General features: G+C 42.8%; 1 protein-coding gene across 2 annotated transcripts; it reads left to right on the top strand.

The window, feature by feature from the left end:
* Positions 1–48,726: 48,726 nt before the first annotated feature.
* LOC125320227 (inositol 1,4,5-trisphosphate receptor-interacting protein-like 1) lies at positions 48,727–50,266 on the top strand. 2 transcript variants are annotated; one of them, XM_048292337.1, is made up of 2 exons: positions 48,727–49,216; positions 49,442–50,266. In XM_048292337.1, exons 1-2 carry the CDS (start codon positions 48,866–48,868, stop codon positions 50,024–50,026), a joined length of 936 nt encoding a protein of 311 aa, XP_048148294.1. In that variant the 5' UTR covers positions 48,727–48,865; the 3' UTR covers positions 50,027–50,266. The 2 variants fall into 2 exon arrangements, with proteins under 2 accessions (XP_048148294.1, XP_048148293.1); XM_048292336.1 differs by having other exon boundaries at positions 49,439–50,266.
* Positions 50,267–72,089: the final 21,823 nt, after the last annotated feature.

Below are 72,089 nucleotides of genomic sequence, written 5' to 3'. Positions count from 1 at the left end.
GGTATGCCCAGCCTCTGCCCTGGGGGGAGGTCTGCTGAGATAAGGATATTACATAACCTCCCAGCAGAATCCCCCTGGAAAGGCAACCACTTTTCCGTTACGGCGAGAAGAAGACAGACCCAGAATCCTCTCGGAGACCCTATGCAGATCCTTTGTAACCCATTGGCCTTTACCCACTGACACCCAACCCCTGTATCCCTATCTAGCCCTCTGCCCCTGTGAGAGCAGAGAGAGCTTGTCCCCAGGCTCCCCTTTGCTGGGTGCAGACTAATAAAGCTGCCCCATGCAGAATTGCTATACGAGTCTCTTCGTCTCTCTCCTCCTGGTCTGGCCTGGAGATTGCCCTGCAGAGCGAGAGCTGAAATCACGAGCTGAAAACCACTAAAGAGCTGATAGCTTCTCTGCAAAGGCAATCCAGCTACGGCTGAGGGAAGACACCAGGCCCCAGGAAGACAGTTCCTCACGGGACCATGTCTCCAGACTGGTCACAGCTTCCTGGGTCGGAGCTACAGACCCCACACCAGCTGCCTCATCAATCCTTTCAAAAGTGCTGTGGTGTCTGTATAGGGAATTCCGTCAGAGGGAAGTGCTGGGTATAATTGCTGAAGCCTTTGAAAAGAAAATTAATCTGGGGAAAAAAGCTGCCTCTGGCCTTTCAGTCTGTTTCTAGGACACCCCTACTCATGAGCAGTTCTGATCCCAGTTATCCACCATTTAACCACACAACAGAAGAGCAAGGAGAAAGGAAAAGCAGCCACAGAGCCACAGAAGCATCTGCTCATTGGCCATCATCAAAGCTGTGTCTCCAGAGCCTTTATGGGACACTGCCAAGTGAAATACCTGCTTTTCTGCCAGTGCTCCTCTGGAGGACAGTCCCATTCTGGCAGAGAGGCTTTGATCCTTTCTGCAGTTCAATCATTAAATCATGAAATGGTTTGGGTTGGACGGGACCTTAAAGATCATCCAATTCCATCCTGTACTGTGGGCAGGGACACCTTCCACTAGTCCAGGTTGCTTCAAGTACCATCCAACCTGGCCTTGGACACTCCCAGGTATGGGGCAACCACAATTTCTCTGGACATTTTCATTCATATATTTGTATGGGTTTGACCTAAATAAAGAATAAAAGCTTGTACATGCATACACTCATACATACATGTTATCTATATAATATATATATCTATATTAAACTCATAGAAATCCACTGCCCTGGGCAGCCTGCTCCAAAGTCTGACAAGTATTTTCAAGAGGAAATTTTCCCTAATACTCAGTCTAAACCTCCTTGGGCAGTTTGAGGCCATTTCCTCTTTTCCTACTGCTCATTACATGGGAGAAGAGACTGACACATAGAGTCAGACCTGTCAGGGAGTTGTGAGAGTGAGAAGGTCCCCCCCGAGCCTTCCTTTCTCCAGGCTGAGCCCCCCAGCTCCCTCAGCCCGTCCTGGTGCTCCAGACCCTTCCCCAGCTCTGTTCCCTTCTCTGGACACTCTCCAGCCCCTCAATGTCCTTGTTTTGGGGGGCCCCAAAAAGGCTCTCAATCAATAAAAAGACAGTGATGCCTTGCAGACTAATAAATGCCTTTATTAGCAGGGACACATAAGAAATAAGCCAGGCATCTCTCAAAATACTGTAAATAATGCTGTTGATGTGCAGAGGCAGAACGGCTGGCTGTGTGTCCAGGCTGCAGTTCAGTTGCTGGCCCTCGACCCACAAGAGAACAGCTTTACAAACGTTCCAAACAGGCTGATAATTAGCAATAGCTGCCGGTGTGTGACTGGTGCTGGGCAACTGCCCTGCAGGCAAGCGCTCCCCCAGCTCACAGCATTGCACAGGCCAACTGCTGGATGGAGTGAGAACATCTTTTTTTTACACAAATGGAGTTTTTAAGGGCTCATTGAAGTAAATCATTGCGGTACAGGCTGCATTTGGTAACCTGAGTATCAGCCCCAGAGGGGAAAATCAGTCAGGCTACTGGGTTTGCCCCAACGGCCTTTGGAACACTGGAAATACAACTCACACCATCCTAATGGGTCTGTGTTCGAGGAAAAGGATGCCAGAACTTAACAAATCCTCAGTTTCCCACCATCGTCTTTAAGTACACATTTCTAATTTGCAAAACAGGATGTTTTGCATTCATTAGCTCCTGCTCAGGAATTAGCTCTTATTGCCAGCTTTTAAATGGGGAAAATAGATGATGTTACTTTCTGTAGAGCCTTTAAACATCACTGTCAGTTATACCAGAGATCAAAAATTCAATTTGAGTTCATGTCCTAAGAGACAACCTTCTAATAAACCTGTTCAAAAGGAAACAAGAGGGAAGAGTGGCTTGTCTTTATTTTGAGGCGAGAAGTCTGTATTTGCAATAATGGCCTGTAAAAATCAATTGCATTTATACAAATCAATTATTTCTTGATGATTATGTTTTTGAAGACTGTAGGACCAATGTAGTGGCAAGGTGCTGCAATACTACACAAACCCTTGAAAGCTATTTCTTCTGCTCCTTTGAAAGACAAGCACACAAACAACCGACCAAAAACAAAACCAGAAACAACTAAACCCAAGTAATTGAAACTTCAGGCAGGCATATCCTATCTAAAAGAGAATTCAGACTCAGTCTGGAAAACTGATGCAAAACGGAGAGGTTCTGTAAAGTTTTGAGTAGTAACCACATGAGAAACAGACACTTAATTGTTCCATGAAAGTTGTTTGGACATGGTTATCTGGTTCCTTATCTGTGTCACAATCTGTGTATGTTCTCAGCAAGTCCAGTTCTTCAGACGTGTTTAGGCAGCTTGTTCTCACAATTTTCATGAGAGCCACAGTCTTGCTCTCTCTTCATGAGAGCCACTGCTGCTTGACAGGAATGAAAAGGTCTCACTGACCTGCAGAAATGTCAGGCACAAACTCCAAAGCGTCTCCATCTTTCTTGTGCCATTAAAAAACTGAAGTTCATTGCACCTTCTGGGATTTCAGAACAGGCAACTTGTAACAGTGATACAATGCTCACTGCAAAGTAGACTTTGCCTTTGTTTCAGAAGAATGCAAACAAACTGGAAGGTGGAAAAAGGCTTTATTTCAGGGGTCACCAAACTGTTCAAGTGGCCTACAGGTATTTTCATTTCTTCTAAACTTGGTACTGGCTACACTTCATTGTACAGACAACCAGACTTTCCTTGCAATGATCTGGATTTCATGAAGTTCTGAATTCAATCTGCTGCACGTGCCTTGTTGGAGTTTTGATGAACTCTCACCTGCAGACTCCATTGCTCTTTCCATTATGAACATTACAAGAATTGGTTGTACCAGTCTGCTGATTGCTAGCTTTCCTTTTTATTCCTGGATTCCCAGAGTATGAAAGAAAAGGGACGTTTGTAACCAAAAGAAAATGCTGCAAATTATTATGCTTCGGCACTAGTAACTAGCAAGTACTTAATATCTTGACAGCAAGTCGTTAATAATAAGAATGAAACATCCTGAAGTGGTAGAATATGTTACTCTGTTTGATGAAACATCCTGAACTGGTAGAATATGTTACTCTGTTTGGTGAACTTACTGTGGCCAGCCAAAGCACAATTTGAAATCACTGATTTACTCTGGACAATAAAACAAAAAGAAGATAAAATTGTCTTAATGAAGATTTAATGCCTCTTTCTTTTTCAGCATAGTAATTGGAGGCTGGTGTTAGTACCAACATGGACTGAACTTCTCAGTAGGGGCTCTTTGGTACTTTTCATTCCTTGAAGGCTGCAGTTGGTGTGTAAATTTTCACAGCCCTTGGGGCGGTAATGGGGTAGCAAAATCACAGATGTATCTCATTTGGTATTAACCAGATTGAGGGGAATAATGACACCCAAACCAACACAAAACATAAAACTATAAAATCCAAAACAACACAAACCACAAAACAACAACAAAATCAAACCAAACCAAACCACTAAAGTTTCTGTGACAGTGCACAGAGCACACACAGTCTTGAAGGGGATGGTGCTGTTCTTCTGAGGCTTTGACATGCACAAATTGTGTGACACTGTTCAGCACAGATGATTCTGCTCTCACTTAAGTACACGAGTGCCTGAGTGTTACTCTGAGGTTCCTGTAATATCATTCTGCCATTATAAATAAGACCCTGCTATTTGAATTTTATGAGTCCTGGGTGGGCTCTCAGTTGCCATGGCATTAGCTCTGCTGACTGGGTTCAGTGCAAGCACAGCACCACAGCTGCCAAGAGTCTGATCCAAAAACATGTTGTAGAAAAAGGTTAATGTCAGGTTGGTTGCAAAATATCACCTCAAGCCTTAAACCCTGGCACCGTTTCTTGCCATTTGTCACTGGTCACACAACACAACTGACATGAGGATTTCAGCTGAGAGGAGCTAAAGATTGGTACTGGACATCTTGCTGGGAATGCTGATTTATGAAAATATGTAAAAATCACTGATTTATCATACTTGCCTTTTGATTTTTCAACACTGAGTTTAAGTAGTAATCATTTATACAGCGCATCAAGCACCTCCCTGCCAAGGGTGGCAGGCCAACTATCTGAAATACAATCCTGAAACTGAGACTTTACCACATTTTCAGCCTGGTTCTTCTTCAGGACATGCAAATTTGTGGGCTGTGAACCGGGAAATACAGGTTAAAATACTAAAATGCATTAATATCTACTTCTACAAATACCTAAATATCATAAGATAGAGGAGGACCACCAGGGAAAAAAAAAAAAAAAATAAAAGTTCAGCTGCCAAGATGTCAGGCTGAAACTTTAGATACCCTACTGGAAGAGGTTTGGGGGTTGTTCACAATGAAGAAGAAACTTGTAAGTAAATGCAGGTGGTTCATCACTGGAAATAACTGCAAATGTTTTCATAACATTTCAAGTGCTCTCAGTGTTGGTGGGGTATTAAAGTATTTACAACACACTGAAATTACATTTCAAGCACAAAAGCTAAAGCTTGCTCAAGCTTTTCTCCCGATGTAGTGAACAGCAATTCTGTCCAGTTGGAAAAAGTTATTAGAGGAAAAATGACTGATTTTTCGTGATCTTCAAGGCAAGCATGTCCTTTGTAGTCTTAAAGGCAGAAGAAAAGGTTTAGCAATAAGATTTTAAATAAAATAATAATAAAAATAATTTTAAAACCAAATAATTTTTAAAATAAAAATGAAACAAAATTAAAAGACAAAATTTCAGCATCTAATTCCTTTAGGTTTAAACTTGAACAGCTGTAGATACAGGCACAGTCTCATTAGAGGTGTGAAAAAACAAAAACATACATAAGATATGAAAACTCTCCAAGTCTATCCGACAGTTTGTGTGCCGTAATATTTATTTATATAATTATATTTCTAACACATATTATAATTATTTAACTGATAATTTTGCTACTATGCAGGCACATCAGAAGAAAATTTAACTATATGGAAATAAAGATTTAAGATAAAAAGTCTTGCTTGACAATGTAATTGCCTACTAAAGAGGTACAGGTACACAACTTTCCAAAACATGGCATATGGGGCAGGGGTATGTCACCCTTATATTTTGTTTTGCTTTTCCTCAGGAAAACACCATCTTGCTCACTGAGCTAGGTTATCAGATTTCTGAGTAATAAATTATTTATCCTTCCTCTTTCTAAAAAAGAAAAAAATTAAAATAATTTAAAAACTCATCCAAACCCCCAGAATCACAATATTTGTGTGAAGTGAGGACAAACCTAAACTAGCAAAATCTTCAAAATACCTTTGTGATATTCAGCACAACCTCCCTCCTTCTGATCACTGTCAGTAGAATAGAAAAAGTTTCCTAGAGGTATTTCTTATGATAATGATGAGAGAAAACTCTTCTAAACAAAAGTATCTGCCCCATTTTCAATAAGCCAGAGGTTCTACAGAGCTGTTTATCAAAGCACACCTATTTTAATTTCTTCCAGGTGAAACAAAATCTTTCAAATATCTCTTCAACAGAAACTTCCCAGTGGCATGAGAAGAGGCTGTGACACTTCACGATGTTATTCCTTTAGTTTTATGTACAAATGAAGTGAACAGCAGAACACCCCACACGCCAATTGCCTTATCTGAAAAACATATATTTAACAGAGGATTTTAGCCTCATTTGACAAGACTGACTACATCACAGTTATGTACACTTGTGACTTTGGGTAGCTTTTCCCTGTGCATTATAGGTAAGTTCATAAATCTATCAATAATGCCATTCTTGAGTCTGATGAGGAAACTTTAATTAAGCTGAGAAAGAAATGGAATTATGACAGATACCCCTAAGTACAAATAGTTGGTACTACCTAAAGTGTTCTGTGTTTTTACCTTGCTTCGTCATAACAGGCCCTAACACTACTGCTTTTATTTCATTCTTGTCTTGATCCTATAATCCCCAGAAAAACATGGGTCCTTTATTTCTGTCTTTTACAAGTAATTACACAAAAAGATATGAAGTTGAAAGACGGGACATGTACATCAAACAGCACAGGAATGGGCAAGCAGCAAAACTCCGTATCTTGTTGATGCTGAAAGTTACTGTGCCCTCAGTTGGAAACAGGACAATTTTACACAAAGTGAAAACTGTGGAGAGCTACTGAGTGCATGCAGATGAATCTTCACTCTGGAAGCCAGGACTTGCAAGTAGAGCCATGGAGCAGAACTGGAAGAAGTATTACATTCACTTCTACATTCACTTGGGCACTTTCACTCACCCTCAGGGATGCTGAACTTGGGCTGGTCCAAAGTAGTCAATTTCATGTTCTTGCACTCCAAATTTGCTATTTTAATTTACAGTAAAAATTGGTTTTTTACGCTATTCAGTAGCAGTAGATATATTATTGAGGGGTTTGTTTTGTTTTTTTTTTTCTCAGAGAAAAGTGTTTAAGGAAAAAAAAAAGAAAATTTTGTTCTATGGATACAATTCAGTTTTTGTTTTAAGGGCAGCAGTGAATCTCTGACAGTCTCAGGGCAGCCTGATTTACTCTTACTGATTAGAAGACTAAATACTCATAAGAATAGATGTTTGTAGCTGCAGTTCACTAACATGCTTGTTAAGCAAGGGTGTAAAATGCTATTTATAAAATTAAATGTACTTTAATTTTGATTGAATTCCTGTGACATTTAGATCCTGGAAAGGTTTGTTTTACCCAAAGCCTGTTTCACCCAAAACCTCAAAAATATGGCATCACAGAAAGGCTGATGTTAGTGGATATTATAATAGAGCAGAAAAGATAAATGACAAAAAAAAAGAGATCTTGATCATTCAAATTTTTGTACTACACTGGGGAATAACCAAATGTAGAAAAATCTACTCACATAGCATTTTTGTTTCTGATCTCAGTTCCACCACCAGACCTCAAAAAGGGCAGAATATTAAGTCTATTCCCCCTGAGGAAGAGAATAACTGAGAAACCCACCTGGCTGCAGACAGCTGATGGCTCCCAGACCTTACATCCTGTTCAGCTGTTTGATCTTCTGAATTCTGATGATTCTTCAGTTTGGCAGGCTGCTGCCTTCATCAAGAGCTGTGATGCACCTGGAAGCAAGACTGAGGGGCTCCTCCCTCACAGATGACCCTTATTTTAGACAACAGAGAGATTTCCGTGACATCCAGGGGAACACTACAGAAGCAACAAGAATCCGGAGCAGAGGTGTGTAACAATCATGACCATGACTCTCAGGATTCTGCAGTGCAGGAGGACATCGAGGTCTGGGGTTTGAGAATTTCTTTACTACAACTTACTGCAAAATTACTACAAAAAAGTAGTAAAGCTTGCTAAAAACAAACGCATGTGCGTACACACATAAACACACACTGCTGGTCACCACAAAATTACCACCAGGAAAAGATGTACATACATTTTGCAAGAGTAAAGTGGCTAATTCATGTAGTACAATCAACAAAGTTCATTTTGAGGAGACTGTGGGTTACTTAGTGAGTTACTTTTATACTTTTGTGCAGACACTGCAGCTCCTGGAATAGTTGTTGCTGACTCCTGACTTCCTGGAAGGCCAGTTTGTTATCCAGTTTTTTGCTCTGCACACATCCAGGGTTCTTTGTCCTGCCAATTGTGCCCCATCATGAAGTTTCCAATGCCCTTAACTGTCAGGGTTCCCAGACAGATCCTTCATTGTCACCACATTTACCGGCAGCACCTTTGTGATGGCTCCCTCAAAAATGTAAAAATTGAGGAACTGGCACGGGATAAAGATAAATAACTTTTTCATTGTTCTTGCACTCACAATAGACAACCAGAAACATTTGATTATTGGGGGCATTTCAGCCAGATTGCCTTTATCACTAGACAGACTGTTCCAGTCCCATTCCTAGCTCTTTTTTTCAGACATGGGGCACTACTTTCAGCTTCCAGATCACCCTTGAAAAGAATGGAATTGTGCCAGCATGAGACAGCAGAATCTTCTAATGATACAAATAACCAGGAATGATCGATTTAGCGGCCTTAGTAATTCCCATTCCTTCAAAGACTGATGAACCTGAAAGATACACAACCTACACAGCTTCGTGCATGGAGTAAATGGCTATTTGGAAAAGAAATTTCTGAGCATCCAACACATCAGTGTGGAGTTTGATGAGCTTGATTACTATTAGTCTACAGAGAGCCTTAAAAGCATTGAAACAAGACTTAAGTTTTCAAGTCTGAATATGATAATGTCCTGTTTTTCCCCACTGGCAAGGCATACTGGTAAGAAGAATTTGTGTCTGTTGGCTGAGTGTTTTTATCAGAGCATTAAAAATCTTGTGAGGATGGAGACAAGCCAGAAAGTGTTCATTTGTAAATCTTACATAATGTATGTTCCCATCTGCCACCATTTGTTATGGCAAGACCACACTGGCTTGCACTGGTATCACAGTTAGAGTCTGATTTATTCTGTGTAACAATGTAAAATCTATTCTTATAATACAGTTCAGCCATTTTCACTCTGGTTCTTTATGCTACAGTCCTTATATCCAACCTTGTAAACAAGTCATCACCCTATTTCCCATTGTTCTCAACCCCCTTTAATTGCATTCTTACATAAAATAGCAATTAACACTGCCTGGAGTCGCATCATTTACTGTGTAAAAGTGTTTTGCCACATCTCTGAATTTAGTGAGGTCATAACTTCATTTACTCATCAATCACAACATGAGCTATCCCAGAGTCACTTTATTTTATTGAAACCACTGAATATGAATCTACAAATGCTTAAAAAGCAACCAGAAGAAGTCATAAACTGAATGAACAGAAGGACAAGAGTTAAAAGGCATGACTTTGCCAGCTCAAATTTATACGCTGTCTCTTACAATTAGCTCACCAGACCTTCTCCAGCTTCTTTAATTATCTCTAACCCAAGAAAACTGAGGGGTCAAACCACTTTGGTCCAGTCCTGACTCAACCACAGCTCTCACACATGAGAAAAACATGTTTTTCTTGTTTCTTTCACACACACATATGTGTGACAGAAATTCCAGGGAAAGCTCACGAAGGGGATTTGGCAGAACAAAGCCTTCTTTCAGTTCCTCTGGCACAGAGCAGAGCCCTACTCCAAGCACTGTGCAGGGGAAGGACCATCTGCATTAATTCCAATGAGCAAGTGATCAGCAGTGGACAGCTGCCAACAGGAGCCACAGGAAATTCACTTAGAAAGAGATCTTGCTAACAGCTCCCTCCTTCCCTGGCAGCAACTCAAACCTTACAGGCCTCAAACACTTCTACCCGCAGGTATCCACCAATTTTTAGGCATTTCTGAATTGTGAGAAATATTCCGAGTCTTTATTAATACAAAAGAAATACTCTGGAAAAAACCCCTTGAAGTTAAAAAAGTCTGTCCTATCTGACACAACCTAATTTGAACTGAAATACTGCTCCAGATAGCTCATTTTATAAAGTGAGCTTGAAACAAACATTTTCAGTGATTTCTGTGGCTCTGACCATGTATTGCATGCAGAGAAGATTCTATTAGAGTACACTCACTGAAAAAGACAAGGTGTTTGTATTCTGATGTGAAATAACCAGCACACTTTTTTAAAGGAGAATACAGGCAACAGTATTTTTGTATATTTTAATTTTCTTCCCAGACTGAAAACTAAGAAGTCAGGGCAAAGGAGGGAGAAAATTCATCTCAGGCAGTTTTTTCCCTTTATACATTCATAACCTGAATGTTAATAAAAGCAGAGTTAGTTAAGTAAAAGGATTTACAGTTCAGATGACAGATTTCATAGAATGAAAAACTGCTTAAATAGTCACACCTCTAAGTGAAGGGATCTTAATCTACAATTGTAAGAATACTTACTGTCAAAGTAAATTGTCTTCAATGTCAACAACAACAACAACAAAAAGTTTCTTAATTCTAGTATCCCTCTTTTGCCCTCTAAATCCTGGCAATGCACAATGAAAATACCTATTGATGAAGAGCTTTTAAAATGGAAATGAAATCCTACGAAAATAAACAGCAGAAGTAATTGCTTCTCTATAGTAAAAGACATTCCCCATCTTTGCAAGGCTTGGCCACTGATGTCCAAGGCTGAGTCTTAAGATTCAGGTGAGGAATTCCCAAGACTTTAATCAGTTGCATCCTTTTAGCTGCGCCTGCTGTGTCTGAATCTCTGTTACAGGAATTGAAGCCCCTCCTGTCACAGAGCCAGTTCTGATCCTGGTGATGGAATAGCATTCCCTCTGATCCTCCACTGAGTCAGTCACCCCTGCTACGCCCTGACTTGTGACAGACTGGGGGACAAGTGGCATGAACCAACCTGGTGCGTCATGGCAGCAAAAGCACAGCCCCCCAGTGAGACTTCAAAAGCTCCAGTTTGAGGCAGGACAGCTCAAAATCAGAGCAGCTGTGAAAAAGTCGTGTCAAATCATCTGCCAGATGTAGTGAGATCCAGCCTCTTTTCCCAGGGTGAAGATTTATGGCTGGGAACTGTAGAAAAACTCTTTGTCAGAGAAAACCCTCTCCAGGCAGCGTCCTCCACCACTTGATGAATGTCTCCTGCCAGTCCTGAGTGTCCTCAGCTCTTACCACTGTGAACCGATTACTGCAGTGTCAATAAATAAATATGACAGCAAAAAAATGCAACTAAGTTGTTATATTTCCAAAATTGCACAAACCCAGATTATCTTCCACTGCACTCATCTCTCACTGCCACCCTGATTCTTGCATTTCCTGCCTAAGGCATTCCATCTATGTTTCTTCCATTGCATTGCTTTCACACCTTTCCTTCAGACTACTTTCTTATCATCTGATCTCTGGCTTTCTTTGAGTATAAATACTTGAATTCAAGACCACTTTAAATGAGCAATAACAATTACAATGAAATCTTTACATCTCAGTGGTGATTTTTGGGATTCTCAAATCAATTTCCCATAAAGGCCTCCCATAACCAATAAGTAAATTTCACATTCTTAGCCTGGATGTTGTATTTTTTCTCATCTGGATGTAGTGTTTGCTTTAATAAGTAAAGCATAAACCACAAAAAAAACCCCAACAAAATGCAAACTTTTGGAAGCATTTCCTGCATTTCTGTGTTTACTAAGGTGAACAGCTCTGGAAAGAGTAAAATGCCAAGGCTGGAAGTGCTGCAATGCCCTTGGCTAGGAGAGAAAAAATCACCTGGCTGGGCAGCCAGAAAGGAGAATGTGCCTCAAGATGCCTGCTAGTTTCATGGTGCAATCCAGAAAAATCTTTAGATATTTAATGGACCTTAAACTTATATTCATGAACTTGAGAAACAAGCTTGAGCATTCTCAGGGATGGGAACACAAAAATCATGCCGTGGAAACCTGCATTCTTCTGGACCCATATCTCATTTTACTGTCGAAGTTGTGTCCTTATAGCTCGTATGGATTATTTTGTCCATCTGAAAGCGTTTATTGTGTAATGTTCCTGAGCTGTAAGAAAGACAAAGGGCCTTCCTTGCTTTAAAAACAGTGCATTCTTTATTTAGCTACAGCCAAATGACTCACTTGAGTAACTGTAAGTTAGGACAACCCAATTGCAACCTCATCCTCCTGCATTTCTTATCTCTTTGTCTCTTGGTTTTTATTTTGTGATAACAATCATAAACAAATTTATAAAATAAAGCTATGATTTTCCAGTGCCATGATAATTGCTAATAATTTGAGCTAGGTTATACAGCCTTTCATCTCACTTCTTTTTGAGAGATACTTTTTTTTGGTGGGTAGAAATCCAATTTTTCTTAAGGGTAACAATTCTAAACATGAGAAAGGCTTTTGGTCACTCAGCCCTTCTCAACAGCCCCTGTTTTCTCTTTTCCATCTAAAAGAAAAAAAAAGGGCAATATATGGACTACAATCAATATATTTGCATATTTTAATTCCTGAAACAAATGCTTTTAACCAATAAAACAGAAGGCCCAATAATTCACTCTCTACCTTTCTTGCATGCCAGGGTTTTCTTCCTGACCACTACAACTGCGCCTGGAGTACCATAAACCATTTGGCAACGTGATTTTATGTGCTGAATTCTCAATAGAATAGGAAAACAGAAACTGGCAGCATTAGCTACATCTCATTTACACTTGTAAGGTGTGATTTTGGTCATAAAAATGATTTTCTAGTGCCTGAGAAGAGATCCCCAGAGATTACTTCAGTGTCCCAATACATGCCCTAAGTATTAGGACCTGACTAAGCAATTATTCTGTGGTGTAGTTCACCCATGTTACCATTACTAAACCAACACTGCTGTTGCCATTTCTATTAAAGTGTCCTTTTATTCCAGTAGAAATGTGATGAAAGAGACATTTTCAGAGTGGAAGGTGGTATTCTTTTGAACAACCTTTTGAACAGGGGGCCTGATGATTTCTGGAAGGAGCATCACTGGAGTAGGAGGGAGAATTCCCCTCCAGGTCTGTCACCTCCCCTTGCCTTGCAGCTGCCTGATCCCTCCACAGAGATGATGTGGGGATTGTTGAAGCAATTTTAATAAGGAAAACACAGAATTAAAGCTTTGGAGGAGTGTGTTTGCCATTGAATTGGCCCAGGGAATTCAATCTTCATTCAAAAGAAAGTGAAAGGTGCTACAGAAAACAATTGTAATTTCTTGTTGAAACGTCAAGGCCCAAAGTTTTCTTTTACTGGGAACACAAACCATCTTTCAGGGTAAATAAATGACAGATGTTTGCAAGTCTGAGAAACTTTCCCCAACACGTGCTGAATGAAGGCAGAAAACAAATTCCCATGTTTCATTAAAAAAAAAATTTAAAAAAATCTATGGCTTCATTTGAGGAGGAGTAAAGAAATTCTATGAAGGTATCATGTCTAACATTTCTCAGAGAATTAAAAAAAGAAGCGAAGGAAAATTATTTAATTCTCAAAGCTGCTCTTCATTTCCTATGGCTGACTGAAACAATTAGTTCTTCAAATACATTTATTCCATTGTCTTTAAGGAGATGGTTCAAAATACAACCTCATCAAATTATGTTGGCTGTTAATCAACTAAATATTTAAAACAGATGGTCAGTGCAGTGAGACGAAATTTAGCTGCTTTAGGATGCTCCTCTGTGGATGTCATTCAAGATAGTTTGGTATAATAGCATGGAGACTTCAGGAAAGAAGCAATTCAAGCCAGCAGGGAATATTTTTAAATGTGGGTATGCCTGTGAATAGCTCTGTGCTTCTCTGACTCTCCTTTGGCTGAGTGTATCACCAGCCTGTGACAAAAACTCGGTCTGTGCCTTGCAAATTCAGCTCTCTAGTGTATAAATGTTTTCCAGCAGCAGCTGATCAAAAGTTGTAGCTCATGTGTATCCTGTGAGGTTCGTTTTCACTCCTAGAGGAAAATACTGCTTGTGCCATGTGTCAGAGCTTTTCAAATGCATGTGTTGAAGGCTCTGCTTTAGAGATGGAAAAAATGAAGAGTAAGAGCAGAAAGTTGTAGCTTCTTTAGCGACTTTGCACTGCAGACTGTTACTGAATGTCTGGGATTCAGCACCACCCCTGGTCTTCGCCTTCTTTTTCTGTCTTCATATTTCTTCAAGATAAAAATTTTGTGAAATTAGTTTTTGGTGTAAAATTCACACAGAACATGGTAGAAGTGAAACCAGTGGCAGCTGGATACTCCAAGGTTTATTCTTTATCTATAGCTAGGAGTAAGGAACAAGTTTATTTGCCTTACCTCCCAGGTGTTTTCTATCTGTAGGACACGCTCTGCTGTTCTAATTCGTATTTCCCCTCCGTTCTTGCTCTTCAATCTCATTTGTATGTGCAAAAAGCAGACAAGAAAACATGAACACTGAGGTGAAAACAGATCTGACCAGTGATCTTGGCATTCCCTGGGCACTCATGTACAGGAAATGTTGTGAGACTTGTCCGGTGTGAGATTTGCTCATTATGAGGCACAAAAACAACAACAAAGATGGGGTGGATGAACAGAAGCTCCCCCCTCTCCTGGAGCATCCTCTCCCCTTGCCAGTGGCACACACAGGTGTACTGCCAAAGAAAGAACACCAAGTTAGATGTGTTCATACAAGGATTGTGTATTTTCTCCTCAGGAAACCAGCAACTCCCTCTCAGTGGTGTCAACTCCTACAGGAGCGTGTCCCAGGGGGAAAGATAAAAATCCATCCTGCTTTGGAAGGGGTTTGTTGCCCAGAAAATGTACCAAGTGCTGCCTTCTTTTTAACAAGAGGAACCTTGGTAAAAATTTCTCTTCGTTCTTAAGGGGTGCCCAGTGCTGAAGGCACTCCGAAGAAATAAGCCTTTTAATGTATGCAGAAAGAGAGGAAGGATTCCTTCATATAGGAAAAGATAACTAATAAGTGAGATTCAGCTTTATGCTTCTTTTATAAAGCATTTCAGAGGCTGTAAAAGGGGTATTGAAGTGGAATAAAACAATTTCATCCCCTATAAAGTGGAATTAATGATCTAAGCTTGATACAATGATTTTGTGTCTGCTGAAGGGTTTTTTAGGACCTATTTCCTACTGAGAAAGTGCAGCCTACTCAAAGTAGGTGTTTACACCTGCTTCTTTTTTATCTTTTGCTTACTTGTTTCTTTTGATTTGAAGTTTCACACCGGGAAAAAAAAATTTAAAAAAAACAACAACAAAAAAACAACCCCAAAAACACCAACCACAAAAAACCTCAACTCACCAAACAAAACCCTGAATAAAAAATTATGAAAACAAAAGCCCCAAACTCCAAAGCTCTACACAGAAGATGCAACAGCAGGAGAATCTCTGAGCAGAGAATAGAAGAGATTTTCACAATGAGAGTGTCCAACCTCCTGGACCAGGGACAAGCAACACTGTGATATCCCCATCCTTGGAGGAGTTCAAAGTGTGAATGGTGTGACCCTGAGCACCCAGATCTGATTTAAAAGTTGAATCTAACTTGGAAGATGACCCTGAAGCACCAAAAGCCAGATCTCCCTTCTGACCTGAATTGTTCTCTGAGTCTGTGCCCTGCAGGGTACAGATGACCTCCAGGCACTCTCAGCTGTGGAGTCCAGGGACAGCCTCCAACAACAGTCAATGGCACATGCCCAGGGAAGGGTACAAGCACAAGGTGGGACATTGTTTTATCTCTCCTAACCACCCACTTTACACAAATTGATGCAAGGACATGGAGCCAAAGGTGGTATCTTTGTAATGAATAACCCTCACTGGATTTTCCAGCCATCAATCTGTCAAAACACCTTAATTTTTAGCTTTCCAGCAATCTTGAGAAACAGTCAGGTTTCTTTTTGACTGGATCAAGGTACTTAGACTGAAGATGAACTGCATTTCCAGCTCGGGCATGGAGTTGCACTGGGAGGTCTTTCAACCTCTCTTTCCCTGTCACTCTTGTCCTTCTTGCTCATTTCAGCTGTAAATTATTAAGAATAAGAGTTTATCACACTTCTGTGTGCCCTTAGCACATCACAGCCATGTGATTGAAACAGCAGGGACAGGAAAATTGTCTCACTGGGGGGAGGCCATGCCCAAGGTCGTTGCACTGACCAACAAAGTGATGTTAACCTCTAAGGGTCAGTGACAAGCACCTGTGTGGTGCTTCCTCAGATCTTTCAGTGTGCAGAGTCTCATTTATTCCCTATTGTCACATCCCACAAGAGGGCTTTGAAAAAACCCAAACAACCATAAGACCTCATGTATCCAATAAAGCCCTTTATCTTTTCTGATGGAGAGAGACCTTTGATTAAACTCATAGGTCTGGATCCAGCACACTGCAGTAAATTAAACACCCCAGGCATTTTAATTAACTCATATTTCTAGAGCTAAGGCAAAACAAATATGGATGGTGCTGAAAAAATATAACATGCTGCAGTTATTGTAAGGGACAAATGTTTTTTAATTAACTTAGCAGAATCCATGAATCTTTGTTTTAAAAATTGATTTTGCATCCAATAATCCAGTCATTTATGTAGATTTTAAAGTAGAAAAAGAAGATAAATGGTTTGACTTACAAAATGTAGCCTGCAAAATTAGCCTGCAGAACTCTGACTCTTCTAGTTTTGTCTCAGCAAACTTTCACCCTTTACCTTTCTGACTCTTAAGCTCAAAAATGCATAACCCCAGAACTCTCTGAATCCATGACCTACTGCACTTCAGTGTTAATCTTTCAGACCTGATTTCTTCATCTGAATTTTTGACAAAGGGGAAGCATGGTTGAGTCAGACCAGCCCATCAGTGTCAATCGCTGGAGCTTCACTGTCTCCTTGTGGTGTGGACCACTAAGTGTGGGCCAGGTGTGTCTTAAGAGTATGGCTGGGACTTGTCTGCACTGGACATCAGGTAATTAAAAAAAATTACAGCTTGTAATAAGCTACAGAAAAGGGATCATTTTTGTCCTTGGGTCTGAGAGTTTGAAAAATCCTGGTGAATTTCTCTGTAAATGTGATGATCTCAAGAACTGTAGGAAAGATGAGCTCACCCAGGCTGTATAATTACTGAAGTCCAACAGATGAAAAGCCTTGAGCACATCATGCTACATGAGCAAAGTCCTGCTGGGCTGCATCATTTACCAGCAGTGTCGAGGGAAGCACCTGAGTCAGTTCAGGATGGAGCTCTTTGCCTCTTCTGAGCAGAGAGCAGCATCTTTCAAACATCAAAACTCCTAAAAAAGTGCAAATTGGCAGTGTTCAGCTAATCTTTAATTTCCATTTTAATAAGGAAAAAAAGAAGAAGAAATGGAGATTCAAACTTTTTCTTGATGTGCTTGCATCTTCTCCTCTCTCATTCATGGGGGGAAAGGCTGTTCCCACAGGCAAATTCAGTCTGAAAAACACAGCTCTTGAAGCCCCCCCCAGATTCTCTCTGACCTTGACTCACCCACTACTTGCCTGTTCTCCTTTTAGCTAATCAAAATGCAGATAAAACAACCACAGTTTGAGACAGGACATTGCAAATAAAATTATAGTTATTAGAAGGATCTTATTTTAAAAGAATTTCAGCCTCTAAAATAAAGAGAAAGTTAACAAATTATAAGAACATCTTCCACCTTCAGCATCATTCCACAAGAACATTGACAATGAAGTCAATTTTATAAAATACACTTGGTTTAAATTCACAATTTTTATCTTGCTTTAATATGCAATTACTGTGCCAAAAGTAGTGAGATTACAATGAAAACCTGTTTCACTGCATTGGAACTGTTTATGACTTCATATTTAAGTGCTCCTTGTTCCCTCTGCTCATTTAAATGGAAATGTCATCATGTGCATGCTTTGTTAGGGTTTCTGAACAGTATTTCTGAACATCTTTCTTTGTGAGGTGGCTTCTCAGCCACACTTTGTGGGTGAGGATCTGTGACACCTGAACCTTCCCGTGGCACACAGGGGACACAGCGAAGGGAGGGATGTCCCAGCAGTGGAGGAAACTGTGGCTTCAAAACTCTGATTTGCTGACAAATTTAGCATCCTTTGCAATCATAAATTGTTCTCATTTCCCTGAGATCCTGGATGTTATTTTCAATTCAGGATATCCCCTCCCCATTTCCCATTTCCCACTTCCCACTTCTTTCCCCTTTCCCCTTCCCTCCCCTTCCCTTTTCCCTTCCCCATCTCCTTCTCCTTCTCATTCTCACTGTTCTTTTCCTTTTCCTCTTCCCTTTTCCTTTTCTTCCTCCTTTTCATTTTCCAGTTCCTTTTCTTCACCTCTTCCTCTTCTCTTCCCCTTCTTCCTCTTCCTCTTCCTTTCCTTTTCCTTTTCCCTTTCCCTCTCCCCAGGCCATCCCAAGCCTGCTGGGGGCACTGCTGCCACAATTTAGGGTTTGTGTGGAGGTTTTGAAGTACACCAGGCAGGGATCCTACCCTCATTCACACAGGTGATCTTTGCAGACATTTCCAGATGCTCCACTGCCTTTGCCTTTTTCAGGCGGGGAGAGGGGACAGAGGATCAAAATTACTTCTATTAAAATATTTGTACTGAGGACAATCTTTAGAAAACATTTAAGGTTTAAAAAGCTATTTAAGGCAGCTGTGGTGGGTTACTGTAGTACCCATTACCGTAGCAAATTGTGAGGATGTGGAGACAAACATTGAAATCCTTGGCAAAAGATAACACATACACAGAAAGCACAAAAAAGTAAACAAAATTTCACTGGTACAGTTGAACTTCCCACATTGCCCACCAGTTCACTGCATAGTTTATGAAATCTGGTCTGCAAGACAGGTAAAGGCCCAGGAATGTTTTCCCTGGAAAAAAACACATTGTACTGTAAGAAAAGTTCCTGTCTGACAGAGGTGGTCTGCTACTCAGAGTGATCTGCAATGTCCTGTAAACGGGGCAATTTTTCAGCTGCTGGATTTGACAGAGGTCTGAGAAGAACCAGGCTGGTGGGAAAAAGCGATGTGGACAAGGACATTTCCTCTGGCAAAGCTGTCAGTGATGAGGAAGCTGTGTCCTTGGTATAACCACAGGTAGCTCTTCTGCCAGGGACAAATCACAGAGACACAGGCAGCTACAAACCCATTAAGTATTGGGCAAGAGTGTGGCAAAAAAAGCTTTTGAGTAATGGGTAAGGGAAAATCCAGGCTGGAGCCACTGGAAGTCTTTCACAAGCTGGTGGATCTTAAAATCAACTTAGTTTCTAACAGGGTGTGTGTTCATTTGTGTGCAGATGAACACAACTGTGACAAATAATACCTAAACAGACCAGTTGAAACACTGTCCTCATTTATCACAGCTACAATGTGTGGCATTTCCTTGTATTTTATTAAATTTTAACCTCTTTTAGTTGACTTTCACAAGAATGTAGCTATAATTGTGTCTATTTAAATGTATTAAACATTGTGTAGGGAAGAAATTACAACTTGCATTGTTTTCCATGTTGAAATTTCTGTCACTTGAACAGAATATTAGGTCTAGAACTTTTATTTCACCAACATTCTTTTTCTTTCAAAATATAGAATTGGAGAAGATGACAAATATAGTTAAATTTTGTCTATAAAATAAAAATAAATTTATTTTATTCAACTGTGACTGGTATTACTATTAAATGCTAGCTTTTGGGTTGGGTTGTTTATTTTTTACAATATGCCTTGGAAAAAACCTCAAGTATATTATGTCTGTTTTCCTGATGAACCTCTCATTGAATTTGCAGCTGTCTCCTCAGCTATTCTGCACAGGCAGATAAGATTAAAATTATATAGATATGACATGAGTCAAAATGAACCTGGCATTCAGAAAGAGTCTGCTGTTAAGACCTGTCAGAAGGCAGAATAAGTGTTGTCTCATTTTAGTAATAAGATCTTGCAAAAAGTGTTATATTTTGATAAGAGGAAGATGGGATAATCCATCACGTCTCAGGGTGCTGAAGAAGGGCAATGAGTTTCCCCTCCACCCCACTGTTTATTGTCACCTGCTCCAGCCCCAAGCACCTCCCAAAAGCTGCCTGTGTGCAGCTGCTCCCGCACTCAGAGAAATTTAATTTACAGAGGAGATTCCACTGCCCTCCTTTGGAGAGAGACTCTGCTCACAGGCATCAGCAGTGAGGAGGATGAACAAACATCTCACACACGCACTCCCCACCTGCATTTTGTGAGGTTTTCATTATCTACAGCACCTCCCCAAAGGGTGTTTCATTCATTCATAGGTGTTAATGAATAAAGGAAATGCTCTTTGTATTAACACAGTGATGGCAGAGGCAAGCACAGAGACTCTCCCTCCTCCCACCAATCTCTAACCTTTCTTTTCCTTATTTAGGTTAAAATCCAGGCCAGGATTCCAAATTCCCCACAGCAGTTTAACTTTACTAATGGCCCCATACATCCCAGATAAGCAAAATAAATAAATGAACAGTGTTCTGCTGGATCACTACAGACCAAGAAATTCTGGGTAAAATCCAGAAAAGATGCAAGATTTAAGAAGTTTGTGTCAAATATAACTGTGGGAGAAAGTGCACAGGCAAATAGTTCCATTTTAGTCTCACTTCATCACGTTCTTCCTGTTGATTCATTCATTCCTTTCTCCTCACAATATGAATGTCAGTGTCATGTAAATGCCTTTTTCACCACCATTTAGAAAGTCAATTTGTCAGAGCATTGAGAAAAGCCTATTTAAACTTTCAGCTACAGCTGAAAAATATTCCTCTTTATAAAGCACTCAAACCCAAGTTTCTCCGAAAGCCAGAAATAGTTTTAATAGAAACTAATTGAAAATATACTTAAAAAGTTAAGGTTATGTATATCTGGGAAAACCCTAATAATATTTTTTCTTTTACATCTTTCTTCCTGAGTTATTTTTTCTCTCTCCTTTTATGCTATTTTCTGCAAATGCCTGATTTGGTTCAAAAGACTTTTCCAACCAGACAATAGACCCGGGCTGATTTACATTATTTGACACTTGACCAGACCTTCTGCTTCCCAGCACAAGGCCCATGATATCCATGGGATTTAATCTAAAATAAAAAGCAGCAGGTTATTCCAAGGCTGAAATGGCAAAGGTGATAAAACACCACTCACAGCAAGATTAGCCCTGTTATTTCTGGGGCACCAGCAGGAAGGACATGCTTGAGCTGGTTCTAAAAGTAGCTGTGGCTACCTGTGTGTGCTCATCTTTTCTGTTAGATAACTGAGCAACTTAAAAAAAAATCAGTAGAGATGAGGTTAAAAATTTGCAAGAGAGACTAAATTTTCTCAAAATTATTCTATTCAAACACGAGGAGTTGTAACTTATGCTACGAACTAAACTGAGACATTGTGTCTGTCATCATCTCCAGGAAAACATAATTTATTTTATTTTTGCTGTCAACTGTGAAGTTCCTGTATATTCCCTGAGAATGCTGCCAATCTTTAGGAAGTCAGCTGGTTTGGGGCTCTTTAACAGATGGGAGATAAATCAGTACAGGATAGTTCATCTCCATATTGCAGGAAATAACCGAGTTTGTGAATCTCCCCCCCCATTAACATGCACAGAGTCAGCAGCAGAGACAACCTCGGGGGCTTTATATTTTTGCTTTCTATTGGAAAGAGAGGATACACAGAAAGCTGCTTTAAATAATATTGTGGATATGCATTTATATTTATGTGTGCACATACATATTCACCTATACAGCCATCCCACATACTGATATTGGTACATCCATAATAATTTAGGTGTTAGAAGAGATGAGGACAGGAGCTGGTACAGCTGACAACTCCTCAGGCAGCCCCTTGAACATGCAGAGTATGTCAACACCCTCAGATATTGCTGTGGATTACTATGGTAAATTTAATATGGAACACCTCCCCACACTTTACTGCAGATTTCCTGAACCACCCAACAGAAGGAATCACCCTGAACCACTCAGGGGTTTCTGAAAAAGCTGCCCAAGAGAAACCAGAAGGGACAGCAACAGTGCTAAACATTTCAGGATGTTAGACTAGTATCTACAAAACCCAGCTACATTCTTTGGGGAAGACTAGTGGTCCCACAGCTGCTAAATGCCACACACTTCTTTCGTTAGGGAATTGAGATATTTAGTAAGAACAACACGGGACTGAAACAGAGGAACCATGGGTGGATGTTGCTATGTTACAGTGACTCTTCTAAGAAACCTTTGCAGCAGAGGTAAACTGCAGAGCTGGTGCACTCCAAAGCCAGCCCATTAATTTGGTCATCTTCTCCTCTGTTACAGAAGATCTCCCAGTTACTCCTGGCAATAGACTTCCTTGTGTAAAACCAGCTCAGGGTCTGTGGAGGAGAATCCTGGGACTCAGGAAAATGAGCAGCCCCATGAGCATCCAGGGTCTGCAAGGTGAACCAAAATCTCTCTCCCACAGCACAGACCCTGTCTGCCACAAATATTTTCGAAGAACTCGAAACCCAGGTCCTCAAGAAATTCAAATTCATTGTCTTGAGATCTCGAGTAGGTCAATTACTGTGTGTGCAAAGTGAGTCTTAAAGCAATTCAATGAATTGCCTTCTCAAATGAGAAGTAGCAAGAAACATATTTTCTCAGCGATCTCAGATTAGTCTAAAGCAGGAATCCAACCTGTCATATCTAGGACAGCAGACAGACACCTTCATCTGCCTTTCTAACTTTTTCCATTGATGGGACACAGAAAAGTTTCAGGTAAACCTGAACGAATGACATTTGTATAAGATCTTTAATGTTTTCAGTAAAAAAACCCAGATATAAATGAGCATGTCATCTATGACTACAAGTCAGAGCACTTATCATAAAGGACATCTAAGGTGTTTAATGTGGTGACCATCTTTTCATAAACTAGGTTTACATCCTCATTAGTACAGTTATTGCTGGCTGGGACCATTCCTGGACACAGAGGACCAGTCGGCTATGCCAGCATTTCACGAGGTCAGTCCCTGGCACAGCTTTGGCCTCTGCTGACCACCAGGTCCCTCTGTAATTCCTGGGCATGATACAGCAGCAACAAAACTCCAAGAATCTTTACTAACTGGAAATTTTCTTAAAAAATCTTGTTCTGGAAACAACGAGAGTTCATGATGATCAGCTGTGGTCTCTGCTGTGCCTGTTCATGTCATTGGGCAAAGATGTTTCCAAATATACTGAATTTCCTAATCTAGACACAGCCCTTGATTTCCAGCTCCATGGTAAAGACTGCAGTGTTGAAAGGAACGTCAGTATATCTATATGTCTCTACCCCAAAATCCTTACTGGTTTCATTTACAAAATGCTTTGTGTTTTTTTGAACAGCAACACTTCCCAACAAGAACTTTAGCTGTTTTTTTCATACTGCAGAGACTGAGGACAGAGCACCAGCTGGAAGACTCAGAAAGAAAGTACTCCTTGGTGGACCTTTGATTTTCAGAGGCTGCCTATGGATAAGTACAGACAGGATACATTAAGGTTCCTCTTAACCCTGAGGGCTAAAGGATGGGTTACAGAGACATGATGCACTCAAAAAAACACTCAAAGACTCCCTGGATGTGCTCTCTGCCATGATGCACATAAGAATGAGGTTGTGAGAGTATTGCAGTGTAATAAAACTCCGTCCCAATTCTTCCTACTCTCCCTGGAAGTATGTGACAGGAATAAAGGCAGAGGGAGAGAAGGGAGAATGTCTTATATAGCTCAGGAAATGGGGAGTTAAAAGTTTCATTTCACGCAAGAATAATGTACTTTCCTCTTAAAAATGAATCACAAGACTTGTGTACTTTATATCATCTGCTGCACGTTCGTACCGCATCCTGGAAAAAAACATATTGTTCCAATAGTTGCTGAAATCAAAGGGGAAAAAACCCAAACAAACCAAAAACCCTAGCAGAACAATATTCGACTAGAAAATAAAGTCTACAGAGAGAGAGAGAAATACCAAAGCTATTCACAAGAAAAATAAAAATAAAAATAAAAATAAAAATAATTTTTTAAAGGTTTGTTGGGATTTTTTTTGTTAAGAAATTTTAAAAGAATCAACAGTTGTAATAAAAATACTTTGTTAACACCCCTCATCTCTGATATGACAAACTGCAAATACAGCTCTAACCCTTATGTAGACAACCTCATAAATCTCTGTTGTGCTGCTCTCCAAGTATCATGGCTAGAAAAACTGTACAGTGAGTTGTGCTAATCTTAAGGATATGACAAAGATTCCTGACGTTTTACAGCTACCATTACACTAATTATATTGCAACCTTTCATATTAGAAAGGGCTTAAAAGAAATATGGAAAGAGAGAGGGATTGTCACCTTTGCATATAAGCTTTGAAAACTTGAACAGGATGTTGTTTTTCTCTCTCATTTTTATTTCCTTCATTGTGAACTCACATACATTGGTGTGATATTACACAGAAATAGTTATGGACTAAAACTGAAACAAAAGGTTTCCAACATAGTAAAAAAAACCAACCCAAAACCCACGAAATAACTTTAGACAAACAAATAAAATTCAGAATGATTTCTGCACCCAGAAATTAAAACACAGCTGCTAGTGGCCAGATTAGAGACCTGACTTTCGGTTTACCTAGGAAAATGTTACTTACAAGCCTCTGAAAAAGCTGCGTATGCATGTGACAGATTTGTTATAGGAGTTGGTGCTATGCAAAAGGCTCCAATGCATCAGATGTTGTGGGCAGAAAAAAGGTAGAAGCACTTTCATCATCACTTAAAGGACAGTAGGTACAGCTGGGATCAGAAGGAATTGATGAGCTGATGGGTAGAAGTGGAGAGCACATACCTACAAAGTGACAGAGAAAAAAGTGTCCTGGCTTGCTCAAATGTGGTCTTACATTACAAAATTACAACTGTAATTTGTCTAGAATTACAAAAGATAAGTCTTCAGAAGCCCTAAGTGGTTTTTTTTGGCATCACAAGCAATGAGTTCTAAGGAGGCACTGGAGAAAAGAACGACGTGGCTTTTTTTCTTCTCAGAGAGGCACCAGGATCTTCATACCTGGATGCACAGAAGGGCTTCTCTGGAGGCAAAGGAGGCTTTGCAGCCACAGACTGACAGGTTAAACACCATGGGCTCTAGACCAGGTGGGGGATGGGCCACACAGGGCCTCTGGAAGCTCCAACATTTACATCTTTCATGAAATAAGAAAGGTAGAATTGGTGGAAAGTGAGACAAAAGGGGTGAAACAGACAAGGTAATAGGCAAGGAAAACCTCTTAACAGTGGCAGCCTGATCAGATATGGATAGTCCACTCCCGTATTTCTTGTGGCTATTAAATACATCACAGTCATTAACCTGGGCATTCAAGGGACAGCCTTAGAAAACTCCGGCTTTGTGAAGAGAGTTCCCTTTTAGAGGGCAGAATCTGAAAGACTTAAGTGTCAAAAGCATCACTTCAGAAGAAAATCCTGAAAATACTCCAGGATAGCATTGCTCATGTCATTTATACAGGAAAACCTGCATGGCAGCCTGGTTTTAAGTATATTAATTTTACTTTGCTCTAATGGAATTGCCGCTTTTGTAAGATTCTCTCTAAAGGAAAGGCAAAAAACGAGTTGATCCCAGGTGATCCAAGTGAGCTGTGGAATAACAAACAGCCTTCAAATATAGATAGAAGGCTCTTTGAGGTAATTAGTTGTGGTTAGTTTTGTAAAGTGATTAATGATTAGTGAAAAGACATAATGGGCAATAAAATATATTGAAGCAGCAGACTAAGACTAATACTAACAGTAGAAGACACGCAATGAAATTAGTGGGAAAATACATCAGATTTAAAACTGATAAGGAGCCAAAATAACAGAAAAGAGACCTAAATTTTCCACTAATTTTATAATTTTTGTCCAACAGATGATGAAATTAACTTGATGAAAAAGTGCTGAGAACTAGTATTAAAACTTTTCTCACAATACAACAGTGTTTTTTAAATGACAGTTGAAGTCAGGCTTTTCCAGGATTGGCTCCTCTTCCCAGGTTGTCTGGTTCCTGGATCTTTCTCCATTACCTCCATCTCTCACAGAGACTCCCTGACCCCTGCTGATACCTGCAGTAGGATTTCCAATGCCAATTTTTTTATCCCAAGGAGAAGAGTTCTGTGTCACTATAGCAGATTCTTTGGCCCACCTACACTGAATTTGCAGCACACCTCCAGTGCAGGCACAACACCAGCAGTTTCATGACAGTAAAATAAGTAAACACAGAGCCACAGTGGGTTTAGGAACAAATCACCATCTCTACTGAGGGAAAGCCAAAATATCAGTGACTTACAAATCAGACCAAGCTCCTGGGACAATCTATTTCTATATCAGAAATTGTCTCTCACCTGCTGCTATCAAAGGGACTGAATACGAGAAGGCAGAGCTAAGAGATCCCCACTGCTATTAATATCAGATAGTAATAGGGCAAAATTACAAACTGTGGCCTCCTCATTTATACCTCCAAAAACCCATCCTGGAAAGGAAGGCTCCTAGGCTTCTTATAGATAAGATTTTGTAGGCACATACTATACTGAATTTGCCATTTGCAGAGAAACTGTATCACCCTGAAAGATCTGGTTATCGGGCTGTAATTCACTGATTTCCTGTTTCCCTTGGCCACATGACACCCTTCAATAAATTATGATTAATGCTGGTAGTGACTGACATAACCCAAAAAAAAAAAATCTGGATGTGTATAGTTCTGGGTAGATTTAATGTTCATGTAGAAGATGAAGGGTTTTCTTTGTGACAGCCCAACCCTTTCAGTAGTTGTGTAAGACCAAAGAGAGTAAGACAGACTAATACTGATGATATTCTGTAAAATAGTAGTTGAGACCTTAAAGACAACCTTAGGGAGAAATGTATTTCCTGTTATTCTCTGCTACTTGCTTACACAGAGTACATTTCAGAGTTTCATTTGGCTGCCCTGCCTTTAAGAGAAAATGAAAAGTCTGGCTTGTGGGATTCATAAAGGAATTGCAAGTTTGTTTTGCTACTCAGTCACTAACTCATACCAACCCCCCCCAAAAAATAGATCTGCACATAATAACTAACTCCATGAAATTATTTTGCCTCTCCCAGGAAATGATCTACAACAAATTTATGGACTTTTTATGCATATGTTGGCAATAGCAGCATCCACTGAGTGACTGCTGCACGTCACTGTTATTGCAGAGCCAGGAAGGTGTCTGAGAATTCCCGATTCCTACACCCTTGGTGGCCAACCTTGACTGGGCAAACAGCTGTCTCTCTTTGTCTGCACCACAGATCTGTTTTAGCATGACATTTAATGTTGTTAAATTTTTCCCATATGTTTTAATCCTTTCTTCCCGGGAAGACCAATCAGTGCCTTTGCCCTCTCACTGCCATGAAAAAGCTTTTAGGAGGTATGAAGACAAGGGCAGCAAATTAATTTTAGAATTTCACTTCTAATGGCAGCTTCTAGTTGCTTTAAGGACTTCGCTAATTTTTACTCCAGAATGGCAGTGAGAATTATGACTTGATGTCTTTTTGGGAACCCACAGAACAAAGCAGTGGTACGGCTGATGTTGCTGAGAAAGAAGTCAAAAGCACACAGCAGCTGCCACACACATGCAGCTCTGAACCACTCTTACTCCTCCTAACTGTCCCCAGCTTGTCCTCATCTTCTTGTTATTGTTGCTTCTACCTTATGTTATTCTCTCACTGCTTCCCAGTCCTTTGCACTTCTGTTGTTGTGCCATTGTACTCCACAAACTGCTTCTTATGCTCAGTTGCCAAGACACTGCATTCTTTAATGCAATCCTGGTGCGTTGTCCCTCTTATTTACTTCACATCAATAATTACCAACAGCCACCTGTTCCTGCCTTGAGAATCTATTTTTCATGGAAAATCATCTCTGCAAGAGGGTTTGCGCTTCTTTGGAGCACTTGAGAAAAGAATGGGAAGCAAATTTAGGCAGCAACATGAAAGCTGGTGAGGTGGGGACAGAAGGGATTGAAATCCTCTTCCATGTATTTATCATGGAAGTCAAATCTCTAAATACTGTAAGTTTGCTTAGCTGCTGATGAATGGGATTTCCACATTTTTAACTCCCACATTCTTTTCTTTCACTCCCTCAGCATTTCTGCAACTCATTTCCCCTCTGACTCGCTTTGCTATATGCCCTTGGTGACTGCTTTGACTCAGATGAGGTTTTATTAAAAGACTTCAATATAAATTTCACTGCCACACAATAAAAATAAGATTTTTTTTTCTGAGTTGTTTTTCTGTCTCTTGTCTGTTACCAGGACGACACTTCATCTTCTCTGTTCAGTCCATCAAACTTCATCTTAATGCTTTATTGCCTAAGAGACCCATGATAGTGGAGAGAAAAATGATCCAAGTCATTTAGGGAGGAAAAAAAAATAAAAAGGAGTGATATAAGAAGAGCATAACTAGATTATGTCAATTCTTCTCTCTGTTTTCTATTTAACACATGTATGGAATTAAAGCATCTGTTATCCTGATGGCATAGAGTGTAGAACCAACGTCAGTCATGGGATTCTGAGAACTTCATGGTCTTTAATAACAGAGACACAAAGGATGCTATTAAAATTGAGTGTAAATGTAAACTCTTCTAAAAATTGCAAAATAATTGGCAAGGGAAAACACACTGAATTTGTTTGGGGTTTTTTCCTCCCTATTAACAGCTGGACAGACTGCTTTGTTTTGAAAAAAAAAAAAAAAAAAAGTCCTGAACTTGTTCACCCTCAGGAGCTTCTAAACCAGAATTTCCAGTTATTGCAAATTAAAGAACTCCAGCTAAGAAGTAATTTCTTCTCCTGACTCCATCCACTCAATTGAACCCACAAGACTAAACAGTTTCCTCTTTTCCATAGTATTAAACATATGCAAATTTGTTTTCCTGAGTCAGAGTCTTAATTTAGTTTGCCATTTGAGGCAGAGTCTGCTAAGTTATGCATTTCAGAATTAGCCACCAGGAGGGATAAGCAGGAGAAACATTTTCTTTGGGCTTAGTTTTGTACAAATACAAAATATTGGAAGAAAACTTCTAACAATGCATTTTGGGGAGACTGATAATTAGGGGCTTTATTACTTCTCAAGCTTTTGTGTTGTAGCCTTTGCGGCACCATCCTCATTAGATCAACATGACTTCATGTGCCCCTTGATATTTAGCAGCTGTGTTGCATAAAATCTGCAATCCTGGGTAACTGCAAAAACAGTTTTACAAAATGTCAAATGAGTAGGAGGGATGGCGAAAGAAAACACACACTTGTATACACAAATTTTCATTCCTTTCAAATAGAATGATTAACAAAAATAATCTTATAAAGCTTTTTGATACCACCTTCCATGAACACACAGAGTTGGCAGTCTCCACACAATAAACCTGAAAAGACATCTGGAAAACAGAAAACAATGAGTGAACTATTGTTTCAGGATACAATATTTTTTTCCTTAATTAAGAATGCTTTCTGCAAGAATAAGAGAAACAAAAAGAAGACTGTTGAGGCAGACAATAGCTGAGCTCAATGCACGTACTTAATCTTTGTTGTTTCCTACGTTTTGGCAGGGAAATAGGGAACAAGCAAAGATTTACTGAATTGTTTCAGATAAATCAGGATGCCTGGGGTGGCATGTCAAAATGTTAAAATAGAACATGAAAAAGCCAAGGTGCAGCTCTTCCAAGCAGATTGCCTTTTCTAATTTTCACTGCACTTCTGAACTGCTTTTTTAAGTTTTATTTTGATTTTTTGGTCTGCCTCACACACTTATTTTGTGTGGTTTATGTCTGACAGCTCCTGTGAAGACAAATGCTTTCATTAGGAGTGAAATATTTGCTAAATCTGTGGCACTGGCAGGCTAGCACAGCAATGCCAAGGGCACAACTAGAATATGCCTTGCGGAAGAACCCACTCGTCCTTAAGGAACTCCAGGACAAAGAGCAGGCAAGGTTTCCATCCTTCCATACACTGGTATACATTTAACATGTATGACATGCATTTCTATAGCTTAATACATGACAGTATGTGCACTGCATCATCTTAAAATGCGTATTTCTGTTACTGTACATAGATCCTTTCATGGTTAAACTGAAAAAATATTCACAATGTGCAGGCTTTAAATCTTCATTGCATTTCCTCAAAGACACAATTACAGTTTGACTTTTCTCTATGTGGAGAGCATGGGGAAGAGTGGTAGCAGAAATAAAGGTGGGAAAGATGGGAAGAAAGTCTTAGAAGTATGAACACTTTTGACTTGCTGAGTTATAACTCATTCTCTCCATTTTCTGTGCACATTTCCAGTTCATAAAATCACAGAACCACATAAAACTTTGGGCTGGAAGGGACCTTTAGGGATCATCCAGTCCAACACTGGGAAGGTGTCACAACCCACTGGAATGGGGCATGATGTTCATTATGAATTCTCATCTGACTGCACAAAGACACCTTACACTTGTCGGGGAACTCTTGTGCTTTTATTTTACAGTCACCTTAACTCCAGCAGCCAGACCACTCTTTAGACTTGTTGGCTAACAAGCCCTTAGTTTTGTACAGAGCAGTTCAACCAGCTCTCAACTCTTCACAAGGAAATTTTCAGAAGTGCTGGCTGTGGAAAGATGGCTGAGGGTAAAATCAGAGGAAACTGAAAAGTTATATCCTAACAGAAGTTGTAACAGTACAGAAATTATAGGATAAAGTGCAACTGCTGTCGCTGGATGGAATGTGGGTGGAATGCTCGAGACCTATCCCACAGGGATTGCCACACCCAAAATCTGCACCCACAGCGCCTGCTGAGGGGGATGGAACGGAGGGTGGGTGGCCAGGCTCTGTTGGAATCCTCGCAGGGAGGGGAATTCGATGGTTCTTTGCAGCTGATAAACCCCACAGCACCTGTCAGCCACGAGAGAGAGGAGGAGATGTCCTGCTGTGAGCCAGCAGCCGCGGTGGAATCGCTCTCTCTGGATGAACTGGGCTCATTGTAGCCTGTGACATTAACATGCCCCTCCATCCCAGCGTTACCGCCCCAGGGTCCGACCACCCCTCACTGGGCACCTGCTCTGTGGTTCATTGGCTCTGTCTGAGAGCCAGGGGAGAGAAATTTATACCATCAGCAACAAGGGTATGCATGACCTGAGTCACTCAAACCCCACCTAAATGTGAATATATAGTATAAAAATAGGTCAAGAATGGGGGAAAGTTAGGGAAGATCCCACGGTAACTGCTGGGATCAGTCAGCAGGCTGAATCTGCCTTCTCCCCTGGAGGGACACCTGTGGGTGAGAACTCTGTGTGTGCTGAGTACTTTTACTGGGGTGTAGAGCTTGTCTGTGCATCGCTTTGAACAGGTTTTTGCAGTCAGGTACTGTCAGTGACACTCCTCGGACCTCAGCCTGTCACAATTCTATATTAAAGGAGAGTGTTATTCCATGAACTGTCCGTGGGAGTCCTTCCCCCACACGCTGGCAGTCACCAGCAGTGGGGAACAGACTCGGATAAAGTGGGGAGAGCCTTCCTCAGGGGTCTCCCTGGTGCTGTTGGGGTGTGTCCCTGAAAAAGTCACTGAAAAACTCTCCAACCCAGCAGGGCTGTTCAGTGAAGGGCCCCTGTAACGTGGCACTGACAGACTGGAGGGGCACAAGGGTCTCTGAGGCGCTGACAGACAAATCTGACACCAAGGGTCGAGGAAATCTCCCCTTTTCACGTGACATTGCCTCACAAGCCACAACACACGGCCACAAGCTCCCCACTCTCACAGCAAACTTCAGGACTGAGTATGGAGGAGAACAGGACAGCAGCGCTGTGCCCAGCAGAGTGAGGGGCCAGAGAAATAAAGGCAGAAAAGAAAGTGAGAGAACAGAGAATATCACCAGTTCATAGAGCCCATCTTGATCCTGTTTTGGTCCTCTTGGATGGTCTGGAGCTGGGATTGTCAGACAAAGAAAACAAAAGATAAAGGGAGGAAAAAAATAGAGGGCCCAATCTGCTCTCTTTTACAGCTAGCATGGCGCAGCCTCTTATGTACCATAGATTTTTCATGCGGTTTTGTCATGCATGCAGAGCCAGCCCTTTCAGCTCTTGTCCCAGGAGTGAGCTGAGGGTGGGGACTGAGCTCAAGTCTCCAGGCAGAGCAGGAAATGGCTCAGGACAGCGCTGCCCCACCTCCAGGCCTCTCTCTTCTGATCACATTTTTCCTGTCATAACAATCAGAATGTTTGAGACAAAATGTGCTTTTGCCTGGTCCTCCGCAGTACAAACATCTTCCACCATTTGCACTGAAGGTACACTCAATCCCACTATGTAGTTAATAAATGTAATAAAGTGTTATCTCCAATATCATCTGGTACCAATTGATAGCCACCAGTAATAGCAGAAAACCTCTGGGAACAAAATGATCTTCAAAAACCCTGGTATGAAGTATCTAGACTGACAATCAACTCAAGTTTGATGACCTTCTGCTGGGTCACTGCTGCTTCACCACACACCATAAAGACCTGACATGATTTGTCAGAACTGAATCTCCAGCAATAATTCCACTAACAGGATTTACTGTTACCTAAGTCATAATTCCAGTTTTAAATCTCCAAGCAGGTGCTGTCAAACAGTTACCAAAATGGCTCAAGATAAACTCCATCCTATTTTTTTCCACAATGTGGGTTTGGAGATCCTCTTACATGTGATTTTTAAAAAAATTTAATTATTAACTTCATATAAAATTGCAATAGTTATGAGTCCTGTTCAGGCACTGGTACCCCACAAGCTCAATTTGATATAAATAAAACAGAAATCATCTTTTCATGTCATGTACTATCACAGACAGAAAATGTGCATGTGCAGGGACACAAGGATATGGAAGATGGCATGTTCGTGCTGTTTGACTTCACAAATTTTAGCAGTCTGGTGGGCTACTGTTCTCTAGTAACCATAAAAAAAGCAGAATTCTTTAAAAGACAACTAATAATGCAATCTTATCCTAAAGCTTTCCCCTTAACATTGACTTCACAGGAAGCCTTTAGACTACATTTAAATGGCTGTGACCATCCCACTGGAATACAGCAACACTCCATACTGTTTACTAGGAGAATGATACAGAGGGGGAACAAAATCTTTCCTGTTTTAAGGACGATTCAGTGCTTTTATTGGGTAACTTCCACACTGCAAACAAGTGCACCTGATACAAAAAACCCACATAGCCACAGCCAGTGCATTTCCACTGCTGTCAGCTGTATGGTTTCCCTGTCCCTACTCTCAGCTGACAAGTTAGCTGCAACAGTCCCGTGTGCTTTTCACAAATAAAAGTAAAGTATCCGATAAGAAATGAAACATGGCTACCCAATGTATCCTCTATTTCCAGATGAAAGAACAAAAAACTCTTCCAGGATGGGAAAATGAACAGAGCTTTAGGCTGTGTTCTTCTGCTGCCTAGCCATAAGCTAAGTAAAGTAGTGGAAATGTATGATACAAGTGATAATCGTTTTTCTTCTTTTTTCCTCTCCTCTTTTTCCCTGTTCTGTCCAGTACCAGATTCCAAAGATGCACAGCACGTCCAAGAAAAATATTATTTTCCCTTTATCTTTCATTTCTGGACAGCAACTTTCTGCAACTTGTATTTGCAGTTCTCAACAACGACAGACGGTCATTAAATATGGGACATAAACCTCCATCAAAACACAGGATCAGAAACAGCTGTTATGTGTATTGATTCAGTGAAACAGGGTACTTGTGCTTAAAAAAAGAAAAAAAGGTTATCCATCATTCTCTGAGAGAATGAAATGCTTAAGAGGCCAGTTTCACAGGGGACAGAGGTTTACCAATAAATATGAGTGAACTTAAAATGGAAATTTTGTTCCATATGGAGGAAGTACCACACACCTGTCATCTTTCACTGCAGGATTTTTATAAGGTTGGTTGTGGTAGAAGTTAGACATGGTGAAATTATTCTTGACACTGGTGCAACAGTGCTGTGGGCTGGTCTATGTCCACTCTCAGTCAAAGAGCCAAAAAATGTGATCCTTCACAGAGCAGAGGAGCAGGCAGGCAGTCTGGGAATCCCAGCCTGGAGGCTCCCGCTCTGCCCTTTCCCCCACTGAAATCTGCTTCAAAATTATCCCAACTGATTTGTGATGACACAGGAAACAGCAACAAACTCCTTGACTATTGAGATTAGAACACAGGTCAAAAGGAATTAGCACTCTTCTAGGGCTGAGCTGCAACACTGATCCTGTAAAGCCTGAATTTTGTTAATGATATTGGCATTTATGAACCCATTGCTAAACATTCACGGCTGCTCTGCCTAGAAGTGAGAAATACCAGGGCAAGGACAAGCTGGAACTATTCATAACCACAATGTTTAGCTGCTGATAATTTGCTGCAAGGATGTGGGACATCTCTGCATTTGCATTGCAAAAAAAAGATGCGCTTTTTTTTTCCAAATTAAAAATAAATCAGATATTGCCAGAAATACATGTGGAAAAGAGGTGAGGATGAGCTTCTAGCCATTACAGGGAACTTCAGCATGTCAAATTTTCTTAGAAATTTTGCTTTTTGTCAGTAACAGTGAAGTATGGCTACAATAAACACCGGTAGAAAATATGAAAAAATATTCCTGAGGTCCTAATTAAAGAAAAATTGTCCTTTCTGTATGTATTTTTTTTTCTAGAAGTTAACGGAAGAGGAGCTGTAACCTGGTTTGTCAGGGACATGGCAGCAGGGGTAAGCTGCAAGCACGTGAGAGCCCTTTTAAGAGAAACTCACTCATCAGTAAGTGAGATAACTGGGAGAAGGAAGCACTGAGTGCTCACCTTGGGAAATCAGTGTCAGGTTTATTACAGAGGAGTGTATTTAACATGAAACTGCAGACATCAATGACATGAAAGCAGCGATTCTGTTTTTTTTTTCTACTTGAATCTCAGTGGGCCATCACTAATGGTTTCTATAGGAAGTATTATCCTTCTCCATTAAATGTTATTTTAATATTTTTTATTGCAGAGCCACCTGCAAATTGAAGCCCCTGAACCAAAGGTCTCTCTAATACGTGGGACGGAGAACTGTGCCTCAAAGTGCTGCCTTTCCCAGATGGTGAGAGTCAAGCACAGAGCAAATCACCCTCTGCAGAGGTGGAGAGAGAGGCTACTGTGGAGTGCTGCTCCTGTTACTGTGCTCTGCAGCACAACATTTATTATATTCATGGCTTCAGCTGTTTTTTTTTCCCTAATATTTCTGCTGAGATCTTGGAAGAGGCTGATTTACAGCTCCATGAGTCTGTGTATCAGGCTGTCTTTCCTTACATCTGGTGGTTTGCATATTGCTCTGAGTTAGATCAGAGGCTCTGCAGTGATGGGTTTATCACAGACAAACCACTCAATCTGCTCCTTCATCTTCTTGCAGACAAAGAAGACACAACAGGCATGGCATTGACCAGTGAAGTACTAAAAAAACTCCAAACAAACATAAAACAAGAAAGGAATTTGTAGTTAGGAATCAAAATGACAATTTACAGGCTCGCTCTCACACACACACACACACACTGAAATTCATTTACTGTGTTCTCCAGGATAACAAAACTCATCACACTATGAGACTATTTTTTTTTCTTTTACAATAGGCATCTGATGTTAAGGGTTAAAAACATTCTTCATTATTTAACTTTTTAATATTTATCAGTATCCCAGTTCTATCCTTCTGCATATGTAGAACAGAGTTGATTTTCAGGAGCTGCAGGCTGGGCTGTGCTTCTCTGCTTTCCTGGGTTTTTTTTCAGAGAATAAGATGCAGTGGAAACATAAGGACTGTGCTTACGAACATTTCATAATGATTTAGGAATTTAAAGTAATTTAGCGCAAGGTATTTTTAAGTTCTCATTAAAATATCTCTGACTTTTACTTGAAACACCAACCTTGTGGATATTCTGTAAAGTAAATTAATATTCATGTCCTGTGAGGTGAGGCAAACCTCCAGCGTTAACGATGACTCAGGATCTAATTCTTTTGTGGGCAATATTCTCATCTACTAAAGGCATTTGAAATAAATTGCTTAATTTAAAAACTATAACAAAATCCAGTAGACCTTTCTAGTTAAATTAAAGCTTTTCAAAAAGATTTGATTAATGGTATACCGCATTAATTAATTTAAAACCTATTATCTTCGCATTTCTAAAAAACTCCTTAAATATGCTTAGTCTTCTATAATTAGGGAAGAATAGAAGAATATTTGCAGGAAACCTAAAAAACTGTAGGGTTTTCTTCATGCAAATGGACAGAAGAGACATGAGAGAAGTCTTTTCACATCTTTTTTCCCCATCAAAGTTGTTCTGCCTTGTCAGCTTTTGTGTCTTAGTTCCTCAACTATGACATGAGGAAAAGAAAAAAATTATGTCTTTACAATGCACTGGAATTGATTTATTTCTACATCAGTGCAGGCAACAAAAAGCAGTTAGATAAACACAAAGTCTCAAACAGAATGTTAAATTGTGAGGAGCTATTAGCCCTATGCCATTTAGCTATAAACATGAATACAGCTTCAGCAAAAATCTCGGGGGGCTTGGTAGAGGTGATTCCTATTGACTTCCTTCTTTATCTGAATATATTTTTAAATTTCGCAGGGGAAAGGTTCTTTCTAGTCTGTGAAGGTCCAGCCTTCACTCCTGGCAAGGTCCCACTAAGGCTGTGAGAAGCCTCTCTTGCCTTTCCCAGTGCCAAGACAGGGCTGATTAGGGAGTTTCTTCTCTGACACAGGCTGAATCCTGAATCCCTGAATCAAGGGATTGAGGCAGTAAGTGCCAGAAAGTGCTGCTGGTCAATCAGCTTGTGCAGATACAGGTTGCTTCTGCTTGATCCTGCATTCAGACTGTGCTTGCTCAGGAGCCTTTGCTCAGCAAAGCTTTTGGTTGCCCCCTCTACAAAGCAATTTAGGGCAGCTTGTCACAGCCTGGGAGTCTCCCTAGAGAGACAAAGACTGGTGGATCTTTGAGCCACCCGTAACCTGGACAACACATGCAAGGAAGCTGCAAGAACATTTAATTTCATCCCAAAATGAGCACCTTCATCTGCTCCCATGAGTCATCTCACATTCTCCACTGACTGTCCTGATGGATGCCCACCAAGCCCATGGGACTCAGAGGAGCAGCTCACACGGGCACGTCATTGCAGGGACTTGTGATTAACTGCGTGAAAACCCCACTTGGGATGAGCCAGTTTGTCTCTGCTTCACAAACTGCCAGAAAGGAAGATCCTGTCTTACCAGGTGGCTTTTAGTATTTCCTTATATTCTACCCACCAGGAGAACATAAAAATTTTTCTTGCCAAAGATTTCAGCAGAGTCCCCCAATCACAGGAACTGTCCTGAATTAGCCTGAATTCATTACCCTGAAATAGCTCCAAGAATTTTCCCAAGGAATGCTAGGAGAAAAAAAAAAAAAAAGTAAGCAGAAGGACCATGATTTTTGTTTTTATTTGTCACTCTTTTGTGTAAACTGCATTTAGCTGAAGATGCCTTGACTAGCTTTGGCTTTCCTCACGAAGTGGTTCTCGATTTGCTACCACCACCACAACAGCTGGGCAGGTCATTGTGGCGCTCATTGTCATGAAGTTCCTCACGAGTTACATTCTCTTCCTCTTTCCCATTGTACATGCAGAAAATGAGGACTAATAGACATATGCCTTCAGGCAAGTGCCCTCGTTGCTGGACTGTGCTTCTGCTGTTAATTTCCTAAAGCAAATCAATAAACAGTTGCTGGCAGTGGAGAATTCTATAAAGTGCGAAATAAACCAGAATTATTATTTCCAGTTCATGGCATTACCTCATTTTCTTTTCAATTTTTTTTTAAGTGTTGTTATGTTTATTTGATTATATTAATTCTCTTTTATTATACACAGTAAATTTGGTAGATAATATTCTGATAGAAGTGAAAGATACACTCAAAAATTTTAATTACTGTAGTCTAATGGATTTTCTTTCCTCCCCACTTCCTGGATTATGTAAAAAAAAGACTCATTTTATTACAGTCTGTTGGGGTTTCAGTTTAGTCTTAGTTTTTTTCTGTTAAAGGAATTTTCTCCCATATGCATGTTGCTAGGGGACAAATAGCTGTACTTAAGAAAGACAAAAAGGGGGGTGGGGCGGGCCTAGCTACTCCTTTGTCTACACCTGGGTGTGGGGTCAGTTCGCTCTGAGCGTCCAGAGAGAGAAGCTGCAGAGAAAGGAGCTGCTGCTTCTTTCTTTTTGGCCGTTTTTCTTCCTGCTGGAAACAACGCCGGGACCCCAAAAGCCGCTTTCCCTGCCCTGCTGGAGACCGAGCTGTGGCTGCCCTGCCCTGCTGCTGCTTCGAGCTTTCGCTACACTGTAGCCCTGCTTGCCCTGCCTGCCTGGGCCTCCATGGGGTTCTCCCATCTGGATACATCTCGCCTGCCACCCGGGATTTGCGTTCGTCCCTGCCGCTCCAGCCTGCCGTTCTAGCCTGCCGTCCCAGCCTGCCGTTCCAGCCTGCTGTTCCTGAGAGTCCGGGATCGGCTGCCCAGCGGTTTGTGAAGCCTTTGTTCCATCCTTCCCGGGATCCCAGGGCACCAGAGCCGCGTGTTTCCCGAGCTCGCTCCGGAGCGCCCCCTGCAGCCGCGGGGGAACCATCGCACCTGCCCTGCTCACCGGGAGCCGCCAGCGCCCCTGCCGGCTGCGAGCGGAACTGCACCCGAGGGGAAAGGGCCCGACAGCCGAGAAGGCTGGCACTGGGTTTGTGATTGCTGTTACTGCCATAGTTGTTGTTGTTTTGTTTGACTGGTTGTATATATATATATATATATATATATATATATATATATATATATAGAGTAAAGAACTGTTATTCCTATTTCCCACATCTTCACCTAAAGGCCCTTGATTTCAAAATATAAAGCTTAGAGGGAAAAGGGGTTATATCTGCCATTTCAAGGGGGGGCTTCTGCCTTCCTTAGCAGACACCTGTCTTTCAAAACTGAGACAGATCTTGGCGCCCAATGTGGGGCACGAGGGCATTAAGAGATAGAGGTGAAAAAGGAATAACAGTTCCCGGATAACTTAATTTTGTGAGCTGGATATTGGAACCTTGTTAGGCAGCACTATGTGGTCTAGTTTACCCTGGTTTGGGTGGCATGTAGCCGTGGCTATATTCTTCCCCTTTGCAGCTCCTTACTTGAATATGGGTCCTCTGACTAAGGCTACCATTGCTGTTATCCAGCTTGCACTATGGGTCGAGAAGGTGAGGAATTCATTGGTTTTTAACTTCCTCCGGAATGTGGGCACATGGATAAACAGCTATCACACACTGAGCACATGTTTTTGGGGTTATGTTAACAATGGTACCTTCTGTGAGGAAATGACACCAGGGGAAGTTTTCCCCCAACCCCTCAACCAGTTCTTTGGGCCCACCCCATCAATTTTCGAAGGGTTTAAATTCCCTCTGAATACTAACCATCTGCTGCTGATAGGCCTACTCTATTTAGTACTCAAGGATAAGTTGAGATTGGCTTGGATAACTACCCAGACACCAGCCCCAGAGACTAGAGATCCTACTCCAGAGCCTGATCCTGCCCCAGAACCTGACACGGCCCCAGACACTAGAGACCCTGCCCCACAGCCTGATACCGCCCAACAGTCCACTTCAGAAATGGACTACCCAAACTGGGTGGGAGTACTGGCAAAAGGGATGCAGGAGATATGCCAGGAGATGTGTCAGGAGATGGGCCAGGTGCGCAAGGAGATGTGCCAGGAGATGGGCCAGGTGCGCCAGGAGATATGCCAATTGCTAAGGGAATACACCTCCTCAGCTAGTGAAAAACCCTCTCCCTGCCCCAAAGAGGGTGAGTCCGATGGTGCAGCAGTGGAACCCACGGATGTTACAACCATCCAGGCTTCAGCTGAACCACAAGGACAACCACAGCCAGCAGCAGTTGCCCCTGTGCAAAGGAGGAAGTGTAAGACCAAATCAGTACGACCAGTTAATGATGATGGGCAACCAGGGCCCTCACAACCAGCAGGAGAGCCAGAGCCAGAAATCATCACTGAGTCCCTGTCGCACGACAGTCTCCGTGCTATGCGAAACGACATTGTGCGAAGGGGGCGTGAGCCTTATACCACCTGGCTGCTTCGGGTTTGGGACCTTATGGGCACAAGTGTGCAACTGGATAGTGGTGAGGCAAGGTATCTGGGATCGTTGACCCAGGACCCAGGTGTGGACCAGATATTTGTGAGGGAGCCAGGGCCTCTCTCTCTTTGGGAGCGGCTCTTAATGAGTGTGAGAGAAAGGTTCATTCACAAAGAAAGAATGCAGGAGTATCATCATAGAATGCAGTGGAAGACACTCGAGCAAGGGATCCAACAGCTAAGAGAGGTGGCAATATTAGAGGTACTCTTTGGGAAGGATGGACAGCATGATAATGACCCCGATAAGGTCAGGTGCACAGGACAGATGATGTGGAACCTGGCAAGGCTAGGGCCATCACAATACACCACCTTCATTGCAACGATTGATGCTGACAATACCCGAGAAACAGTGGGCTCTGTTGCCAACAAGCTCAGGCATTATGACAGCATGATCAATGGCCCGCTGAAAGCTCATGTCTCTGCTGTGGTCCAGGACCTCAAAGAGGAGATGAAGGAGATGAGGAAGGAAATGAGGGAGGAGATGAGGGAGGAGATGAGGGAGGAGATGAGGAGGGTCAGTGTGGCACCAGTGCGAGTCACAGGCCCCCAAGTCAGAGCCCGTCGTCCCCCTGCTAGAGAGAGAGGGTACACCCCACGAGCTGAGCTGTGGTTTTTCCTGTGTGAGCATGGGGAAGACATGAGAAGGTGGGATGGGAAACCCACCTCTGCCCTGGCAGTGCGGGTGCGTGAACTCAAGGAGGGAGGCACTAACCAAAGGGGTTTGGCTAAGGTGAAGGTAGCCTCAGCCTCCTGTGACCGAGCTGCCAGGTATTACAGAAGGGAGGATGATATGTCAGATCCCCTTGAAGGTACCTCGAGCATGTACGCCCAGGGAAAGAATGATAACCAGGGCTAGAGGGGCCCTGCCTCTAGCCAGGAAGAGGCACGGGAGAACCGAGTTTTCTGGACGGTGTGGATCCGATGGCCTGGCACATCAGAGCCACAAAAATATGATGCATTGGTTGATACTGGGGCACTATGTACTTTAATGCCATCGGGACATGTGGGGGCAGAACCTGTATCCATCGCTGGGGTGACCGGGGGATCACAGCAGTTGACCCTTTTGGAAGCTGAGATGAGCCTGACTGGGAAGGAGTGGCAAAAGCATCCGATTGTGACCGGCCCAGAGGCCCCGTGTATTCTGGGCATAGACTTCCTCCGGAATGGCTATTACAAAGACCCAAAAGGACTCAGGTGGGCATTTGGGATTGCTGCTGTGGAGGCAGAGGGCATTAGGCAATTGAACACCCTGCCTGGACTATCTGAGAATCCTTCTGCAGTTGGGCTCCTGAAAGTGGAAGAGCAACGAGTGCCAATTGCCACCTCGACAGTGCACCGCCGGCAGTATCGGACAAATCGAGATGCTGTGATCCCCATCCACAAGATGATCCGCGAGCTGGAGAGCCAAGGGGTGGTCAACAAGACCCACTCACCCTTCAACAGCCCCATCTGGCCTGTGCGCAAGTCTGACGGGGAATGGAGATTGACTGTGGACTATCGTGCCCTGAATGAAGTGACTCCACCATTGAGCGCTGCCGTGCCAGACATGTTGGAGCTCCAGTACGAGCTGGAGTCCAAAGCAGCAAAGTGGTACGCCACTATTGACATTGCCAATGCATTCTTCTCCATTCCTCTGGCAGCAGAGTGCAGGCCTCAGTTTGCCTTCACCTGGAGGGGCGTGCAGTACACCTGGAACCGACTGCCCCAGGGGTGGAAGCACAGTCCCACCATCTGTCATGGACTGATCCAGACTGCACTAGAAAAGGGTGAGGCTCCAGAACATCTGCAGTACATTGATGACATCATTGTGTGGGGGAACACCGCAACCGAAATGTTTGAGAAAGGAGAGAGAATAATTCAAATTCTCCTGCAAGCTGGTTTTGCCATCAAGAAGAGCAAGGTCAAGGGACCTGCCCGAGAGATCCAGTTCCTGGGAGTAAAGTGGCAAGATGGACGACGTCAGATTCCCACCGAGGTCATCAATAAGATCACTGCAATGTCTCCGCCGACCAACAAGAAGGAAACACAAGCTTTCCTAGGTGCCATAGGTTTCTGGAGGATGCACATTCCCGAGTACAGCCAGATCGTGAGTCCTCTCTACCTGGTTACCCGCAAGAAGAAGGATTTCCACTGGGGCCCTGAACAGCAGCAAGCCTTCGCCCAGATCAAACAGGAAATTGCTCACGCCGTAGCCCTTGGCCCAGTCAGGACAGGACCAGAGGTGAAGAACGTGCTCTACTCTGCAGCCGGGAACAATGGTCTGTCCTGGAGCCTCTGGCAGAAGGTGCCTGGTGAGACTCGTGGCCGACCACTGGGATTCTGGAGCCGAAGCTACAGAGGATCTGAAGCCAACTACACTCCCACAGAGAAGGAAATCCTGGCAGCCTATGAAGGAGTCCAGGCTGCCTCAGAAGTAATCGGCACAGAGGCACAACTCCTCCTGGCACCCCGACTACTGGTGCTGGGGTGGATGTTCAAAGGAAAGGTTCCCTCCACGCATCACGCCACCGACGCTACTTGGAGCAAATGGATCGCCCTCATCACGCAGCGCGCCCGAATTGGAAACCCAAGTCGCCCTGGGATCTTGGAAATAATTACGAACTGGCCGGAAGGTGAGACTTTTGGGTTATCTTCTGAAGAAGAAGAGGAGCAGGTGACACATGCTGAAGGAGCCCCACCATATAACGAGCTACCAGAGAGTGAAAGACAATACGCCCTCTTCACTAATGGTTCCTGCCGAATTGTAGGCGCTAGCTGGAAATGGAAAGCCGCTGTATGGAGCCCCACACGACAAGTTGCACAGGCCACTGAAGGAGAAGGTGGATCGAGCCAATTTGCTGAGCTCAAAGCTGTCCAATTAGCTCTGGACATAGCTGAAAGAGAGAAGTGGCCAAAGCTCTACCTCTACACCGATTCATGGATGGTAGCCAATGCTCTGTGGGGTTGGCTGGAAAGGTGGAAGAAGGCAAACTGGCAGCGCAGAGGAAAACCAATCTGGGCTGCTGAAGAGTGGAAAGACATTGCCACTCGGGTAGAGAAGCTATCCGTGAAGGTCCGTCATGTAGATGCTCACATCCCCAAGAGCCGGGCTAATGAAGAACATCGTAACAACAAACAGGTAGATCAGGCTGCGAAAATAGAGGTGTCCCAGATAGACTTGGATTGGCAACATAAAGGAGAACTGTTCCTAGCTCGATGGGCCCATGATGCCTCAGGTCATCAGGGCAGAGATGCCACCTATAAGTGGGCACGAGACCGAGGGGTGGATCTAACCATGGACAGTATCTCCCAGGTTATCCATGATTGTGAGACATGCGCTGCGATCAAGCAGGCCAAGCGGGTGAAGCCTCTGTGGTATGGTGGGCGATGGTCCAAATACAAGTATGGGGAGGCCTGGCAGATTGATTACATCACACTGCCTCAAACCCGCCAAGGCAAGCGCTATGTGCTCACAATGGTAGAAGCCACCACTGGATGGCTGGAGACCTACCCTGTGCCTCACGCTACTGCCCGGAACACCATCCTGGGCCTGGAAAAGCAAGTCCTTTGGAGGCATGGCACCCCTGAGAGAATCGAGTCTGACAATGGGACTCATTTCAAGAACAGCCTTATAAACACCTGGGCTAGAGAACATGGCATAGAGTGGGTGTACCACATCCCTTACCATGCACCAGCAGCTGGGAAGGTTGAGCGGTGTAATGGACTGCTTAAAACCACCTTGAAGGCACTGGGTGGGGGGACTTTCAAAAACTGGGAGATGCATTTAGCAAGAGCCACCTGGTTAGTTAACACCCGAGGCTCCACCAGCCGAGCAGGCCCTGCCCAATCCGAACCCCTACAAAAAACAGATGGAGATAAGGTTCCAGTGGTGCACATGAGAGGTATGCTTGGAAAAACTGTTTGGGTAAAGTCTGCCTTGAGCAAAGACAAACCCATCCGTGGGGTCGTTTTTGCTCAGGGACCAGGTTGCACCTGGTGGGTGATGCAAAAGGATGGAGAGACCCAATGCTTACCTCAAGGGGACCTTGTTTTAGGGTGAACGACCCATGGCTCTGTACTTGTATCAGTATCAGCATGTATATTTGTATATAATCTGGGTGATGCATAGATTTATATGGTTAAAAAAAGTTAAGTTTCATGTAACATGTTAGTATGGGAAAAAATTCAGGGTGGATAATGTTGGGGTTTCAGTTTAGTCTTAGGTTTCCCTGTTAAAGGAATTTTCTCCCATATGCATGTTGCTAGGGGACAAATAGCTGTACTTAAGAAAGACAAAAAGGGGGGTGGGGCGGGCCTGGCTACTCCTTTGTCTACACCTGGATGTGGGGTCAGTTCGCTCTGAGCGTCCAGAGAGAGAAGCTGCAGAGAAAGGAGCTGCTGCTTCTTTCTTTTTGGCCGTTTTTCTTCCTGCTGGAAACAACGCCGGGACCCCAAAAGCCGCTTTCCCTGCCCTGCTGGAGGTCGAGCTGTGGCTGCCCTGCCCCGCTGCTGCTTCGAGCTTTCGCTACGCTGTAGCCCTGCTTGCCCTGCCTGCCTGGGCCTCCATGGGGTTCTCCCATCTGGATACATCTCGCCTGCCACCCGGGATTTGCGTTCGTCCCTGCCGCTCCAGCCTGCCGTTCTAGCCTGCCGTCCCAGCCTGCCGTTCCAGCCTGCTGTTCCTGAGAGTCCGGGATCGGCTGCCCAGCGGTTTGTGAAGCCTTTGTTCCATCCCTTCCCGGGATCCCAGGGCACCAGAGCCGCGTGTTTCCCGAGCTCGCTCCGGAGCGCCCCCTGCAGCCGCGGGGGAACCATCGCACCTGCCCTGCTCACCGGGAGCCGCCAGCGCCCCTGCCGGCTGCGAGCGGAACTGCACCCGAGGGGAAAGGGCCCGACAGCCGAGAAGGCTGGGACTGGGTTTGTGATTGCTGTCACTGCCAGAGTTGTTGTTGTTTTGTTGGACTGGTTATATACATATATATATATAGTAAAGAACTGTTATTCCTATTTCCCACATCTTCACCTAAAGGCCCTTGATTTCAAAATATAAAGCTTAGAGGGAAAAGGGGTTATATCTGCCACTTCAAGGGGGGGCTTCTGCCTTCCTTAGCAGACACCTGTCTTTCAAAACCGAGACACAGTCTTATTCCTGTTTGTGACTGAAGCTTAGTAGTTTCAAAGAAATAAAAAGGAAGGAAGGTTGGCAGGGATGGAGGGAGTCAGAGCCCACAGCCAGACAATGCTAAATAGTGTCACCACTGGATTCAGCTTAGCAAGTGGGGAGAATAAAACTTATTTAGGCTGTAGGCCATACACAGACATATCAGGGGAATGTGATTTTTAAAACACCCTTGATGGTTTGAACCCAATCTCAACAGTCTGCTACCTTCCTTATTTATGACGCTGTTGTGACATTCCTTATGGCAGGGTTAATATTCTGAAAGTTTATCTCTCTTGTTTTATCAGCCAAGAGCATCCCAAAAGCTAAGTAACCAAAGGCCCACACTCTGGGAAAGTGCTGAAGTGCTGTCCTGAAGACAGCATGTGTTCTCCTCAATCTAATTCTAGCTCAGCTGTAGATTCCTGGACATCAATTACTATGCATAATTTAGCCTGAAAAGAAGATAAATCACGGAACTGCTTACCTACATTAGGTGGGAGCTTTGTGGGTAGACGATGCAAGTGGATAATAAATTGCCCTGCTACCAGACCTTAAAAAAAACAGCATGTCAGAATCTCATACACTGCTCAACTCCAGAAAAATTTGGGGAAATACGCTTTTGTTCAAGCATCTAGAAATTTTGTCTTCAAGAGGGAAAAGAACAGACTCTCCAGAAGCCTGAACTGAAGAGATTTTTTGAATTATGAAGACCATGTAGGAAGCTGTGCACACAGCTGGAGCCCTGATCAGTCACCAGGAGGCATTTGTGTTTATCCATGCTGTAGTACTAGGAACTCACGTGAAATTTTGGTATTACTGCAGCTGAACGAGGCTTTGCCACAGTTTATGCCTAGGCTGACTGCTAGCCTTTCCTTTTCATAAGTGGCCAAAGAACAGCAAAAGTGAAGTAAAAATGGCAGCATCTCCCAAAAAAGCAAAAATTCCACAACATGTAAGAGGAGGAAGAAAAAAGAAATTCCCCTAGAAATAACTTTGTCAAACTAGAAACAGAATCAACCTTACCCAAGGACATGCTGCCTAACCAGGCAGCACAAGTTCCACCAACAGACATGAATATAAAACATGTTTGACACCATAAATGTCTGCAGGTTCACCACTTTCCCAAAGTGATTTCAGCTTCATTTGAGGAGTGAAACAAATTCATGCTTCAGCAGCTGATGCATGGGGCTACATGCACCAGGCAGCTGAGCTGCTTTGTGCAGCCAGAAATAAGGCAAACTTTCTTAGCAGTAGTTGGTTTGCTTTCTCTTTAATTTCTTCCCATGCAAGAGGAGACAGACTTCAGCCTCATGGCTTCAAGAATATTTAAGTTTTAACCACCTCATAATTCGCCTCATCTGCCTTCTCATACAACCTGGCTTCATGAAACAGATGGCTTTTTTATTTACTGTGGGACACATGAACGGCTCAACATCTGCCCCAGTGTTTCGTTTGTTCAAACAAAATTGTACACAAAACAAGTCTCATGCAAGGAAAGTTCCGTTAGACTCAAAGCAAGTTACTGTACAGTTCAGTTAAAACACGATAATTTTCACACCTAAACCACAAAGTTAGAAACGTAAGTAAAAGGTAAAAGTGTGAAATTGTTATAAAATGAACTGGCAAATTCCGTAAGTTCATGACTAAGCATTTCACATGGATCAAAAGGAGATCAAAAGAAGAATTTCTTGGTTAATCATCACCGTATCATCAAAAGATGTTTAAGTCCTGGGTTTCTAATGTATTTCTTTTAAATATCCATTTAGCGTCATGCTTCAGGGGAAAATAAAAATTGTCATGTTTCTAATTTAGGTAAAGTATATTTCTGAAATTTCAGTGCTGTTTCTTTAGTTTTTAACCTAGTATTGTAACTAAGAAATACTGATATTTCACAGCTTTTAGGTCCCAGTATTTTACTCTAAAAGAGGTAATTTTGTCTTGAGACTGCAAGAACATTAGTTATTATGGTTTGTTGGTTTGGGTTTTTGTCGAACACATTCCTAATAAAGCCTCTTTTCTTTGTAACATCTTGCTGTTATTCTGACACCTCCTACCATGTCCCCTCCTGCAGGTGCACAAGCACATGCACAGATGTAAGGCAACCCAAAATTCAAACCCCCATTAAGGAATTAACTTGGGACAGGATGCGGAACCATTACAACATAGCCCCGTAGACATAAACATGAACCTGTGTCATAAACTTTACGTTAACAGACATGTGACTCTTAGGCAAGAATGATCTTTATGCTGAATTTTCTAGAATTTATTGACTAATGACTTTAACTTGAGAAGTAGCTAAGCAGGATGCTCCAATAGGCTTAAGGTAGGGAGAGGCAAGTTTTGCCTTGACCTACAATTGCAGAAAGAAATTAGGTTCTAAATATACTTGAAAGTGAGATTAAAACACAAACGAGGTTACATGTGGGGAATCCAAAGCAATAATACAACTTTTTTTTCTTTTTCATGAAAGAGGAAAGAAAAATAAACAGAAAAATAGGGAAATGCCAAGAAAAAACATGAGAAATACAGGAAAGGTATCACATTCTTGCACACCTGTTGTGTTACCTTTATAGTTCCACTATAACATTCCCATAATGTTGGGCTGCCCAATTTCTAAGAATGCCCAACAGCCCCGTGCTGTATTTCTGACTGCTGCCAGGTAGAGCTGTTGCACAGACTGCTGACACCTCTGCTGGCTATGAAAACCTCACTGGAAAGTTCTGTGTGCAGACCTAGAACTGTTTTTACAATGTATACATTCCTTCTCATGTTCAAAAAATGAAATTTATCCACTTTCCAGACTCTAAGAAACAATTTCTGCAACATTTGTGACTAATAAAGAATTTTAACTTAATAACTAATATTAGACTAATTGCACACGTAACATGGCACCAGCAGTGAGCCTCCTCTTTGTTTTCTTTCTGGTATGGAACAAAGTCATTTGAAGCGAAATAATCCCTGAAAATTTTTTCCTGTTTCAGATCCATGTTTTGACATAATTCTGATAACAGAGAACAACAGGCTATACACTTTTCCAGAAGCTCTTTCATGGTCATGGCTGCAGGAGCTTTTCCCGAGCACTCCAAAAAGAAGAGGGCCTGCAGCCCCCGGGAGCTGTGCCCTGGAGCCCCACAGGAAGAGGACCTGCCGGCACCGCAGGTTCAGGAGAAGGACATGAGGCTCTTGCTCTGCCATGCTGTGGGAGCAAGCTCTGCCTGCCCTCCCTTGTCCTTGAGCCCTTTGCTTCTTCTCCCTGACTCCTGATCCCCATCCTTGGCCAGGGGCCCCCAGAGCCCTTTCCAGAGGTGCAGGAAAAGCTTCTGCAGCCACGACCATGGAAGAGCTTTGGGAAAACTGTCTATCCCGTTGCTGTCCATTAGTCAGAATTGTTATGAAGAAACAGTAGGAGCTGTGAGCAGGGGCATGGCCAGCCTGGCAGCCAAGTGACATGGTCCTGCTGGCTGACAGGTCACATTGGCACCTGTGTCCAGGGCCATCAGCGAGCAGTTGGATTTGGGAAGCCAGTGAGGGCAGATGCAGAGGGAATGCTGGGCTGGATGGGGGGTGGCAAAGCTGGGCTGGATGGGGGCTGGCAGAGATGCCCAGGGGGGTTTAAACCCAGAGTGAGAGCTGGAACCCTCAGGGCAGAGCTCTGTCCCCAGAGCTGGGGCAAGAGGGGCTTGGGGCTCTCAGCGTGGCAGGGGACCAGAGAGGCTCTGGGGACATTCCAGGTGCCCCCAGCCCCCTGCTCCCTCCCAGCCACACCTGCTGAGCCCCCTTTCTCCCAGCAGGCCATGTCTCCCACGCTTGCCTTCATCCTGGCCCTGTTAGCCACCCACACTGGGCTGAAGGTGCAGGTTCAGGTCGATGAAGATGCAGTCAGGCAGATGCGGGAGCGCGAGGAATACCTGCATCAAGAGATGACTCAGCTCCTGCAGGAGATTGAGGGGAGCAGTGGCACCATGGAAACCCTGCTCCCTTCAACACTGCAGCAGCAGTGGCTGTTTTGGATCATTGCAGCAGCCCTGGTTCTGGTTCTGCTTGCTGTGGGCTGCTGGCTGGTGAGAAGAAGAAAGCGTGGCTCTGCCAGCTGCAGTGAGCAGGAGAGATCCAACAGCCTGGAGAAGGTCGGCAGCCAGGAGAAGGTCAGTGAGCAGGACAAGAAGGTCAAGGGTGCAGACAGTGGTGGCAGCACTTTGGCTGTGCCCACCCCACCACCAATGGGCACATCCAGGATAAGGCTGGAGCGGGCTGTCAGCAACCTGGTCTAGCTGAGAATGTCCCTGCTCATGGCTGCGGGGTCAGACTGGATGGCCTTCGAAGGTCACTCCTAAGCCCAACTGTTGTGTGATTCTGTGATTCTACAGCAGGACCCGCCCAGCTTGGAGGTGCTGAAGGAGCTGCTGGAGGACCTCCTCGGTGTCTGCCGAGTGCTCTCCAGGAGGAACTTCATGCCAGAGTTGCACCCAGCCACCGGGATGGACACCAGCTCTGAAGCCTGGAGCGTCCAGGAGAACAGCACCGTCTACCGCCCGCTGGTCATCCTGCGGCCACCCCCCGGCCACTCCTTCAATGCGGACAGCACAAAGCAGCCGCCAGCCGGGCACGTCCGTGTGGCTCTGGAGTGCCTGTGCTCTGGCGAGCAGCTGCTGGGGCAGAGGTGCTTTCTCCACGCCTCTGGTGGCCAGCTGCAGAGGCATCAGTGCTGGTACCTGCTGGACACCCTCTGCACAGGCTCCTACTTGGATGTGGAGAAAGTCTCCTGCTGGGTCCAAACGTTGGTGCCATCAGCCTGGCTGCTTTTGCCCCACTCGCTGCACTGCCAGCTCACGGCGCTGCCCTGCGGCAAGTCCTGCAGCTTCCAGCTGACCAGCACCTCTGGCCTGCAGATCAGCCTTGAGATGGCTCTGGCAGTGCAGCAAGGCAGCTCAGGTGCCTACCTGAGCCTTGAGTAGACAGCAGCCAGCTCTGCCAGCAGCACCGTGTGTGCCAGGGAGCTGCCGCCTCTCACACCCACAGCCAACATGCCATTGCTGCTGAGGACTGTGAAGAAAAATGAGTTGAGGAAGGTGAAGTCAACCATTCCTCATGGAACATTTTTTTGTCTTCTGTTGAGATTCTTTAGCTTCTTTTTTCGTAAATCTGAAAAGTTTAGCTAGATCAAAGTATGTCGCAAGACGGTCGGCGATGAAAGAGACGGGGCAGATTGCTTGGATGCAATAAGCCGATTTTATTGATACAGAACTGAGTATTTATACCTTTTTAGCAGTTATATAAGCAGCAATCACTATAACAACCATATCTATGTTTCTTAATAACATTGCAAAACTAGAAGCTAGCACTAACTATCACAGGTACATACCAAGCATGCCTTTTATGCTGACTATTTCAGTATAAGCCTTACTGCCTGCCACGGTTTGCGGCCTAGCAGCGTTAGCGCGGCTACTTCTGACATGAGTTTAGCAGTGCTCTCACTTCTGCTTTCTAGCTGTATCTCCACAATAGTAATTCTGAAACCTCCCAAGGCAGAGCTGGGAAGGTTGCCATGATTTCAAATATGTATTTGTTTTTGTTGAGAAAAATATATAGCCATAGGAGCTTTTCCTATACCTCTTTTTTCCATAATCAAAATAAAATTAAATACTTTGCCTAATACTTGGTCTCCCAACAAGTCACTTGTGATGAGAATACAGACAAGTCACAAATATTAGTAAATTGTCAATACTGTCAATTACGGTGGCAATTAAAAATTTCATTGATTCTCACCCAGCTCCATCTCATCTCTTGGGGGGTTCCTATAAAAGGACAAAATTGGGCCCACTACAGGCCTATAATTAAAAGGAAGGAAAAGCCTCTTGTCTCTATCACAAAGGTGACAGAGGCTAAGTGAAGAATTGTCATCACATCTCAATTTAAATCTGCCAGCAGCTCCCCTGCTCCCAGACTCGTTCTGACCTTCAGTAGAGAGGTGCTGGCGTTCCCAGGAAAGAAAACACCATAAACTTCCTGGGCAAACCCAAGCTGTGTAACTATATCAATGTGGGATCTTTTAGGTGGCGTTCTACCTTTTATTTAATGAAGTGCTTGCTGCACTGCTCTTGTTGCTTCCCCCAATTTACTAACTAATATTACAGTAGTTGCAGACAGAACTTGGCACCAGCAGTGTACCTCCTCTTTCTTTTCATTATTCTTTAGAACAAAATTAATTTGAAGAGGAATAATCCATGAAAATTTGTTCCTCTACAGCTCCATGGTGAGACGTAACAATTCTGACTTACAAAACCAGAGAGCAATGGGCTATAAACTATTCCAGAAGCTCTTCCATGGCCATGGCTGCAGGAGCTTTTCCTGCAGCCCTGGGGCTCTGGACGCCCTTGGCCGAGGATGGGGATAAAAAGTATTAGAAATGTGTCTGCCCAAATTAAGGTGCAAATGAGACCATTTGCCAAATTCAATAGTATGGATTTTATTTAATACTAAATATATGAAAGAAAGGAAGAGAAAGAAATAGAAAAGAGGTGGCAAGACAGAAAGGTAGTGACTGACAGATTACGTAGAAGATATCAGCACTCTGTAGATCCCACCAGCGTCCGGAGGATCCTCTCCAGCTGGTGGTCAGAGTCCCCTAACAAACACAGAATGCAATGGATTAATAGATTTCAGGCCAGCTGGGAATGCCCAGGTACCTCCCCAGGAAAGGGGAGGGGCAGTTTGACAGAGTCTCTTGCACCAGGCTCTGGATCTGCGGCATCACTTTGCATCCCCTGCAGTCCTGTGGTGCGAGGCCTCTGGGCAGCGCTTCGGGGGGTGTTTGATGGATTCTCACACCCCCTCAGCTGCCCCTCACGGGAATGTCCTGTGGATGTGGCCTTCCTGCGCTTGGGGGTTCCACAGCTGGGCCGGTTGGTGTAAGGGAGGACAGCTGTTCTCTGCCTCTCACCAGAGGTTACACCACATCCCCAAAACTCTCCTCCTACCTCCTTCGTCTGTGCAAACCTGGCCTCTGTGTGCTGTGGCTGCCCCCACCCCAAAGCCAGCCAGGATGATTTTCTGCTGCCTCTGGCTTTCTTCAGATGCATTCTTTTCCCTCAGCCTTATTTCCTTCTCCCTAGACCTGAAATGATTGAACAGTAGTGTTCCCTTTATCTTACCTAGGCGGCTTAACTCAACAGTCCAAAGTTCCAGTCAGGCATGTTCAGGGAGGGCTGAGCTTTTTTTCCACCATGGTTTCCTCCTCCCAAATGTTTGCAGTGCTCTGGTGTTGCCTTTGTAATTCTACTGGAACCTTGCCTGTGCGTTGGGAAAGAATGGCAAATGATATCCAAAACAGCACCACAGATTCATGGAGCGGCCTAATCGTGTTTTGTGTTGCGTTCCCTGCTCCTTTCTAAGAATGCCCAACAGCCCAGTGCTGTATTTCTGGCTTCTGCCAGGCAGAGCTGTTGCACGGACTGCTGACACCTCTGCTGGCTATGAACACTTCACTGGGAAGGTGTGTGTGCAGAGCGAGAGTTGTTTGCACAATGGATACACTTCTTCACAAAAACTGAAAATGAAATTGATCTACTCCCTAGCCTTCCTCAGAAATACCTGCTGCAGTATTTTTAACCAATACTGATACTAACTAATATTACACTACTAGCAAACATAACACTGCATTAGCAGTGAACCTCCCCTTTCTTTTCCTTCGGGTTTGGAACAAAAATAATTTGAGGAGGAATAATGCCTGAAAACTCTTCCTATACAACAGCTCCATATGTTATGTTACTTCACAACAATTCTGACTAACGGAGAGCAACGGGATACACACTTTTCCCAAAGCTCTTCCATGGTCGTGGCTGCAGGAGCTTTTCCTGCACCTCTGGAAAGGGCTCCGGGGGCAAAAAATCCCCAAACCCAGGAAAAAATACGCAGATGACACCAGGCTGGCTGCTGTGGTTGACACACCTGAGGGATCAGATGCCATCCAGAGGGGCCTGGACAAGCTCGACAAGGGGAGCCATGGCAATCTCACCAGGTTCTACAGTGCTGCAGTTGCAGCTCAGAAAACCAACCCTGTCCTGGGCTGGTCTTCAAGGTCCCTTCCATCCAAAACCCACTCTAGGAATCCATGATTTCAGGCACACTGAGCATTTCCTCGTATTGGGGGTGTTTCACCCCTGAGGACACCAGTTCATCAAGAGAGAAAGCAAGTAAGTTCCTCTTTCAGAATCTCAAAAGATTTTACTGAGCTCTATGGTTTGAACTGTTTATTTCTTTGGAATATTAAAACCTCTGCTATTGTTGTACATGACAACAGAATTACTTGTCAGGGTCACGTATATAACCTGAGATGGAATCAGAAATTCTGTGTTCCAATGCCTCAGGCAATTTTATCCCTTGCACAAAAAGCTTTTCTGACACAAAGTTTGGTTCTTTTTAAACTCAAGAAATTTCTGGACCCCAAATTAAAACTCACAGATGTCAATGCATTTCATCAGAAGCTTCGATCTCAGCAGTGTCTTTTCCACTGAATTTTGCGTGACTGTAATATTTTCTATCATGTCCAAGAAGCAGTTGTTGTGACTCATGTTTCCTGTGTCTGTTAGGAATGCCAAGGAAGTGCGATCTCTGCTCTTCTGACACAGCTCTCTTCATGACGTAGGACAGCCCGAGTGCTGATGTGCAGGAGTTCTTGCTGATGGAAGGGGCAGGGATGAGGATGCAGCAGGCACAGTGCCAAGCTGACAGAGAGATGATCTCTGGCAGCGGCACTGGAGAAGATTTTCCAGGCAGGACTGAAAATGGCTCTTTGTTTTGCCACTTCTTTCAGTGCTGATAAGAATTTAGCCCAAAGTTGGGAACACCAGAGCGTGGAGCCCTTTCCAGGGCGGTATCGGCTGAAATGGCAGAGGGAGCCCAGCAAGGATCAGACACAAACCAGCAGTGGACGGAGCCCCTGTGGTGGCAGCAAGCAGCAAGGGGGAGTTTGATGCCCTCCAGGAAGACAAGGCTGGCTTTCATAAATCTGGCAGTAGAGCACTGAGCTTATTGAGCCTTATGGGTGTTTCTGGTTGGGATGGAAAGAACAGCTCTTTTCTGCCATTGGAGCTTCTCAGAGACATTTAGACCAGTTTTAATCCTCCCTAAACCTCTGCTGTTCCCACATCTTCACCTGAGAACAAATTTAGAGGGGCCAAGAAAGCCTCAATTCTAAATTAGCAAAAATTAAGTTGTATATTGTAACAACAAGTAATACAATGTTATGGGGCTTGTTCTCTGTTGTACAATGTAGAATTTAAAATAAAATTAATCTAGTTTTATATTTTAAGCTACTTGGAGTGGAAAAGAAGATTGCTGAGATTGCATTATTTTCTACCAGTAAAGCGAGAAGTAGTTTTCATCTCATGTTTCCTCTGACATATATTTTCAAATGTGTGATGAAAGCTCTCTGGAGCCCAGATGCTCTGCTTCTGTGTGTTGCAGCCTTTGAGAAGGGACAATGACAGAAGCCAGAGCCCTCCCTGATGCAGTTGCTGGGGACAGAGAAAATGTACCAAAAGTTTCATAGGTTGAGATAAGGACCAGGAGAGATCACTCAGCTAATACCATCATAGGAAAAACAGACTGAATTCGGGGATATGAATTGAATGTATTACTAACAAAATCAGAGCAGGATAATGAGAAGTAAAATAAGCCCTTGAAAACACCTTCCCCCATCACTTTCTTCTTTCCAGATCTACCTCCTGCCCCAGCAGCACAGGGAGGCAGGGAATGGGGATTACGGACAGTTTATCACCCATGGTTTCTCCAGCTGCTCAGGAAGAGGAGTCATTCCCCTGCTGCACTGTGGGATCCCTCCATGAACTTCTCCAGCGTGAGTCCATGCCATGGGCAAGGGCTCTCCATGAACTGCTGCCATGTGGATACCATGTGCTCCCATGGGGTCAGTCCTTCAGGCACAATGGGTCACAAGCCGTGCCAGCAAACCTGCTCCAGCATGGGCTCGTTTCTCCACAGGGTCACAGGTCCCTGCCAGGACGCTGATCCAGCACAGGCCTCCTATGGTGTCACAGCCTCTCTCAGGCATCCCCCTGCTCCAGCATGGGCTCCTTCACGAGCTGCAGGTGGATCTCTGCTCCCCCATGCCCTCCATGGGCTACAGGGCCACAGCTGCCTCACCATAGCCTTCACCAAGGGCTGCAGAGGATTCCCAGCTCCAGTAACTGGAGCACATCCTGCCCCTCCTCCTGCACTGCGCTGGGTGTCTGCAGAGTTGTTCTTCTCACATGTTGTCACCCTGCTCTCCTCTGGCTGCAACTACATCTGCACAATTGATGGTGTGCTGCGTGCTAGTCCAAAAGAGAGCCCGGAGGTCGAGCCACGGACCCGTCTGCACTACGGTAGGCGCACACTCACAAATATACGCAGGCAGACAGGGTATGCTCCTCAGCCGAAAGAGCTTCCCCTTGACCTGATGTGAGCTCATACAATGGCAGAGGAGAAGAAGTGAAAGAGAGGCGACTCTCTGTTTGTGTTCCACGCAGAAGTTTATTCGGGTGAAATGACAGGGATGAAGAGCCAAATTGGTAGGAGGGTCCAGGGATTTTATACTCGGTATGAGATAGGTGGGGAAAGGGATCATTGCCAATGGGATAGGGGCAAGTAGGCGGGGTTGACAGGAAGGGAACCAATGAGAACAAAACATAGGAGGGACTTGGGTGAGGATCCAGTGGATCCAGTGGATCTGTTATAACATACACTCATACATAAAACTGGGAGGGGAAAATATTAACCTATCAAGGGAAAACATGCAAATATCAGAACAAAGGACTCATGGGTTCTCACCATAGCTTAAGTGCACTAAACTTGGGTTGCTGACCACCACGGCTGGTTGTTTGACTTCTTCTCAGGAGGCAGAGTGGCTGGAGCCACTTGTACTGCCACACACAATAACTTTTTTCCCCCTTTCTTCTTAAATCTGTTGTTGCTGAGGTGTTACCACCATTTCTAATTGAACCAGCACTGGTCAGTGGCATGTCCATCTTGGAGCTGCCAGGCACTGGCTCTGCTGAACACGGAGGAGGCTTCCTGCAGCTTCTCACAGAAACCACCCCTATAGCCCTTCTACCAAAACCAGGTCATGCAAACCCAATACAGGTATTACCTCAAAGAAAAAAAAGAAGAAAAACTCCTGTAGTGTTCCCCAGCACCCCACTGGAATACACACATCACTGCCAGAACTCAGGAATATGCACTAAATCGCACAGTTTCTTCAAAGGCTCCAGCAGATTTTGGGATGTGTCTTTAGCAGAGAGACTGATATCTGAGAAAGTATGTAATTCTGAAATTTTCAGTTGTTCTGGAAATAATTTAAACAGCTTTACATCTGATTTATTCCTCATAAAGAATCCCTTTGGTGACACAGGATAATCCTTCAAACATAAAATTTTCATAGCTGCAGGTTATTTTCTACAGCATATGTAGTAAATACATTTGATGGGAAATGGGTCCATCAGGTTAAAGGACCTTCATTTCCATCCCAAACCTCTAATCCAAAAGGTGCTGCAGTTTTGTAAACGTTTTCATTAGGATCAAGATATTGGATGGATGATTGTTTCTTTATGGATGATTTTGACCTGCTGCTTTTTCCAATTTGAGGTAATAACGGCTCCAAAAAATGCCAGCTCCTTCTCTTCGGAAATAAAGAAGTTACCACACCATCACTAGAATTCTAAATGACCATTGCTTAATATTTAGAGGGGTTCACACCAGTGTCATTGCATTATTCTTTGCCTTCAAAGTACGTAATGAGAACACTTGTTGTTTTTGTTTCTATTCTGTACATCTGCTGCAAGGTCCCACCTTTTACAAGAGGTGAACAGTCTGACTTCTCATGTCAGTGTTGTCTTTTCATTTTCAATTCCTCTAATTCTACTAGCTTTAAATGATAAATGAGACTCTTAGCCCTACCTTGCCTGTGGTTTAGTCCCTTTTGTATAGAAACGCTCAAAAAAGAGATGAAAGAATCATGAAGGAGGAGGAATCCTGTGTCTGTGGAAAGGGCTTGCTCTGACCAGGGTTTGATCAGCAGGAGAGACACAGGGAGGAATTCACATAACCTTTTCACCTGACGAACACACGCCAGATTTGCATGTGTGATTCATCTAAATTTACACTAAAATATACAGGGGGCTGTGCACGATTAGACCATTTCTGTTTTCAGCAGCTGGAGAGCAGGGGAATGTGTTCTGGTGTCAGGTATTCCAGATGCAGTTTACTAATGAAATAATAATTCTTTCAGCCTTTGTGCCTTACCATTTAAAAAGCTGTAGTGGGTTGAACCTGAGTTGATGGACAGTCTTTTAGACTAATGATGCTTCTCACAACTTACATATTTTAACCGCACGGAAAGGCGGGATTTCCCTGTTGTCCGAGCTCGCCTGCTGGAAGGTGGGGGGGCTCCGAGCCTCCAGGCCACGCCAGGCCGGGCCGGGGCCACTGCCCCTTCCCCCCTTTTCCCAACGCCATGGCACGGACCCTGGGTCGCTGGGGGGGGACTGTCCCAGAGCCACAGGCAGCTAAAACCAGCCATGGACTGCTCACAGCTAAAACCAGCCATGGACTGCTCACAGCTGGACCCATCCAGCGCGGCTTCTGGGGACAGGCGGGTGCCTCTCCTCTCCATGCGGAGCCGGCGGAGTCAACGGGAGCCGGCAGAGCCTCCTGTCTGCAGCCAGCACACTTCGTGCTGAACTGAAGAGGACACCACGCAGCCAGCAGCACAGAGGGAGCGAGGCTTTCTCCACCGTAAAGCCCGAACAAGAACACTCTTCAACATGGCGGCTTCAGAGTCAGAGAGAAAGAGAAGTGAGTCCCGTGGGACGGAGCTGAGCATGGCAATGGGAGAAAAGAGGGCGGTGCCGTGATTCTCGCGCGTAGCTTAAAAAACCTTCTTGCATGCCGTGGTAAGAAGCTGTAATACCACAAACTGTTGTCTCTTTAATCCATTTGAAGAACATGGGGGGATGGAGGATCCTTGTGTGCCTGTGAAGATTGTGAAGAGTGCCTATGCCAGGCTATATAGAAGCAGTAAGAGGCTTTTAGAGACTTGTGGCGAAGAAAGCCTTTGTGTGCAGGCCAAAATAACTTATCATTAAAAAGATTAATAACCCCATGTGATGGCCCATGTTTTGCAGTGTGAAGGAACTGTGAGATTTTTCATGGGAGAGATGTTTTACACCACAGCAGATTGATTGTTTCCGGGCGGGTCTGCTGTTGGTGGCAGTTTGGGAACCACGTGCAACTGAAGAAAACCCTTTTTTCCTTAAGCATAAGAGAGAGACTTTTCAAGAACTGCAACACTGACTAACATCCCATGTTCTGTTATCCTTTGTGCAAGTTGGTAAAAGGAGAGAAGTGCTGGAAATTCTATTTTAATTCTATTAGTATTTTTATTATATTTTAATTCTATTAGTAATAAAACTCTTTCATTGTACTGCAACTGTTTAAGGTTTGTGCCTGCTTTGCTTTCTCCTAATTCTTATCTCACAGAAGGAAAATAAGTAATGAATATTTTGAATCAAAACCACTACAAAAGCAACATTAATTTAAAGCATTTCACTGTTGGGTGTTTATAAAGAGACAAACATGATGGCTTAAAAGGTGGCAATTTTCCATTTTTTTGCAGTGTCTTCTATAATAAATGAGGTATTAGGGAGCTGAAGACTCTGCACTGGTCTTCACCCAGCTCAACTTGCTGTTCACAACAGCAGCCTACAGTGAGTGCTCAGAGAAATCCCAGTTTCCCAAGTGAAATCATTTCAACATTTTCCTTGCGTATTGCTGAAAGACAAGGAATAAAAAACTAGGACATTTTTGAACATTTAAATTAAGGTAATTACGGATCTTAGTAATATACCTTAACAACCATGTGGAGAAGACTTGCTGTCTAAAGGCAGCTATGAAGGTGTTTTTAGCATGTGGATGTAACTTCATGGTCACTTTAACTACACAGAGTACACTGGAAGTCACCCTGTGAAGAGTTCTTTTATTTCTGAAACTGATGGAAAGGGTTGAGGGGAACTTTATTTCCTGAAAAAAGTGTGGTGTCAGTGCAAGGAGAACTTACAGTCTTCCACCAGTTTAAACTTCTGGTTTTTCAACTGAAAATACATAAAGCCGAAACAATAAACCCAGTAATTTGTAATTCCACCGATATTTACATCACGATATAATTTTCATTTAGAAAGCATTGAATCTTATTCCAGGGTTAGCAGTAGCAAACCCCAAATTGTCAGGTGTGGCATGGTGTTTAATTTCTTCATCTTTTTTGGGTTATTTGAATGTCTCCATCTTTTTTGGGTTATGTGGTTATTTTCCCTCCAAATTGTCTGGAGGTAAGGATGGGGAGGGGAAAACAATGGATTTGAGAAAATATATTTTTTTCAGTCCAGCTGTGACTTAAATTAGTAATCTTGGTAGTATTATGTCTCATCTTTCCCTGGTACCAATTACAATGTAAAGTTCTTTTAATGTCTTGATGAAAAGCACACTCATTGGCTAGGTGCTTGTTTCTAGAGTAATATCACATATCCAGTAAAGGCTAATATTTATCTTCTGCTAATGGTCCAGGAAAATCTAAATTTTATGACACTCAGAGCTTTCAAATCTGTTGCTTTAGAGCTTGAACATTTATGTAAGACTTTCCATTTTTGAGCACACACAATAATACTAAATTAATAAAAATATACCATCAAATATTAAAAAATACCTGTAAAACTAATTCACATGAAATCTTCCTCAAAATCATACGGTGGTTTTATGTGTAAACTGTTTGCTTGAAAAAATGTTTTTAAAAAAATACCCAGAACATTTTTCAGGGACAACCACCTGCTTCCATACCAAAGATCTGCAAATAAATACCATTTCTACATTTAAAAATATTAATAAATATATTGTTTGGTTTATTTTTGGAGTTTCACAAGCAAGACACAGCTTGATAATGGATTTGACAGATAATTGTAGACAAAAAAAAAAAAGGCAGACATAATATTTGAGAAATCCCTATTGCCAAGCCCTTCTGAGTTCTGAATTCACTGAATAGAATATACATTCATCTAAAAAAGACAGAAAAATGTCTTGCTCATAGTAGAACAAAACTGCAAAAGAATTAGACATCTAAATATTTTTATACATTCAGTGAGAAAGGAGTGTACTTTCAAAAATCCCAAAATAACAGGATTTTTTTTTTTTTACACAAATTGTTACAAAGGCCAGGGGGCTACAAAAATCCAGGGTTTTGCATTTGAAAAGAAACAGTACAACACTGCTCTTCAGAATTCTGTGATCCATAGATATGTGGAGGAACCCATATATGATCCCAACTCAATCAGATTTTTCATGGGATGCCTTTTTACAGACAGCCCTGATTTCCATTTTACTGTGAGTCAGCTCTGGAGGGGATCGGAAGTTTGTGTATAGACTTATTTGGATTCAAGTGAGAGAAAACTTCTGAGCAATATAACAAATTTCAGTAGAAATTAAGGATTATAATCCCTCATTTATACACTCAAAAAGTTGATTGTACTTTGTAAGGTACAGCTGGTTTGGCTTTGGTTTGGTTTGCTCTCCCTTTATCTGTGCAGAGGGGAGTATTTTCAAACGTCCTATGGTTGAACATGTTACATCACACAAATCACTTTTTGGAGCTCTCTGCCACTAATTCCACCAGAATTTGCAAGCTTCGTGTTGAAATGTACTTTTTATTTGTCCAGTTTTGTGTGACAGAGCAAAAGCAAACAGTATAAATTTATGAGGACTGCCATTTTCAGCCCAAACCAAGACTTAAATAAATTTTGACCTAGACAGAGAACTGATAACTGTCCAGAATAAAAGCCTTACTGAAAATAATTTTCTTTTTGTTATTAACCATGTATCTGAATTTGTTGGTAGCTCAGGCACATGCAACCCCACAAAAAATGCAAACTCAAGCTTACATATTTCAGTCTCAAGCCCTTACTGGAGGAACATTATGGAATAAACCACCAAAACCAGAGTGAAACAGCAGCCCATTCACAGAATGCACTCCATCCTCAAAACCTCATGCATCTGGTCATGTACAATCTTTTTCTTTCCTTTTTTTTTTTAAATTTTTAATTAATTTGGGTCAGTTGGATACTGTATATATAAATCTCATAGTCTGTATGAGATTTAAAATTGCAAACCTTATCTGGTTCACCTGATCCATTATTTAGCAAAATACTTTTCTGAAACGCTTTGAGGCAGCACTTCCAAAAAGCAGGAGGGACAAACTCTGAGCTAATTTCAGTTAGCTGGATGTTTTTAAATTCCAATACTGAAACTGGGAGGGCAATACTCGTGAGATGTTGTGTGTAAGCCTTCCCAGCTCAGTTTATACAGTCCCTAAATCTGGCAGTTTCAGATTTCATAGCTGTATCAGCTGCTGGGAATCCCAGAGTTCCCTCCCGGTCAGAAGAGCACTTTCAGAAGGCATCACATTTGGGTGGACACTTTCAGCTTCATAACTGTTGGCTTGAGCATGTATCTGTAATATTAAAAACACATATTTTGTTCTGCTTCTGCTGATCTCCATTTTCATGTGCAAAGTAATTTGTGAGCTTTATTGACAAGTTTGTAGTCTCAGATTAACAGCATTTCCTGAAGAGAGTTTAGCCCTGATTTCCTTCAAGCTTTTATGTACTTTAGAGAGACTCAGACAAATCCTAGAAAAACATCGTGTCCCTTTGCCCTTTGTTCCTCAGAGGAAGTAAAATTTTAGGAGAACACTTTTCAGCTTAAACTGGCAGTCTGAGATAGATATATGGGGGAAAAAAAAAAAAGACTAAAATTGAGTGTACTACATCTCCTTGCCCACCATCCCATGCTTGAAAAATATGATTTCACCATTTCTGGGATATTCTGGGAAGTGACCACACTTCCACAGACTCCATTCTCATGAATTCGTGGAGGCCCTGTATGGATTTTTCCACTCATTTCAGGTGTCACACTTCAAGCCATGGTCTGTTACTATGAGGGGAAACCTGATTTTCCAGCATCTTTGGACCCAAAATTGTGCAGCCCAGTCTCATTTCCAGCAGTGACAGTAATGATGGCATTGGAAAAAAGAGAACATTAGCTGAGATTTCTCGAAATTGCCAAAATTAATTTCCCTGTGGTAAGATTTCTTTATTTTAGGGTTTTGTTGGCTGGAATTTGGCACAGAAACACAGGAACCCATAGGCAGCTCTGACCACTTTTACCATCAAGCCTCCCAGTTTGCAGACAGGTTTCCAACTACAGGTCAGCAAGAGACAACATGAGTATTTACATCTGAAAATCTGACCCTCAGCCTTTCTAGGTGTGTAAGTGACCTTATTTTTCAGAAGTTCAGCCCACCTTAAAGACAGGAAAATACAGCACCTAGTAGAAACTCTTCTACTTAGATATCCAGGACTAGTAAGTTACTTCCGGTAAGTCAGATAAGAAAATCTTGAATAAAATAAATTATTAAAATGTCTAGTCCTTGTGAAATAAAAATATATTTCTTTATCCTGGGGAGTGAGTGTTGGAAATATTTATTTTGAAATATGCCTATTGAAAGATATTTTTAGTCAGACATTGCAGTCAGGTAATTTTTTTATCAAGGAAATTTTCCCTAGGAGACAGGAAGGAAGAGGGAAACTTCTCAAAGGCTCCTTTGTCAATACAACTTGCTCCAAGCATCACAAAATGATTCATCTCTTCTAGCACACAGGGAATTTCCCTCTTGGGGGCTTTTAAAGATACCAAAAAAAGTTACTACTGAAAATTTACCACCCTGAATTTCAGTGTAACAGCTGTCTAAGGAATTTTTATGATTCTTCTGGCCACGTCCTTTTTTTCTTCTTCTTTTTCCATAAAAAGGAAGAATCCCTCAAATTGTTATTGGATTACTTGTGGTTTGGAAATGACCACAGAGGAGAAAAAAATAAAAAGGGACATATGGCAAAACAGAATGAAAGATTTAATTAAACTAACCATTGCCTCCTAGATGAGAAATCTTCATCCTGAAGAAAATCCTGAGGAAAAATCCTGAGAAATCTTTACTCCTCAAGTTGAAAGCTTGGAACATACTAGGAAAAGATAATGCTCGAATGATTCATTTAAACTTTGCCTTTAAAGTAAGCAGGCAAGATAAAACCATAACAAAGCACATTCTAAACTACCCATATCTCCCTTTGCTTTTTTTTTTTTTCCTTTATCTGCATTTTGCTTAGAAAAACACAGATATGAGGGTTCCAAAGCATAGATAAAAAGATGGGAGATACTAAAAGTTTAAATGGCCAGGAGGATTAAAAGCCTGAAATTTGATTGGCTATCAGAAGATGTTCCCACAATAAAAAATGGGTTTAAGAAATGAAGGGGTTTTTAAAGAATACTGTCCTTGAAATTCCTTGACAATTGGAAAAGTCTAATTTTAAACAAATGTCAGAGTGCTTTCCCTCACTCTTAAATAACTCACAGTGAAAAAATATGTTCTCTAGTGTGTCTTCTTTTCTTTTAAAGAAGTTCTTCTAATTGTAGGCTTTTCCTCTCGGTACCCTAGGGGATATTATTGCAACTTATAAGTTATTTCTGAATGTTTTGGGTTTTTTTTTTTTAAGGAATTTTCAATTTCTGAAATTCTGCTTCGTGGTGACTAATGGAATTTAGCTTCAAAAGCCTGACACTTCAAATATTTCAAATTGACCCAACGTGTTCAATGTTGTTTTTAAAAAGAAAATTCAAATCAAAATCCTGCTGGGTTTTGTGGGGTTTTGAGATGTGTTTTGTTTTGTTTTGTTGTTTTTTCTTCTATCTCTTCACACTTGGGAAATAAAACAAGAGCTGAAAAATTATAGGAATTAATATGCAAGGAGTGAATCTTACTTGTTAGCAAATGTAAGAGGTGTTTTTATCCATTTTTCTTTAAAAAAAAGTGAATATACAGGTTAAAAAAGTTGTGCTGTAGGTTTTGGGGTAGTTTTTTGTCTGTTTATTTATATTTTGTTTTTATTCCAAAAGCTTACACTGTCAAGCACTATCTGGCCTGATAATTTATTCACAATGTGAGATACCTGGTGAGGACCAGAGACAGGCCTGGAACATTTAATCCATGAAGAGAGGGTGCTCAGATACAATAATAGTAGAAACTGGTATATAACTGGCCCAGGTCAGTGTTAGCAGCAAGAGAGTCTTCAAGTAAGTGCAAAAATGTTGGTTCTCAGTGGTCCTTGGGAAAGCTTTGTAAAAGCACAGTCACCATATGTGACATGGGGAGATAGTCTGAATTTTGGAAACTGAAACAAGAGTTGTGCCTAGGATTTGTTTGAAACTATAGGAGGAGCATTGGTTAAGTGGATGCATTTCTCATGGAAATGATACAGAAGTGTATGTATTATACAGCACGTGTAGATGAGAGCAGAGACTTGAACATTTGCCTCCTGGATACTTGAAAAAATAGATAGAACTGGTGTCTTTCCAGGCACAATTCATATTTAATTGTATTCAATGTGGAATAGCTCAACTCGATGCTGAAAAGAAAAAAAATGTTGTAATACATAAGATGATTTACTGTATAAAGCAAACCATTTTCTGCTCAATAAATTCACTTTATTGCACAGATAACTTGTACTAAATTCACTTTTAAGCAGTAAGCATCTTTTAACTGCCAAATAAAATGCACCTGCCTTTACTTGCTATTTGTATTTCTTCATACATAGCATGGGATCATTAAATGCATTTGAAGAACAGCCAGCATCTATATCATATGTGGAGCAAGAGCCAAGAACAACCTGCTCTGTTGCTGTTTAGTCTGAAAACAACAGCCTGCTGAACAGAGGGGAATTTTGGGTTTTTTTGAGAACCTGTTTTTCTTTGGAAGCTGAATTACAAACTAATCAGGACTCAGTCAAACTCTTTGTTTTGTAAGACCAGGCAGTGACTGGCATCTAAGCACAGAATGAAGTGCTGCAGAAACTTCATGGCATGTGTAAAAGAGTAGAGGTGTAATGGGTACTTGTGGCACCAACAAAAGATCAGCAGCAGACAGAGTCTGATGCACCAGAGGGAAGAAAACTTCCCTGGAGGAGAAAATGTGACTGAATCCTGTGGTATTTCTGCATTTGAGCCTTTCCACAGCAGTGGATTCAACAGGGCCAGGCTCCCAAGGATCTGTTTCTTAGTTCTGACCTTTATGTTTTTCATATTTACAGAAGGTTATCCTAATATCCAGTCACAGCTGCTAAAAGCAGAATCAGTGAGACTTTGTGACATGCCTGGATTTATTTCAATATCTCTAGTGAAGAGCAATGAGAAAAGTCCTCAAAATAAAACCTGGTATTAATAATTCTGACCACTCACTGGGCTTTCAGCATGTGTTTCCCTGAAGGAATTTTTTTTTCCTGGTTTATGAGACCTACATTAAATAGGAAAAAAAAATCTATTTTTCTGCTTGAAAAAGAAAATGGAGGTGTAAAAAAATTGTTTCCATTTCCAGAAGTATTATAAAGCCCTTCAGAGCCAAGTACTCGGCAAATCCACTTCAGGGTCCGGGGAGTCAGTGCTGTTACGATCCGGTTTAAACCCAGGAAAGCAAAGCAAGCTAAGTCTCTGAGCATAAACCGGAAAGAACTTAGAAGGTTCTAAATATTCCCAGAAACGAGATTAAAACTAAACAAGATTAAATATTGTTGCCAAAAAATGGATGTATTTTATTTAATAGTAGAGAGGCAAAGAGAAGGAAAGAGAAAAGAAAGAAAGAAAGAAATAGGAAAAGAAGTGTGCGTGGGGTGGGGGGACAGGGAGAGGTGACAGGGGTTAGGTGGAAGCAGATCACCCATCCGAGGGTCCCAATGATGTCTCGTTGCTCCCCTCCATCTGGTCTGCTCGTGGTGAGGGTCCCCCGTCGCTGCTGTGGCCACGCCGCTACATGCTGCCACACCACGCTGCCACACCACATGCCAAAGAGTACAGAATCCTATGGATTAATATACACTTTGGGCCAGGTGGGAACGCCCACGTGTCTCCCCTTTCAGGGCCTGGTTTGACACTGTCCCTTGCAACACTGAGGGTCTGTTGCATCATCTCTGGTGCTCTGGTGCAGGGTCTGGGGACCCCTTTGAGGGGGGCCTCTGTGATGGGCCATGTCACCCCCTTCTGCTGTGGATAAGCTTCTGACCAGAGGCTTTTCCAAGACACCCAAAGCCTCTCCTCCCCCGCCCTTTGGTTCGAGGGTCTCTGCAAGCCTGGCAGCTGATAGCCCTGGGGCTGTGGTCTCCATCTTGGAGGTGTTAAGCTTGTGCTTTGTGAATGTCCCCAGCCCTGACACTTTATCTTATCTTCATCAGGGAGCGGTGTAAGGCCTCACTCAGGGCCCCATTCAGGGTGCAGTAGTCTTTTTTGCAGCTTTTGTAATACAGTTTTAAAAGTCCTTCAAGAAAACGTTTAAGTCATAAAAGACAGTATTTCAATCTCTGACAAGTGCACACCATGGGGAAATCATCTTTTTTGTCTAACTCAGAATTTAAAGTGCATACCTGGATCACAGGTCATGAAACCATTTCCTCTGACAAAGAGTTAGAGCATAACTCTGAAAACCTCTGTAGCTGCCCCCTCAACCTTGGTCCAGTTGCCAGCTGGAGGCTGTGGAGGTGACAACACCTCTGCCGGAACACACAGGTGATGCTGATTCCTCTCCACCTCATCCTTCCTGGGTGTTTGGGAGTTCCTGCTTCCATGTACGAATGAAAGAATGAGCAGCAGAGTGCAACCAGTTCAGGAGATATTTGTATATCACACTTTGCATGATATCATGTGCCAGAGATTAGAGCTTCAAGGTCAAATTATAGGAAAAACAGCACAACTGCAGAGCTGAACTGAAACTGTGTGTCACAGAAAGGGGTGTGCTGTGAAAGACAGACTGGTCAATTGATATTTTTTCAAATTTGAGAAAAAAAATGGTGAGAAATAAGTCACTTAGGGCAAAGGCAATATATAAGAATTGCAGAAGTAACCAAGTACTAGTAGCTAATAAAAACCTGGTTTTGTCTACCACGTGTTCTGAGTGCTGCGTGGGTTTAACCATGATGAACCTGCCACCTCCTCTGAAAGGCCTGGGTTTGTGTCAGCAAGTGCTCTAAGTTATAAAATAGGAGTTGCTTTGGTTGGCATGAGAGTTATGTTTTTCTCTATTTTTATCTCGTTGATGCTATCAATGTATTACTGTTAAGCTGCACTGAAGAGTAAGTCAGGCTGCTGAGGTGAGCACAAATTCATTTGTGACTCTGTGTGCACAGTGGGATTAAGCAACAGGGCATGAAGGGAGTTTGATAACCCTGAATTTTTTTACTGGTTTTTGGTCCATGTAATTTTGCTCAGTCTAGACAAGTCTACTGTTGTGAGACTGACCATTTGTCTTATTTTTGTCTGCAGCGAGGAGCTGTCTGGTGATTGTTCTCTCTTGAGCACAGCAGGTTCAATTACAGGTTGAATGGGTATTTATGGGTGCATTTTGCAAAAAGCGTGGCATGATTTTGTAGCTAAAGGAACATCTTAGAAAGTCTCTGTTAGGCTTTTAGACACTTAATTGCTCCTTGAGTTGATACAGTAGTTGGTGCATTGGTGAATTTGTACAAAATGAGTTTGAGTCCTCAGTAAAGAGATTTATGTAACTTTATTACATAAATCCTGGGTCAGACCCATTAGCTGATGTAAATCCGCAGAGTTCAATTTCCATGTATCTGCTATGATTTATATTAGCTCAGAGCCCAGTCTTATATTTTCTCAGCCTGACTGGATGATTATTTATTAAAAGTGAATTTGCTGTTTACAATACCCTAGAGATGCAAAACAGCCAGGTTTCTGCCTTAATTTTGCTGAATGTGAACTAAAATCATAGGGAAGCAGTAAATTTGGAATATTTTTTTCAGCAGTATTGATACAGAGACAATTTTGTGTTAGCTGTCTGTTCAGAAAGTCTAAACCACATTGCAACTAATGTTTTACACAGGAAGCATATGAGAAAACATATGGAATGAGTTGTCTTTGCTCAAATATTCAGGGAGGTTGTGAATTTGAATTGCTGCAGCCGTTCTGCACATTCCTACAAAGAGACACAAGCAAGAGACCCTGCAGTGGAACTGTCCCCTCAGAGGTACTTGGCACTGATTAATAAGGGCCAGGGTGATGCACAAATCATTTTCTCTCCGAGGATCTATGAAGTAGCCCTAGGAGGAATGGCGGTGATACTACTGCATTTCAGCCAGGCTGAGCTGGCACAGGTAGCAGGAAAACCAGAAGAAATGTGATCCCCAGCTCATCTTGCCATGCACACCATGGAAGGGATTTTCTTGAAAACAAAACCCAGAAGGAGTTGGTCTGTGCTCTTCTACAACAGGGCAACAGAGCAAAGAACACAGGATGGGACATCTTCCTTGGATGGTGGTCAGCCTCAGACAGAATCAGCTCTGTGGGTTATGGGGTACAGACGGTGTTTATTGCTGTCTGGGACATTAAAACAGGTCAGACCATAAGAATGCCACCTGTTGGTCTTTGTTCTCTTGGCTGCAGACAAGCATACAGAGGTGTCAGGCCAAATCAGGCAATTGGTGTCAGTATTTCTGCCAAGAATGTGAAACTCATGCTCCAGTCAAAGCAATGGGCAGTGTAAAATGTGAGATGGAAATTGTGTCTACACCTGGGCAAATATTTCACCTACACCAGACTTGGCATGCATAAGTGTGTGTCCTGGTCAACATTCACATTTGAGCTCTTCCCTAATCTTTACTTTTTTAACCCTTAAGGGGGCTTCAGCTGAAGTGGTGTTTATATACAAGTCTCTGACAGATTTCTTTCCTAGCAGTGTGTATGACGAACCCACTCCACAAGATGACAAGTGACTGCTGGGCTCCCATCGGGCATCTTTGAATCCCCAGCTGAGACCTCAGGAGCTCTGTTTTTATGTCTTTATTTAGCCTTAGTGACAGGGGTGTCTCGGCTGAGCCCACAGAGTGTCAGCCAAGGCGGCAGCTGTCACAGAGAAACACACTCAGACACATCTCAGATGATGCCCTTAGCAGCAAGTTCTGCTTTCTTGGGGCTCCCCTGACACTGCCACTTGTGCATCTACCATCAGGGAAGGGAAATTGTATTTCAGTGCTCAGGTCATTCACTGACCAGCCCCTCTGGAGGGATGTGTGTTTCCTTCTTGCTGGTACCCCCAGTGCCTGCAGAGCTCCTGTTACCAATGAAATTCCCTGACTGAACTCATGCTTGATGAGTTTTCTGCCTGCCAATAGCCACGTGGGACCTGGTTCTCATTTTTCTTCAGCATTCCTTCCCTTCCATCTTCACAGAGAGAAGAATGGACCAGACGTGACAGCTGTCACTCTGTGGCTATTGGAACTAATGGATTTATAGGGTCTGACAGCACTGGGCAAAAGGGCGCAAAATGTGAAAACCTCATTACTGCTAGAGAAGATTTCCTGCCTTTCACTGTTTCTCAAGAATTAATATTCTTTTATAAAAGTTTTTCACTCTATTTCTCAATTATTGTTCTTTTTTGCCAGGGAATGGCAGCCAGCATTCCTTCAGCAGATCACAGGGAAATGAACAGGGGACTTCTTTTGATTGATTTGTGAAAGTACTAACAGATTTGTATCACAAAAAATAAAAAAGAGGTGGGAAGTTATACCTGCTGACCCTTCTACCATGTGATTAATCACTAAAATAACACTTAATTTTTTTTTTTTTATATTGGATGAGCAAGGTCAAGCACACCTGATGCCACATGAGAATGAGGAGATGCTTTTGGAGGCTTTTGAAACCTTGAGGATTTTGACACCAGGATTTGGTGTCCCACCAGCTGCAACAGACCCATGTGATACCAAGAGGACTTTTGCACTTCATGACAATGAACTAGGAAAGTGAAGACAACATGGGGAGTCAGAGGGAGAGGGAATGGAGGGAAGAACTTTGATTTCTGGGTGACTCTGGGGAACATTTAGGACTGTTTTCACATTTATCTGTTGGTTTTCCAGGTCATTCCCTCTGTGTTCTCCCTGACCTTTACAGTTTATCTCAATATGAGGCAGCGAAAAGTCTCCTTAGAGCTACTTTGCTCCAGGATTGCTCTAATCTTAGTTTGTATTTTAGGTAAAAACTTCCTTCCTTCCGAATTCCTTCCTTCCTTCCTTCTTTCCGAATTCCTTCCTTCCTTCCTTCTGAATTCCTTCCTTCCAAATTCCTTCCTTCCGAATTCCTTCTGTCCGAATTCCTTCCTTCCTTCCGAATTCCTTCCTTCCGAATTCCTTCCTTCCTTCCTTCTGAATTCCTTCCTTCCGAATTCCTTCCTTCCAAATTCCTTCCTTCCTTCCTTCCGAATTCCTTCCTTCCGAATTCCTTCCTTCCGAATTCCTTCCTTCCTTCCTTCCGAATTTCTTTCTTCCTTCTGAATTCCTTCCTTCCTTCCTTCCGAATTCCTTCCTTCCTTCCGAATTCCTTCCTTCCTTCCTTCCGTATTCCTTCCTTCCGAATTCCTTCCTTCCGAATTCCTTCCTTCTGAAATCCTTCCTTCCGAATTCCTTCCTTCCTTCCGAATTCCTTCCGAATTCCTTCCGAATTCCTTCCGAATTCCTTCCTTCCGAATTCCTTCCTTCCTTCCTTCCGTATTCCTTCCTTCCGAATTCCTTCCTTCCGAATTCCTTCCTTCTGAATTCCTTCCTTCCTTCCTTCCGCATTCCTTCCTTCCGAATTCCTTCCTTCCGAATTCCTTCCTTCCTTCCTTCCGAATTCCTTTCTTCCTTCCTTCCGAATTCCTTTCTTCCTTCCGAATTCCTTCCTTCCTTCCGAATTCCTTCCTTTCTTCCTTTCGAATTCCTTCTGTCCGAATTCCTTCCTTCCTTCCTTCCAAATTCCTTCCTTCCGAATTCCTTCTGTCCGAATTCCTTCCTTCCTTCCTTCCTTCCGAATTCCTTTCTTCCTTCCGAATTCCTTCCGAATTCCTTCCGAATTCCTTCCTTCCTTCCTTCCGAATTCCTTCCTTTCTTCCTTCCGAATTCCTTCTGTCCGAATTCCTTCCTTCCTTCCGAATTCCTTCCTTCCTTCTGAATTCCTTCCTTCCTTCCTTCCTTCTTCCAAATTCCTTCCTTCCGAATTCCTTCCTTCCGAATTCCTTCCTTCCTTCCTTCCGAATTCCTTCCTTCCAAATTCCTTCCTTCCGAATTCCTTTCGAATTCTTTCCGTCCAAATTCCTTCCTTCCTTCCGAATTGCTTTCCTTCCTTCCTTCCTTCCTTCCTTCCTTCCTTCCTTCCTTCCTTCCTTCCTTCCTTCCTTCCTTCCTTCTTCCAAATTCCTTCCTTCTGAATTCCTTCCTTCCGAATTCCTTCCTTCCTTCCTTCCGAATTCCTTCCTTCCAAATTTCTTCCTTCCGAATTCCTTCCTTCCTTTCTTCCTTCCTAATTCCTTCCTTCCGAATTCATTCCGAATTCCTTCCTTCCGAATTCCTTCCGAATTCCTTCCTTCCGAATTCCTTCCTTCCTTCCGAATTCCTTCCTTCCGCATTCCTTCCTTCCAAATTCCTTCCTTCCTTCCTTCCTGGATTCTAATTTCAATTACTTTGTGGTGAACTGATGAGCTCAGAATAGATAAAAGGAAACCCATGAACCTGTATGTCCTGGGCTGATGTTGTGAAGCTGCTTTATTCCTTACCCATCCGCTCAATGCCCAAGGACGCTGTGCCTTTAAGATGGATCCGAGGGGGCCGGTGAACAGCTCAGCCCAAGGGCTCCAGGGGCTCGGCAGGGCTCAGGAGGGATGCACCGGGAGCACTGTGTTGATCTTTGGGTTTCTTTTTTGTTCCAGCTAGCTGGAAAAAGGTTCTGTTGGTTTTTTTCTTGTTCTTTTCTCCCTTCCCTCCCCCTTGCCTCACTACTTCCTTTTCCTTCTCACCGGTCCGGGGAGCCTGCGGGGGCGGCCCTGGCTGGTCCAAACCCATGTGT

Source organism: Corvus hawaiiensis, chromosome Z (genome assembly GCF_020740725.1).
Source record: "Corvus hawaiiensis isolate bCorHaw1 chromosome Z, bCorHaw1.pri.cur, whole genome shotgun sequence".
Classification (NCBI taxonomy): Eukaryota; Metazoa; Chordata; class Aves; order Passeriformes; family Corvidae; genus Corvus; species Corvus hawaiiensis.
The sequence above is the reverse complement of the archived record's forward strand: the minus strand, read 5'-3'. Positions and strand labels throughout refer to the sequence as shown.

Bases quoted from the DNA above. Each gene is read 5' to 3' on its own strand.
- LOC125320227 (XM_048292336.1), top strand. From the start codon at position 48,866: ATGTCTCCCACGCTTGCCTTCATCCTGGCCCTGTTAGCCACCCACACT. The intron at 49,217-49,438 runs GTCAGTGAGCAG...GTGATTCTACAG, and splicing joins AGGTCGGCAGCCAGGAGAAG to CAGGACCCGCCCAGCTTGGA.